This window comes from Ictalurus punctatus, chromosome 14 (assembly GCF_001660625.3).
Source record: "Ictalurus punctatus breed USDA103 chromosome 14, Coco_2.0, whole genome shotgun sequence".
NCBI classification, from domain to species: domain Eukaryota; kingdom Metazoa; phylum Chordata; class Actinopteri; order Siluriformes; family Ictaluridae; genus Ictalurus; species Ictalurus punctatus.
This window is the reverse complement of record NC_030429.2, coordinates 1,566,017-1,637,502: the sequence shown is the minus strand read 5'-3', so window position 1 is coordinate 1,637,502 and position 71,486 is coordinate 1,566,017. Positions and strand designations below refer to the sequence as shown.

At 44.4% G+C, this 71,486-nt stretch overlaps 4 protein-coding genes across 7 annotated transcripts in view; 1 reads left to right on the top strand and 3 right to left on the bottom strand.

The window, feature by feature from the left end:
• The window catches only part of dram1 (DNA-damage regulated autophagy modulator 1), a 4,701-nt gene extending 3,740 nt beyond the window's left edge, over positions 1–961 (bottom strand). Inside the window, exon 1 of one of the 2 annotated variants that reach the window (XR_001814541.3) lies at positions 605–961. Coding sequence is in view for 1 of the 2 variants with exons in the window: in XM_017485049.3 (XP_017340538.1) it covers positions 605–735 (131 nt within the window). In the remaining variant the exon portion in view is untranslated. The remainder of the gene's footprint in view (positions 1–604) is intronic. The other variant, XM_017485049.3, reaches the window with a different exon arrangement.
• A 10,714-nt stretch (positions 962–11,675) lies between these two features.
• gnptab (N-acetylglucosamine-1-phosphate transferase subunits alpha and beta) lies at positions 11,676–24,787 on the top strand. Of its 2 annotated transcripts, XM_017485043.3 has the most exons (21): positions 11,678–11,989; positions 12,145–12,230; positions 12,851–12,970; positions 13,733–13,783; positions 14,313–14,509; positions 14,611–14,675; positions 14,958–15,092; positions 17,019–17,180; positions 17,286–17,465; positions 17,579–17,749; positions 17,834–17,957; positions 18,057–18,269; positions 18,374–19,311; positions 19,543–19,742; positions 19,901–20,120; positions 20,406–20,519; positions 20,631–20,716; positions 20,801–20,899; positions 21,002–21,169; positions 22,428–22,518; positions 23,870–24,787. In XM_017485043.3, exons 1-21 carry the CDS (start codon positions 11,858–11,860, stop codon positions 23,933–23,935), a joined length of 3,618 nt encoding a protein of 1,205 aa, XP_017340532.1. In that variant the 5' UTR covers positions 11,678–11,857; the 3' UTR covers positions 23,936–24,787. The 2 variants fall into 2 exon arrangements, with proteins under 2 accessions (XP_047015684.1, XP_017340532.1); XM_047159728.2 differs by lacking the exon at positions 22,428–22,518 and having other exon boundaries at positions 11,676–11,989.
• Positions 24,788–26,856: 2,069 nt separating this feature from the next.
• On the bottom strand, positions 26,857–33,797 carry chpt1 (choline phosphotransferase 1). 2 transcript variants are annotated; one of them, XM_017485110.3, is made up of 8 exons: positions 33,318–33,797; positions 30,583–30,730; positions 30,320–30,461; positions 30,114–30,198; positions 29,543–29,674; positions 28,384–28,557; positions 28,074–28,199; positions 26,857–27,895 (listed from the first exon to the last, which is right to left on the bottom strand). In XM_017485110.3, the coding sequence occupies exons 1-8, from the start codon at positions 33,555–33,557 to the stop codon at positions 27,779–27,781; spliced, it is 1,164 nt and encodes a 387-aa protein (XP_017340599.1). In that variant the 5' UTR covers positions 33,558–33,797; the 3' UTR covers positions 26,857–27,778. The 2 variants fall into 2 exon arrangements, with proteins under 2 accessions (XP_017340599.1, XP_017340600.1); XM_017485111.3 differs by having other exon boundaries at positions 28,384–28,542; positions 33,318–33,792.
• Positions 33,798–35,165: 1,368 nt separating this feature from the next.
• Positions 35,166–69,629, bottom strand: mybpc1 (myosin binding protein C1). The gene is given in 35 exon segments (XM_053685489.1): positions 35,166–35,799; positions 35,801–35,868; positions 38,152–38,338; positions 39,640–39,776; positions 40,298–40,457; positions 40,589–40,728; positions 40,884–41,079; positions 41,188–41,276; positions 41,557–41,724; positions 42,220–42,354; positions 43,319–43,507; positions 43,694–43,798; positions 44,361–44,520; positions 46,871–47,007; positions 47,134–47,240; positions 47,399–47,564; positions 47,670–47,836; positions 47,931–48,036; positions 48,119–48,243; positions 49,100–49,108; positions 49,797–49,929; positions 50,014–50,177; positions 52,056–52,112; positions 52,781–52,829; positions 52,925–53,042; positions 53,141–53,289; positions 53,715–53,825; positions 56,891–56,932; positions 57,346–57,387; positions 60,616–60,666; positions 61,769–61,852; positions 64,027–64,266; positions 65,325–65,393; positions 66,231–66,248; positions 69,418–69,629. Coding segments are annotated over 35 exon segments (3,948 nt in total). The 5' UTR covers positions 69,440–69,629; the 3' UTR covers positions 35,166–35,751.
• Between the last annotated feature and the right edge of the window lie 1,857 nt (positions 69,630–71,486).

The following is a 71,486-nucleotide window of genomic DNA, read 5'->3' as shown; positions in this document are numbered from 1 at the left end:
CAGCACGACAACTCCGCCGTGCACAAAGCGAGCTCCGTCAGAGAGAACTGTCAGAACCCCGACTTCAAACCTGGAAGAGGATGGTTCGGTGTAAACACACCACACTACACTACACTACACTACACTACACTACACTTCACTACAACTTCTGCAGAGTGCGTCTTTCCACGTCTTCTTCTTCTTATTATTATTATTATTATTATTACTGTTATATCATTAGTACAGAAATAGAGTTGTTGGTGTTGTGCAGTGATTATTTGGCAGGTGTCGGAATAAGCGCGTTGAGGTGCAGGTAAGAGTTTACAGGACTTGTAAAGTGCACAAGGTTTACAGGTGTGTTTGGTAAATCTGTGTGTGTGTGTGTACAAGCTCACTGCTTTGTTTTCAATCCTCTTTAGCTGAAAACGAAACTAAAGCCCCCTGACAGCTGCTGTTACACTGAATAATAAACTCAGTGTGATGTTCAACAGGAAACAAAACGGAAGAGTGTGTGTTTGTGTGTGTGTGTGTGTGTGTATATAACAGTATAGTATATGACACTGTGAGTGAGTTGAAGCATTTGTGATGAAAGTCCTGATTGCACTGCAGAGGAATTCAAGCTTACCTGATGTAAGGGAAGATCACATCGATGTCCTGACGGGAAACAGCAATCAGATAGTTCACTACAAAAGTGCTCGAGGACCAAATGACAAGAAATGTTGGCAGGAAGCACAGCCCTTCTAGAAACCACACCATTGTGTGTTTACAGACATGCAGACATCACCAAGTACACTGAAGAGAAATCAAATCAAATATATATCAGATATGAAGATGCTTATGGAGGTGATCTCTGCTCCAGCTTGCACCCATGGTACTAATCACAAACTGATCAACGTGGAAAGAAAAGAAGAAGAAAAACAGCCAGAAGAAGGGGAAACTTCTCGCGAGTCACGTGACACCAGGACCGCCCACCTTTCTTCCTCACTGTGCTCATCATTAACGGTTACTCTTACCGCTCTGAGTCGACTCTTTCCCCGATCTGACACGGCTTCTTTTACTTCATCACTCATTCGGGAAAACACTTCCCTCTACTGTAAAGCTCCTTCACTGTCTTAGGAACATAACTTTTTCTTTTTCCCAACTCTCTCCCAACCCCCCCTCTCGGTTTTTCTCGATTCGTTTAAACGAGTCACCTGTGCGACTCACTTAAAAAGTGCTCCGAAAAGAACGACTCATTAATAAATGATTTCTTTTATCTTTTCTTAGTTACATATATACTATCTCTCTCTCTCTCTCTCTCTCTCTCTCTCTCTCTCTCTAGATCTGTTGTGTGTTAACCATAACACCTATAGAACCTTTCCTATCAGACCAACCCATTTTTAGGAAAGTACACAGAAAGTACACGAACACACAAGTCTTGAAGTAAATGAAAGTCAATAACACGTGATATTTGGTTGTATATCCCTTTCTTGCGACTCACTGACATCACCGAACTGTTGGTTTCTTCTTTTGTGAAGCTTTTCCAGGATTTAACTGCAGCTTCTTTCAGGCTGTGTGTTTCAGGGGGTTTCTCCCTTCAGTCTCCTCTTCAGGGGGTGAGATGCTGCTCAGTTGATTGACTTGACCAGTCTAGAACCTTCCACTTCCACGGGCAGAGCATGGAGAACCTGGTGTAATTATTTAAAGATTGAAATTTTCATTAAACCCCCCCTTACATTTAATACTACAAACTAAAAATCAGCAAGATTACAATACTACAGATCCCCAGCAGCTGAAGTGTCACTCACAGTATGTCTCTTATTTTTGTTCATTTTATGTAAGTGACAGAAGCTTAATACAGTCTTCCTCTTCTTATTCTTCTTCTTAATCTTATTATTATTATTATTATTATTATTATTATTATTATTATTATTATTAGTAGTAGTAGTAGTAGTAGTAGTAGTAGTCGTAGTAGTAATAGTAGTAGTAGTGGTAGTAGTAGTATGAGTAGTAGCAGCAGCAGTAGTAGCATTATTATTATTATCATTATTAGTAGTAGTAGTAGTAGTAGTAGTAGTATTCGTAGCAGCAGTAGTAGCAGCAGTAGCAATAGTAGTAGAATTACTATTATTATTATTATTATTATTAGTTGTAGTAGTAGTAGTAGTAGGAGTAGTAGTAGTAGTCGTAGTAGTAGTAGTAGTAGTATGAGTAGTAGCAGTAGTAGTAGCATTATTATTATCATTAATAGTAGTAATAATAGTAGTATTAGTAGCAGCAGCAGCAGTAGTAGTAGTATGAGTAGTAGCAGTAGTAGTAGCATTATTATTATCATTAATAGTAGTAATAATAGTAGTATTAGTAGCAGCAGCAGTAGTAGTAGTAGTATGAGTAGTAGCAGTAGTAGCAGTAGTAGTAGCATTATTATTATTATCATTAATAGTAGTAATAATAGTAGTATTAGTAGCAGCAGTAGTAGCAGCAGTAGCAATAGTAGTAGAATTACTATTATTATTATTAATAGTAGTAGTAGTAGTAGTAGTAGTAGTAGTAGTAATAGTAGTAGTAGCATTAATATTATTATTAGTAGTAATTATACTAGTAGTATTAGTATTCAAAGTAATAGTAGTAGTAGTATAGTAGTATTATTAGTAATAATAGTAATAGTAGTCGTAGTAGTAACAGTAGTAGTATAGAATATAAAGTGTAATCGATGTGTGTAACTAGTAGTTTTTCCTTAGTGAAGTGCTGAGTTGTTGTGACGTTCTAGGAAGAGAACCAAGTGTTGATTTGACATTCTAAGAAAGAACTCAATTCAATTCAGTTTTATTTGTATAGCGCTTTTTACAAAGACATTGTCTCAAAGCAGCTTTACAGAAATATCAACACGGTGTACAGATATTAAAGGTGCGAATTTATCCCAACTGAGCAAGCCACTGAGTGTTGATTTGACATTCTAAGAAAGAACCAAGTATTGTGCCCAAGAAATCCTAAGTGGGGTCACGCAAGAGGCGTGTTAAAGTCTGGAAGAATTTGGGGTGTACATCTTGTGTTGTTAAATGTTATATGTGGTGATTGCTGTTTTAATGTGCTAATTGATGTTTGAGAATTTATATATGTGCTGAATGTGGGTGTTGCATGAACCAGTGTGTGTGTGGGTGCTTGGTGGCCTCAGTGTGTGTGTGTGTGTGTGTGTGTGTGTGTGTGATCTTCAGATTGAGCTGGATAACACAGAACTTTGTGAGATATTTCTGCTTTCTCAGTGAATGTGTGAATCTGGTTTGAGTGATTACCTCATTTGTACAGACTGTGGGGTGTGAGTCCGGTGGGACTGCTTGTATTATAATAATTACTTTGGTATCAATAACTGCTGTGAGTGTTTTAAAAATTGTGGAGCAGCCAAGAACTTGGCATTGTAAATATTTTGGACATCTGCCAAATTGCCCGTTGTGTAACTCATTTAGAACTTCTAGACCTGTATTATATAAAAATATTCCCAGATTGTATGATCCAGAAAGGGAGACCGGGTACGTTATATGACGATTTACTGAAGGCGGAAAAGTTTCTCCAGTTACTTAGAATCTCGATAGTTAGACTTGGAAAATGATTCATTGTCATAAGGAATTGTGAAAACTCATGCTTTTCAAGCATAGCTTCGATTTATTTTCATTTTTTAATCGTGGAGATGGATTTTTCTGTTTTCAGTCCCATATTTAGCCTTTGTTGTGCTCCAGGTCAGAAAACTGTTAGCAAAGCTCGTTCATTTAAAATACTAAAAAACAAAATAATAATAGAAATTTGCAATTTGAAAACTGTTTTCAAAAGTTTGCGTTTTCAGGCCCCAAAACGCTGTCGTTGTGTAAACTGCCTCTAAGCCTCTGTTGAGAAATGAATGAATCAGGCGGTCAGAATGTAGATTAGAGAGTCCATTTGGACCTTTCATTTATATCCCATAAATTAAGTGATAATAAAGGGTTTCTCTTTTTATGCCTCGTGAGCAGAGAAATAAAAAGGAATATTTTTCTGTAGGCCTAAAAGGAGGTCTTAGTCCAGATTATAGAATACATGGCCAAGTTGTGTTAGTGACGTGTCGTTTGTGAATGAGTCGGCACTACGAGTCGTCTCCTGTTTTAGTTATTTTTGTGAATTGATACAAGACCGAGTAATAGGATGATCTTTTCGCCACACTCCACGGCCACACTCACTTCATGCACTAACTGAATGTTGTGTTGACGTACATGTGAGTGTGACAAATCACGTGTGATAACATTCTCCATTTAAATACATTTAATACATATATTTTAATAACATGGACAGAATAAAGGCGAAATGTAGAATCTGTAAGGTAAAAAAAATATCATATGGAGCAAGCTCTACACTCTAAAAAGTAATTCAGGGATCTATTACCACAACTTAATTAAATGTGTGGTTGCAAGATAAAAATTCTAATTCATTGATTTAATTCAGTATTTAAAGTCGTAAACATTATTCTGATGAGTTGTGTTGACATGATAACGTTGATAATAACATCAACTTAATATTGTGTGTAATTTAAACTGAAATTTCTGCGAGACAAATTCAACAGTTAAGACTGTTCGAGGACCTGTAGACTGAACAAATACTACACAAAGGACATTTCAAGGTGAGTATCATTTCATTTACAAATAAATTCTACTAGCGATGGATTGGCACCCTGTCCAGGGTGTACCCCGCCTTGTGCCCGATGCTCCCTGGGATAGGCATTGCAGTCCATGGCAGCCATGTTTGTAGGCCGCAGTGCAAGATGGGAAATGTAGTTCGTGACACGAATAGACGTAACACCAACTTAATATGATCAAATACGGTTTAAATGACATAGATACATTTATAAAGGGAATTTTTTTATGCCTTTCACAAATGGCGCTCAGCGAAGGAACTTAATTGGTGTTAAATCGAAACACAGCTCATAGATGATAGATTTTATGTTAGACTAAGCTAAATACATATACGCATTACTCCTAATTAGATATATTTAAAGAAAGTGAACAAAATTGAAATGTGTCAGAGGGTCTGGGTGATATTCTGAGTGTGGTACAGTGGGTTAAGAGTATCATATAAATTAATAAGGGAAAACGGGTGCATGCACTTCTACCCTTTAAACTAAACACTATTGTTGTACACAGTAAAAAACATAAATTCAACGGGTTGTTTGGAATAAAAATTACTGTGATGAAAGAGACGAGGGAAATGTAAATACGTGTCTAGATCTCAACCTCATATACTCTGTTTTTTAGTTCTGTATTATTGGGATTATCACCCGTTGCATAGATGGGATATTAACATGTTAGGTTAGTGTACATCACAAATAGTCCTAGACTAAAGGATTTTTTTCCTGTTCACCAGAAGGATATTAAGAAAGGAGTTCAGGAAGGGATAAGAATGAATCGTTGCCGCTTGGGGTTGTGTTTTTTTACTAGAACTAGAACTCTTTGACAGATTAACTAAACATGAGAGTAGAAGACCCCTTTATGAGAGGTGATATTCCTTTGATTAGAGTAAAGTACATTACACTAAGATTAAAAAAGTGAATGGATGCGAGATTAAATCGAGTATTACAGGAAACGCAGGGAATTAGCGATCACCTGTGGAAAGAGCAATTTTATATATTTATTTAACCTTTACTTAACCCGAATAGCCTCTCTGAGTTTACTTAAATCGTTTTTAAATGGTGTGATGAACCAACATTCTTCAATCTCTGCAGCAATATTTCATGATCCACTGTGTCGAAAGCCGTTGATAAATCGCTCAAAAGGGAAGTGCAGTAATCCCCTTTATCTAGAGATTACGCAGTGTTGTTTAAGACTGTCAAAACGGCTGTTGTGGTGATGTTTTTTTTATGAAACTCTGATTGATTACTAGAAAAGACTTTTTTGCAATCTGATAACATGTCAACGGTTCACTGATGAGGCTTTCTAAAATTTTTGATAGGACACAAAGCTTCGGGATTGGACTGTAATGATCTAATATAGTGGGATTTCACTCTTTTAATAAAGGAACGACAAAAGCTGATTTCCAAATTTCTGGTATAACACCAGTGTCTACATCCAACTTATCTTTTTGATATTTCATTAATGTTATTTAATTGCGAATCTGTTTTTAGAGGATTTAAACCTAACATGGTGAACACGTTATATTATAGAATTCAGGCAGTTTTACTGCGGTTATCTCATACAGTGTAGCAAGTAATAATCTGGAAAGACCTTTGTAATATTACAGTCCAAAACTGGATTTAAAGAGAAGCAAATTAGTAAATGAATCACATGTAAATGAATCACATGAAAATGAATCACTTGAATATGAATCACTTGAATATGAATCACATGAAAATGAATCACATGTAAAGGAATCTCGAATATGAATCACATGAAAACGAATCACATGTAAATGAATCAAACGTAAATGAATCACATGTAAATGAATCAAACGTAAATGAATCACATGTAAATGAACCATATGAAAATGAATAAATAAATTAAAGACAAAAAGATAAGTTAAAGGAGACGAAATAATATCAGCTGCTAAATTCAAAAACACAGATTCCACACAATCAGGGCCTGGTGATTTGTTTATATCGAGCAATTTGCGTGCTCTGTAAACATCAGAACTTTTAATATGTTTAAAACTGAACTCCTCATTTTGAATGGCTTTCCGCATTATTAAAATCCGCATACGGTAAATCACCTGATAATTATTCACCTTTTCATTTACTAGTCCTTGTTCTGATGCATAAATTGAACATTTAATGATGGGTTTTGCCATTTTGTGTGTTCCCAGCTGTTCGTCTCCGGTTTCTAAATTGGACAGTGATGGTGGCATCCCTCATCCTGAACTCGCTAACATACCTGGCACATTATGGGCTACATAAGGTCGAAGCAGGATGTCACGTTACAGAAGAGATGGATACGGAAGCAAGTGCAAATCTTCAAACATTTAATAAACAAACAAACAACAAAACAAAGACACTAAGTCAACTAGGCAGAATACTGTGGCTAAGGGTGATCATAAACTATGAAATAAAACGTGGTACAAGGACAAAGGTCAAGTTAGACGATACATAAGACGAGGAAGCAGTACAAACAGTGGCTATATATAGGAATGCTCGTTAAACAAAAAACGTGATACAGGTGCAGGTGGCCATGTGACAGTGATGTAGTATGGTTCAGTGGCTGCTGGGAAAAGAAAGTCCAGAGTTCCCTCCTTGATATATGACACAGAACAGGTAACATGTACACTGTTATCAAGCTAAAGTGACGTATAGTCATCCTGTGTCCTGTAAACAATACCCTCTGTCCTCAGAAAAAGAGGAAGGGATATGCCCAATTATTCTAGTATTATTACAGCTAGCTGTGATTGCGCCAACAGTTCTGCTATACAACACACCCAGTAAGCAATGTCTAAGCCTGGAACAGAATGGCATTTTACACAAAATTTGCAAAATCAATGAACTAGTCATGGGTGGCTTAGTGGTTAGCACGTTCGCCTCACGCCGGGGGCCATGTGTGTGCGGAGTGTGCATGTTCTCCCCGTGCTGCGGGGGTTTCCTCCGTGTACTCCGGTTTCTCCCCCAGTCCAAACACACGCATGGTAGGCTGATTGGCATTTCCAAAGTGTCCGTAGTGTATGAATGGGTGTGTGAGTGTGTATGTGATTGTGCCCTGCGATGGATTGGCACCCTGTCCAGGGTGTACCCCGCCTTGTTTCCGATGCTCCCTGGGATAGACTCCAGGCCCCCCCCCCACCATGAAAAAGAGTAAGCGGTAGAAGATGGATGGATGGAATGAACTAGTCATCCCAGTAACTCCATTACTGAATGATGTCCCTACTGTGACCTCTTCCATTCCACATGATGAGTATTATTTGTCTGTTGTTGACCTGTGTTCAGACAGCGTGCCTGCATGTGAGAGCTCAAGGCCGTTACTCCCCTTAACATTCCAAGACCAGTAATACGCCTGGGTGCGTCTCCCTCAGGGGCTGCGGACTCCCCTGTGGTTTACTCCTCTTTGGTCAGAGACTCCCTCGCACGCTCATAAGGCCAACCGGACATGATTGGGGTCATCCTCCACCCCTTACCACAACAAATGTTAAGTTTATGGTCTTCAGTGGATCACTGATTGCTCGTTCATGACAAAATCCTTAGATCTGGGTGTTCTAAGGAAAAACCTGAGATTGAATGGATTTATGCTCTGCACCTGTACTATGGCTGGCAAACTACAAAAATAGACTTTCACTTATACGTGACTGAGGGAGGGGAGCGTCTGCGGGGGTCTCGGTTCAGGAGTATAGGGGCGCTTGCAGGTCTTTAGCTTATTTATCGAAGACATTGGATTTCGTAGCACGAGGATTGCCGGCACGTTTGTGTGCCGCGGCTGGAGCTGCTCTCTTAGTGCAGATCACTGGGAAAATTGCTCTCTCACATATTGATCTCACACTCATCACACCAGGTCACTTCTGTTCTGAATTATATCCACATGCAACACATGACAGCTCAACAAAGACCAGGATATGAGGTTATTCTATGTGCCACCCAAAATTGAACTATTAAACCTATTAGTGTGCCTAACACACCAACTGTAGTGTTGTATTGCATAAATAATTCTGTGGAGCCAGTCACCGAGAACACTCGCGATCGCCTAGCCGAAATTCATATTTCCTCGAGCCGAACTTTTTAGACGTTGCATCTGAAAGATTTTGTGTCTGAAATGTCACAAACATTATGAGCACCCCCGCTCTGCCCACTTGGCTGAATTAAAAGCCATCACTACAGAGCGTGAACTGGTTAAGAGTAGAATTGCTGATATATAGATACTGCGTATGCCCATGGATTGTGTCAGCTGTTTGGAACTGTTTGGAAACAAGGAGGTTTTAGTAAAAGCGTTGGAACACCACGTTAACATTCCGAGCAAATAGTTTAATTAAATTCTGATTGTACCTACTGCACGTCTCACTGTATGAACTTCATACGTGCACGGATTTAACCAGTGCGCGAGGGGAAATTATGGCGAAGATAAAACAGCAAGGGTACTGGTCTCTGTACTTACAGGTAGAGTGTGAAATTTGTTCTCCAAACAATGTCAAAAAGGGAACAACAGCACCAATAGGGAACATATCAATGCCAGAAGGGCCGGTTAAGCACTTGGTGATAGACAGGTGTAGCAGATGGAGGGAGGCAACACCATCCACAGACCAACCTGGAGGAAAAGTAGTTAAATTTTTGACCAGAGTGGTAATTCCTAGATTTGGCATACCGTCTCAGATTAGCTCTGACAATGGCTCCGCCTTTGTTTAAAAAACACTGTTAGAGTAACTGTGAAGAAAGTAAAATTTCGATGTGTTTATCAACCTCAGTCACAGGGAATAGTGGAAAAGGTAAGTGATACCTTTAAAGCCAACACTGAGAAATATGCATCTAACACCGCATGAAATGCTTACGGGTCGACCCGTGTCTGTGCCATATCTGAGAGGTCCTTATGAAGGACTGCCGCTGGAGTAACAGATGGAACTATGAGCGTATGTGAGATAACTAACTGCGATGTATGAAGTTATCTATTCACAGGAACAGATCTGGGGACTGAGAGAGGAGACAGACGTTCCTTGTCCAGTGACTCCTGGAGAACAGGTGTACCTAGGGGTGTTCCAGTCCAGAAGGGAAGGGCCATACAAATTGAGCACCTAGATTAAGACCTAGGAGAAAGGAAGCTCGGGGGATCAAAAGGGGACGATCCAGTGGCTGACATCTCAGAAGAAAGAACAAGCCAAGACGTGAGAGAGGGTCTAAATGAAGGTAATGGAGAACCAATGGCAAAGAAGAAGGTCAGTCAGGGGTTGTACCAACAGAGCAGGAGGAATGAACGGCCCCTGCTGCTGAGAGCGGTTCTGATGAGCCTGATACACCTGCTGAAGGAGAAAGAGGCCCAAGCAGACGTCCCTTCCAGGACAACCTTTCCACAACTGACTCTTCAGCCCTTGACTGGTCTCCAGAACAGTACTGAACGAGAGCTGAATGAGACAATCAGTAAGCAGAGGGGATCTCTGATCAGCTGCAGGGGGATGAAACCGATTCCAGTTCCTCCAGTGAGGATGAAGAAGAAGTTTGATGAACCATGCCCTGGGTGTAAGTACTCGCTTGACTTCTCCCCAAGGGAGACCCCCTGCGATACGCAAAGTATCTGTGTCGAAGACAAACATTGTTAAGACATCCCCTGAGAAAGGATGTCATGGATTTGTTATTTTTCTGCTCTTTCCACTTTTTCCATTTAAATATAATCAAGTGTGATTAGAGACAGAGTGATCCCGGTCTGATTTATCATTGGAATCAAGCTGAGAAAATTGTTTTGTATTCATGTTTATCAGTCTATACTTGTATCAGCTATATGCGCTTAATGAACTCTGTACTCTACATAACCGTGACAACCACGGGCAAGTGCTAAACCAAATGCATGCTCACGCTTACAAACACTGTCTCGATTTTTATGGTTGGGGAAAGGGAGACAGAATCTTTGACACTTTTCTAGACAATGGGAGAGGAGATGTTTGTTTCTGGTCTCCCCATGAGAGTGGTTTCAGGATTTGGTCGTTGGTAGATGGCTGACGTGATCATTCATTGATCACTAGTTAGTGTTAAAGAAGGGACTGGATTGTGAGATTACTCTCTTGAGGTAGGTGGGAGTTAGTACGTCCCAGAGGAGAGAATTATATAGGATATAAAGCGTAATCAATGTGTGTAACTACAAAGTTTACAGATGTTTGGATATGTTAATAAGGTATAATCTGGTGTGTATAGCCAACAGTTAGAATTATTAGTGGGAAGCATTATCTAAACCCATAGTGCACTTGTTGATCAGGTTATATTCTAAGTGTGTATTAGTTAAGGCGATGGAGATTGGTTTGTTTCTAGAAAGAAATGGTGAATGCCCCGCCTAGGGATAATTTTACTGCTTCAGAGAGGTATATAACGACATGTTTGTGTGTGTATATAATTCAGACTTTCTGCAGACTGTCTCACTTTATTGTTTCAGTAAAGTTTATTTACGTTTCGTCATCTACAAACCCTCTGTCTCTGAAGTTTTTTTATTTTTTTATTTTTGACTTAGGCTGGAAAGATTGTTTTCCACGACAGTAGTAGTATTAGTATTTATTTGATTTTATGTTATTTTATTATTTATTTGTACAGCGTTTTTGCAGTGGTCATTGTCTCTAACCAGCTTTACAGAAATATATAAACATGGGATACAGATTTTAAATGTGTTTGAATTTATCCCAATTCAGCAAGCCGGTGGCGACGGCGGTGAGGAAAACTTCCTAAGATGTTAAGTATAATATTAGTATAATAATAATAGTAGGTTTTTTTTTTTTTTTATATATATAAATGATTATTACTACTATAATTGCTGTTGTATATATTTTTAAGATTGTCTGAGGAATAGCTGTGCTCTGGGTTCTCGTACAGAAGCTCACATGATTGTGGCTGCAGGTTTGGAGGCGACCGATAGAGGGCAGCAGCGCGCTTTTTTGTCTCTTCGACTTGTGCTGTAAATCCCGCCCCCTGCACCAGGATTGGTCCTTTTACTCAAACCCTATCCTCATTGGCTAGCCTGAATGGCGACTCCTCGTGAGCGTGAACCTATTGGCTTATCCCAGCTCATGGGGGAGGGACTTCGCTGAATATTTATTAGCACCCGGTGTTTCGTCATCACCAACACGGAAGTGTATGTGTGTAATATGGTGGACAGCCGCAGACTGTCAGGTGACCGCGTGAATCAGACTCTTTATTCGGATAAGCAGTGAGCCGGATGGTGTAGCAGGAGCGGCGGAGCGGCGGAGCGTTGGGGTTAGCGGCGAGCAGCGGGAGAGATGCGGAGTCATGGCGATCGTCGGTTCGTTGCTGAAGCTGCTGCAGCGGCAGACCTACACCTGTCTGTCCCACCGCTACGGGCTGTACCTGTGTTTCGGCGGGCTCGTGCTCATGATCGTGTCCGCCTTCCAGTTCGGAGAGGTTCGTGTTCTGATCAGAACCACACACTGTATTATCACACAGAAACACACTCTCTGTATTGTGCACTTCAGGGCTGCACGTGAAAGGGATTAAGTGTATGTGTGTGTGTGTGTGTGTGTGTGTGTGTGTGTGTGTGTGTGTGTGTGTGTGTGTAGGTGGTGCTGGAGTGGAGTCGGGATCAGTATCATGTCCTGTTTGATTCCTACAGAGACAATGTGGCTGGTAAATCCTTCCAGACCAGGTGAGCAGATCATCCACCTTCACTAAACATTCAAGCAGTCAGTCCTACAGGATACACACTATATGACCAAAAGTATGTGCACCCCCTGTCCATCACACCCATCTGTTTTTCTTCCCCCAAGCTGTGACACACAATCGTATAGGATGTGTTTGTGTGCTGTAGCGTTACAGTTTCCCTTCACTGGAACTAAAAGGTCCAAAACGGTTCCAGCACATGAACATGACCATGACCATGACCATGCGCTTGTGCACGAAGCGAGCTTCATGAAGACACGGTGTGTTAAGATCGGAGCGGAAGAACACTTCCGAGCCCCGATCTCGACCTCACCGAACACTTGAACCGGAGCCTCCGGACGTCAGCGCCTGACCTCGACCTCACTAACGCTCTTGTAGCTGGATGATCACAAATCCCCACGGCCACGCCCCAAAATCTAACGGAAAGCCTTCCCGGAAGAGTGGAATGAGATGTTCAACAAGTGCATATAGCGGTGATGTGGTGGTCAGGGGTGCACATACTTATGAAAAACATAAGCTAGTGTACAAATAGATGATGTCTGTGATGAAACGCAGGTTGGGAAAGAGACGTGTCGCTTTATGCTCTGGTCGTCTCTCGTCCTCTAGGCTGTGTTTGCCCATGCCTATTGACGTGGTGTACACGTGGGTGAACGGTACTGATGCTGATCTTCTGAAGGATCTACACACCGTGAAACAACAGCTGGAAGAGGAGCAGAGAAAGCTAAGGTCTCTCTCTCTCTCTCTCTCTCTCTCTCTCTCTCTCTCTCTCTCTCTCTCTCTCTCTCTTTACAGAAATCATGAGCAAGCAAGGGAAAACTCCCCGAGAGGACATGAGGAAGAAAAGCTTGACTTGAACCCGTGGTTCCTGTTCCGTGAGCAGCCATGTTGATTAAATGCCACATGCCGAACTCGAGGTTTTAATGGAGACGGATTCCAAGCTGACGGGGCGTTTTTGTTTTGTTTTTTCAGCTCTGAGGTCGGAAATGATGAGTCACGACCTTTAGTCGATTGCGGCGTGAATCAGAATAGGTCTTGTTAGTGGACTAAGACCTTTGGACGCTACTAGTGTACGAAACACGCTGTTGCGGTTGTGCAAGTACGAGCGTGTCTTAACCCCGTCGCTGTTCCTGTTCCCGAACTGAGACGTTCTACTCTCAGAGCCATTCCATCCGTCGCTCGTCCCCGTACATAGAATACGTGCAAAGCAAAAAGCGCTTTCTCTCCCGACGGGAGTCGTCTCGTTCGGGTCACGGATTCGCTTCCGAGTCCGCACGTGAATCTAAATCGCCGTGGCCTTCGCGCTCACCGGCTGAACAATTCTGGGAGATTTTAGACAAGCCGAGAGAAGATGTTTAGAAAGGACGGTCTTTCTCCATCCCAAGCCACATTTTAGAGCTGTCCTGGTGGCTCGTGGAGACCTTTATAAACGGCTACGTGTGTTTAGGTTCGTCCTGTGACGAGATATTAACGTGTTGTCTTTTCACTTAGAGAGAAGCTGGGGCAGAACGCGAGCGACACGACTGAGGCGCCCAAAGGAAGGTGAGGCAACTCGGAGCTCTTCTTGCAATGCGTGCTGCTTGAGTGAGTGGGTTCGCGGTTTGACTGTTTGCATGTGACCACTTCCTGTTTGGACGCCAACCGACCAAGCTTTTCTTCCCCCTACTGCGTTGTTCTGAGATGCATCACACTGAAACTGTGGGGTGGTGTGAAACGCAGCAGAAATGTGCAACGGATCAGACCGGCACGCTGTTTTGATGACTTTTTGGTCAAACTTTACCTAAAGGATGCAATAGAATTGAACTCTTGATCTCTCTCTTTCTTTATCTTTTACAAAGGAACATCCTTTGTTGTTGTTTAAGGCTTTAAAAGAATGCGTGCTGTTGATCTCACCCACTTGGCGGGACTTCTAAATCAATTAATCGATCGATCAATCAATCGCACCATAATCTTTTATCTTATCGTATGCAGTGATTGATCTGATTTAATAAGTAAATAAATAAAAATCTGAGCGATGTATCGTAATCTGATGTGGTGCGATCGCCTTATTTGACGTTGCGTGCTTTTGCAGGCCCGAGTGCCTGCTGTCGCACTGCATCGTGGGTCCGGCTCTGGTGTTGGACCCGGCGTTGTCCTCTAACGTCTCGGTGAAGGAGCTGTCGTCTAAATCCGGCGCTCTGTCCTCCACCAAGCAGCTCCTGCAGGCCGCCAAACCCCTCCAGCCGTCCAGCAGTGTGTCTGTGCTTCTCTTCCACTCGCAGAGTGAAGGTCAGCGGTGCTCAGAAACCAACACACACACACACACACACTGTGGGAATCCATGTCCTCGTTTGTTTCCTTCAAAACTTTGCGTGCTTTTGTTTTGCTAGCGGATAAAGCTCACTCGGACGCCCCGAAGGAGTTTCCGAAGCACTCCGTCTCCAGAGCGTATCTGGTGAGAAATGCTGCTTTCACTTTAAAAATGTATCACGTCGATGAAGTCTGCAAGATCTCGGTTCGAACCGTCCGTGCGCCTGTCGCGGATTAATACGCGAAGAATACGTGTAGTCTTGATTAGAACGTGATCTAACAAACTGAGGAAAGTGAGAGGTTGAGTGATTTTATTATACGTTTTATACGTTAGGATATTTATTGTGTTTAGATATCATATGTAGAAGTACAGGATCTGTGCGGTTTTTCAAGTTTTTAACGATAACATCAGCTGCTTTCCTCCTAGACGACAGATAAAGAGGCTCCGGGTCTGGTGAGGGTTCAGACGCTGGCCTACCTGAGTGGCTTCCCGTCCTCCTTCAAAGACACCGAGCAGCTGAGGGTCAAACTGCCGTCTGTGCTGACGAGCAAAATCAAACAGGTGAGAACGGGGTAGTCCCTGATGAGACCACACGGTGTCGCTCGAGAGCCGCGATGCAGCTGCTGCTTCACAGAGCTTTTCACCAGCGACGTCCAGCGCCACCCCTACCCAAGATTATTATTATTATTATTATTATTATTATTATTATTATTATTATTATTAGTCACTAAGACTGAGTGTAATTACAAACGGAAGAACTATTTCCCTACGCTCTTTGAGTTACGTCTCCGAGACTCCAGACGAGGGCGTCGAGGCATTTACAGTCTAGATTTAAATCGGAGGTGAAAGGAGTCGCGTCGCTCGTGCCTGAGCGAGGTCGTCGTCACGGACCGGGTCTCGTGTCGTGGATGCGGTCGGAGATTTTCTTCGAGTTGCCGTGTCGTGTCGCGGGTTCTCTATCGGGGTGTGTAACTCTACCGTACGCAGCTGTTTAGAATGGCACGACGCCCAAACACACACACACACACACACGCGCGCGCAGAGAAAGGGCAACGTGACTCGGCTCCGTCTTTGTCTTTCTCGTTCGCTCAATCCGCGGCCTCTTTCCATGCCTCTTACGAGTTTTCCGAACTCTTACGTACGTCCTCGTCCATCCGTCTTCAGTTCCCGTGAACGTTTGAATGCCGTTCCATCATTTCGTTTTCATTTCATTCACCCTCTTGTCTCTCGGCAGTCTCTCTTTCACTGGACGACAAGAATGATTAGCCTGCGATGTTGGAGGGTGTGTGTGTGTGTGTGTGTGTGTGTGTGTGTGTGTGGGGGGGGGGGGGGGGGGGGGGGGTGTCTCCTGTCTCCTGTAATGAGGGCACGGTAAGGGTTTGTAATGTTTGGGTGTGGCTCGAACACTTTCAGCTGAAATGGAGATGAAGAGCTGGAGAGGTAGAGAGCGGTACAGTCGTAGAGAGAGAGAGAGAGAGAGAGATGAGTGGAGTGCTGAAAGGCAAGAGTCTATCTATAGGGCGTGTTAGACTGGCTGAAATGGTGATGAAAGCACTACCTTGACCTCTGTCACTGACTGATCTATTTGTGTGACAGAGCAAGTGACATAATCGCTTTAATATTCTCAGTTAATAACTCCACATGTCAAAAAAAAAAAAAAAGAAGTGGTGGATCGGATAAAGGAGGAAAGACGTCCGATTTCAGATCCTGTAACAAAAAGCAAAAGATTGGAACGTGACTTGGAAAACGAATTTATTATCAGAACCGGAGATAGATATAAGTTTCCTGCTCGGGCCTTGGTGTAAACGCACACACGAACACACGTGATCGGTGCATTGTTTGACAGGGTAAAAGTTCCTGGAAACAGCGTTACCGTGTAAAAGCTATTGATAGATCGGAGGCCTCGTGCGGTCCACTCGGTCTATGAGGGATTTAATAAGGCATGTGCAGGAGAATGACACCAGCAGCGGCGTGTGTGTAATAACATTATAAGAGGTGATAAAAGCACTCTGATCCCACGAATGCGCTCATCATTAGTGGAGCTCGATTTGGTGCCGGCGCTTAGACGAGCCCACTAATCCACCTGAACTATTCCTGAAGAGGGGGCGGGGGAGGGGGGTGGAGAAAAGCAGGAATAAGGCTGGTAGAAAGATGTTCAGATTGGTTTTGGACTGCACGTTTGGTTCAGTGGTTTGGTTAGTGCATGTTTTACGTATAGACCATGCAAAAAAAAAACCCCCGCGAAGTCAGTACCGTGATTGTCAGTAAAGGCACTGTTCAGTCCGCAGTGCATTGTGGGGAAAGCGACAACTCCGATACGTTTGTCTTGAATTTCTCCTTCCTGTAGAGCATAGAGCACGGGCTGAGATGAATTCAGTCCCCCACCTACAACGTTTGGGGGGGGGGGGACGTCAAACCGTGGTTTGGTCTCGTCTGTTAATACGTCTCGTTGATGTCCAGATAGTGACGTGGTGTATTGTCCTCCAGCTTCAGCTGTACTCCGAAGCCAGCATCGCTCTCCTGCACCTGAACACAGCCCAGGACTTCGCAGATCTCCAACAACAGGCCAAGAAGAACCTGACCGTGGACGGTAAAGAGCTCACCGTCAGTCCCGCGTACCTGTTCTGGGACCTCAGTGCCGTCTCACAGGTAACGTCTCAAAGTGTAGGGGGGTTAGAATGATGGCGCGCTGTAATGATTAGATAGTGGTCTTAGTGTGGCACCAGCGACGACGTTTGTGCTCCGTGTCTCCAGTCGAAGCGGGACGAGGACGTGTCTGCCAGCCGCTTCGAGGACAACGAGGAGCTGCGCTATTCGCTGCGCTCGGTGGAGAGACACGCCCCTTGGGTGCGACATATCTTTATTGTGACCAATGGGCAGATCCCCTCCTGGCTAAACCTGGACAACCCCCGCGTTACTGTGGTTACCCATGAGGTTTGTGAACGGTGTATACTTGTTAACAATGAACTTTCTTCCAGACATTAGCATGATGATGATGATGATGATGATGATGATGGAGATTTGTGTGTGTGTGTGTTTCCTCCCAGGAGATCTTCCAGAACCAGTCCCATCTGCCAACGTTTAGCTCTCCAGCCATCGAAACACACATCCATCGAATTCCAGGCCTCTCGCAGAAGTTTATCTACCTCAACGATGACGTGCTCTTTGGCAAGGACGTGTGGCCTGATGATTTCTACAGCCACTCGAAGGGCCAGAAGGTCAGCGCGTTTGCCGAAACGACTGTTTGTATAAACTCCGAATGTATACGGGGAAGCTTGATGGAGGTGAAATGATCTCCACAGGTATACCTGACCTGGCCTGTTCCTAATTGTGCTGAGGGCTGCCCAGGCTCCTGGATCAAAGATGGCTATTGCGACAAGGCGTGCAATAATTCTGCCTGTGACTGGGACGGTGGAGATTGTCTAGGTGAGCGCGCCCTCTTGTTTTATAACCTCTCTCCTCTCGGGTTCTTGGTCTTTTTCGAGAAGCTTTGTTGAACCAAACCTAACAAGAGTTATTTTTCAGGTGGAGCAGGCAGCAGTCGTTTTGGGGGCGGGGCTGTTGGGGGAGTGGTGGGAGGAGCTGGACAGCCATGGCAGTTTGCTGGTGGTTTAGGAGGCCTGGGCGGGGTGTCTTTCTGCAACCACGGCTGTGCCAACTCTTGGTTGGCCGATAAGTTCTGTGACCAGGCGTGCAACGTGCTGGCCTGCGGGTTTGACGTGGGAGACTGCGGACCAGGTCAGAGTGCGCGAGAGAGCGAGACGTTTTATTGCTAAACGAACCAGAATCTCATTTGTGTGCGTGTGCGTGTGTGCGTGTGTGTGTGTGTGTTTGTGTGACAGACCACTTCAGTAAGCTGCATCGCGTCGTTCTGCAGAGGAACCAGACGCTCTACACCTTGCCTCAAGGCGAGCTACGTCCGTACTTCAGCTTTTCGTCTCTGGCCAATCGGGTTTCAGAGGCACTGGTCAGCGACAACCCCGTGGTGCGCCACACGTCCGTCGCCAACAAGTGGAAAACGGTGCACCTGCTCCTGCTGGAGGGCTACAACGCCACCCAAATCCACTACAACCTCACCTTCCAGGGCGATCAGGACTTCACCATGAGCTTTACTCTCGCAGTGGACACTCGCAAGCTTCCTAAACCGAACACGTCAGAAACGGTTTCCAATAAAACGGAGGTCCAAAATAACGACCCTGAGCCCACCAGGGCAAACCTGGAACCGGAGTTTGTGTTCTCGGACATCCCGGTCGAGAAGCAAGGGCCCCGAGTGCAAAAAGAGCCCCCCGTAGGGTTCGACGCGGTCGTAGAGGTGCCTGTGATGAACACATCTCTTCTGCCTGAGGAAGTGAGGCACGAGCTGCAGATGCTGGATGAGAAGATTCGACTAGGGGACATCACTGAGAGAGGCTACAATTTGACCAAAGCCAAATTACTGAAGGCTTTCCAGAGAAAGCTTTCTGAGCTACAGGGAAACAACGGAGCGTTTAAGAATCAGGAAGCAGCAGGGAATAAAAGAGAAACAGGAGGTTCTCCCGTCCCGGTTAAGATCGACAGCGCGCCTCTCCAAGAGCAGTCTCGAGCCACGGGCACGGAGAAACTCCCTCCCTCCAGACTGCTCGGTTCACTGGTAGGGAACCACGCCGGGCAGCAGCTTCACCACGGAGACGGGGAAGACGACGTCGTACAGCGTGTGGGCCGTAAGCTCCGACAGTACCCGGGGATCGAACGGAGCTTCCTGCCGTGGGAAAAGAGCAAATATTTCGAGGACCTTCTCGAGGCGAGTAATCGTTTGGCTTCGATTAAAGAGGGCTTACTGTCGTAAGGTTTTTAACTTCATTACAAACCTGTTTTAAATGGATCGCTCCACTGTAAATAGAACGGCGAAGGAGTAAACGCGTCAGTTTTTCCTCATATACACTGATTTTTATAGCACGTGTGGTGGAGCAGTATTAAAGTAAAGTTCACAAAAGGTCAACTTGTGCCGTGTCCTGCTGTCTGGACTTCACAGGAAGGGGAGCGGCTGGAGCGAGAGCTGCAGTACAAGACCGACGGCACGGCAACAGGACGGAGATTGCAGGACACCTTTGCCGATTCTCTTCGCCACGTTAACAAGCTCCTGAACGGCAAATTTGGCTTCACGTCTCGCAAAGTGCCCGCGCACATGCCGCACATGATCGACCGCCTCATAATGCAGGAGCTGCAGGACACGTAAGAATCACGTCCCGCTCCAAGTCCAGCTCCAGAGATCAGTGGTGCTGTGGATCGAGACACCGTTCATATAAACTTGTCTGGTCACATGGTGTTCTTTTTGCGATTTTAATTTATCGTTGTGATTTCCCTCCCCGCTCTCTTTCTCCGTCTCGTAGCTTCCCTGAAGAGTTCGACAAGACTTCCTTCCACCGCGTGCGCCACTCCGAGGACATGCAGTTCGCCTTCTCTTATTTCTATTTTCTGATGAGCGCTCTGCAGCAGCTCGACGTGTCGCAGGTCTTCGACGAGATCGACACCGACCACTCGGGGGTGCTGTCTGACCGGGAAATCCGCACGCTTGCGACTCGCATCCACGAGCTCCCGCTCAGCCTACAGGTACCGCGCTGGAACGAAAACATACGGGAGTGACTGACGCGCTCCGCGATCGTTCCTTCCACAAGATCACGCGTGATTGACGGATTAAGCCGGGGTTACACGGTACTAGGAGAGAGATCTTATCCGTCATGTTCACGTATCGATCTCGGGACAGGACCGTGGATAAGCCCTGGCACGCCGACATCCCATAATAAATATAATGCAGTATACAGTATGAATATAATAAAAACAAGCCAAACAAAATGAAAAAAACGTGTACGTGTGTGTGTGTGTGATTTGGAACAGGACCTTACTGGTTTGGAGCAGATGCTGATAAACTGCTCAAAGACTCTGCCCGCTAATCAGACCGAGCTCCACACGGTTAACCCCACCCAGGAGGCCTACTACGACCCCGGCATGGTGAGAGAACCATCTTCTTCTCATCGACCGTCCTCTTTATCGGCCACTCCCGTATCCTAATAAAATTCATTATTACGCGTGTGTGTTTCTCGATTTCCTGTGTGTGTGCAGCCTCCAGTTACTAAAGGTCTGGTGATTCACTGCAAGCCCATCGCAGAGAAGATTCAGAAAGCCTTCAAGGACCAGAACAAATACAAGTAGGGACACGACGTCGCATCCCTTATGATAACGGAGAAATAACCGATCGCTGTTCTGTGACGCTCCGTTTGTCCTTCGCCTAGGTTCGAGATCATGGGAGAGGAGGAGATTGCTTTTAAAATGGTACGAACCAACGTGTCCCACGTGGTAGGCCAGCTGGATGACATCAGGAAAAACCCGAGGTGGGTGTATCCAGCGCTTCTCATTCTACAGCGTGTACATCACATTCGTTAACAGGCGCCGTATTCGTTACCCCATACATGCCCCCTCCTTCTCCTCTGTAGGAAGTTCATCTGCTTGAACGACAACATCGACCACAGCCATAAGGACGCCGGCACAGTGAAAGCCGTGCTGAAGGATTTCTACGAGTCCATGTTCCCGCTGCCGTCGCAGTTCGAGTTGCCACGCGAGTACCGCAACCGCTTCCTCCACATGGCCGAGCTGCAGGAGTGGTGAGAGCCGCAGCACGAGCGTTTAACCAATGAGACGAGACGCTACGAGAACGTAGCACGCCTTAATATAAGCCCGGCACATAATATAACAATCATGACCAGCAGGGAATAATAGACACAGGAAAACTACAGTATGTCTGACGTTCGTAATAAAAACGTCACCCGGTACGGGTGTAGTAACGCGTACACGCAGCGTGGCGAGCTGAGAGGACAGGATCGCGGATCCAGGATAAATGAAGGTTAAATAAATGAAGCTAAATATCTTTTGGAGAGAGAAATAAAATATAGAAAAGATATCAGAATCTCATAACAGCGAGCGGTGATGCCATCCCGATATCATCTCGTCGTATTGTTCTGTATTTGTTTTGTGTTCGTTTCTTGATCCGTGTATGCTTTGGCTAGAGTTTCCCGTTTTTGCGTGTTCCGGATCATTTGAAGCGAAAGCACGTGCTAAAGTGGAAGTGCAGAAAGATCTAGAACTCGTCTAGTTTAAGCGCGCTCCAGTGATTTGTAGCGTCTCCGTTTGTCACGCCGATGTTCGGGATTGTCGTTCCTGTCGTCGCGCCGGGACATCAGACTGATGGCTTTCAACGCGCCGGGGGATTCTGGGAACGAGCTGTGCGTGCGCGTTGTATTTTTAGATTCGCGTGGGCACACTTTAACGAGGTGTTGCTCTGCCACGGTTTCGACTCTCTTTGTTGAGAGATGTAGACTCGGCGTTATTTTCCTTCGACGGCTTCATTTTGCTGTCGTTAAACTGAAGGGATTAGTTTTAGGATGACACTTTATGCGTCCGTGTGTGTGTAACACGAGTCTCAGGGGTCGGGCCTTTGTTTAGCGTCCATAAACGATGCCAAGCAGATCCCAAGATCACCTGCTCCTGAGGCGGTTTGACTGTAACGGAGAGCTTTCTGGATTTTCACGTATGAATGGTGATGTTTGAGGGTCATAGTTTCCAGCGTGTAACCCCCCCCCCTCACCCCCCACCCCCGGGGGACAGGACAGTGATGAGTCGCTGGTGGCTTTCCGTGTGCCGATGATGTCAGCTCGTTTTACTGTCGTCCCTGACTGGGGCTCTGCATGACCTCACCCTCGTCCGTGTCGTCTTGTGACTTCCAGACACCATAACGGGGATGATCGGGATTCTTTTCACGTGTACGCTGCCGTTCAGTTTTTGTGCGCGTATGAACACTAGTTAGACAGCGCGACGCGTATCTCCACGGTTTTGTGACGATGTCACCGTGTTCGTGTTTTCCAGGCGAATATATCGGAACAAGTTGAAGTTCTGGACTCACTGCGTACTGGTCACGCTGGTCGTTTTCACAGTCCTCTCCTTCTTTGCGGAACAGGTCAGTGTTGTTTCATGTCAAATAAATAAATAAATAATCTTTAAACGTGGTCTACATTTCCCAATGTAGAGCCAGTCTAAAAATATACCCCACCGCTCCTGGTTACTGATGCACTTTTAAGAAGTGACGTGTGCCAGGCGCATTAGAGCATGCTGTGATTTGATATCGGGCATCAGGGGTTGTGTTTCTCCCTTCTGGGTCGGGGGAAAGGTTAAATACACAAGTGGTCTGCTTACAGGAACCGAGGCACTCAGTCCTACTACACAGATGAAGGTGACGGATGACCGCAAGGGCACGCAACATGTCCGAGAGTATTCAGTAGCAGCTTTAGGTGGGGGCTGGTGGCGCGGGGGGGATAGAGGGGGGGCTGGGGGGTGTAAAAGTCTTAAGGGTTTTAACGGGAACCTTTTAAATGTTCTTTAAGGAACCTCACAACAGAGCGTTTCCATTTCAGAGAATTCTCTTGAACGTTAACTTGCATAGTCTACAGTCCCGTCCGAAACCATCGGAGTGGCAAGGCCGGTTAATTTGGGTTTTTTGCAGCTGATGACAGAACCATTGTGAGAGCTGTGAAGAAAAGCCCCCAGAACATCAGTCCGTGACCTCACCAACAAGCTCCACAGGGCAGGGGTGAAGGTTTCACAATCCACCGTTCGAAGAAGACGTCGAGAGCAGAAATATCGAGGCCAAACAACAAGATGCAAGCCTCTCATCAGCAGTCAGAATCCGAAAACCAGACTGGAATTCACAAAGAAATACAGAACCGAGTTTATCCGCTACCAAAGTGACGGAACGGCCAAAGTGTGGAGAAGGAAATGATCTGAACGTACAAGCTGATCTGTGAAACATGGTGGAGGTAGTGTCACGGCTGCTTCTGGAACATTCTCACTAGTCTTTATTGGTGATGAACTCGTGATGGAGCAGCAGAATGAATTCAGAAGCTTACAGGAACATTTTGTCGACAGTTTACAGAGAAACGCGTCCGAATTAATCAGGAGGAACTTCATCATGCAGCAAGACAACGATCCAAATCACACTTCCACCTCAACACAGGACTTCATCAGGGGGGAAAGTGGAAGGTTCTAGACTGGACCAGTCAATCACCAGAGCTTCACAAACCCGACCGAGCAGCATCTCACCTCCTGAAGAGGAGAAGCTGCAGTAAAAAACACGCAAAAGCAATATAAAAGAAGAAACAAACAGTTTGGTGATTCCATATACGTTAAATTAAATTTTTTTTTCCAATGTCCATGTAGTTATGGTCCTGACTGTATCCGACTGCGTTTTCACTGAACCACACTAAAGATAATTAACGCAATCAGATGCATCATTTTTCTTCTCCTCTCTGTAGCTGATCGTGCTGAAGCGGTGGCTCTTCCCCAGGCGCAGGGTCAGCAAGCAGGCCGAACGTGTGTGACGCCGAGGGCGAGAGAACATGGCCGGAGAGGCTGACACACTCCTCGTGTAGGGATGTGGACTAACCCCGTGCAGACTCTCTCTTTCTTTTCCTGCTGGAGGAGGAGGAGGAAGAAATCTCTTACCAAAGTTTATGATGAGAAACTGAATGACTGAGTAGGACGGTTGCATGCTTCCTCCATGTGATGGTGTGTGTGTGTGTGTGTGTGTGTGTGTGTGTGTGTGTGAGTGGAGATCACCTCAGACACTCCGTTTTGTGCGATTGCTGTCCTAAACTCAGCGGAAGACTGTCGACATCTTTATTGTCACACTGCATTTATTATTATTGTTATTTTTAACCGAAGCCGTCTCGTCATCCTGCATACCAGTGCCTTCTTCTACCGAGAAGTGAAACGTGAGGGATCATCACAACTAATCATCGATGCATCGTCACTCTTTTTTTTTTTTTTTTTCTCTCTCTCTCTCTCTCTCTCTCTTTTCCTAAGAAAAATAAAATGTCTTTCTTTCTGATTCACCCCCCAAGTATGATTTTAAACTTGTAATGTGAACTTTTCCGCAGTGAAGACGGTCGGCGAGGAAATCTCTCCAGCTTCGGAGTGTGTGGGAAATGATTTCAAACTCGTCCACCGTTCACTCCGAGTCCTCGTGCAAGCCATGCAGATGTAAATACTTTGGGGTTTTTTTTTAATTATAATTTTTAGAAAAATTTAAATGAGTTAAAACGGTTGGAAAAGTGTAAAATGGACTGCAGGCAACACGAGGGTTTATTTTTCCTCCATTTGTTTCATTTTAAATGGTTTTTTTTTTGGGTGTGTTAAATTTCCTTGTGTTCAGAAATAAAATGTAAATTACATCAACGCTTCTTCAATTCGTGCATGAAATGTATATTCAAATAAGCAAAGGGGTGCTATTGGGGAAAAGTTCAGGTCTACTATTATTATTATTATTATTATTATTATTATTATTATTATTATTATTATTATTATTATTATTTGAATGCTTTGTTTGTGTGTGTGTGTGTGTGTGTGTGTGTGTGTGTGTGACTTTGATTTGGTATGTTCCGGACAGTGTTTAATCACTTCAGGCAGAGGGCTCATTTCCGGTATGGTCAGGAAGCCGTGAGCCACGTTTGGCGTTCCATTTATTATTTATTTATTTTCCCCCTCTGAACTACAAAAAAGTGTTCACAAGTGTATTTAAGTACAGAATGTATGAAAACACCAAGTGTGTGTGTGTGTGTGTGTGTTATTTTTTAAATTAAATTTCCTTGTATTCAGTGATGACATGTAACGTATTCGAGCGGCTCTCCGTCCATCATGAGGACACGACCCCGCCGTGGTCCGCTGCTGCCCTGCACGGCGTGAGTCATGTTCTCACGGGGGCCTCAGACTCTTCTCCTTGGTTTCGGATGGGATCTGTATGTTATTTATTTCAACTGTTCCGAGGTTCACAATGACCTCGAGAGTACGAGAGGTGATTCTTGTTAATTGGGACGGCTGGGAATCGGGTCACACGGGGCATTTTCACGAGAAACGTGCGCGTTTATTCAGTTAGATGATGTTTATCTGAGGATCTGGACTGGACACCATCCGTTCGCTCTTGTTCCTGTAGTGTTGGAGGTTTCTCGAATGGGTTAGGATCTGTGACTGGGAAGGGTTTCACGTCGACGTCACACTCGTTAAACCATTCAGTGAGTCCTCTGGCGGAGGGGGCGGGGTCATCCTGGAAGAGACCACGCCCATCGGGAAAGTTGCGCATTGACGTGCAGTGACGCTTACCTCTCGGGGGACTCGGAGTGTGTATAAGTTTGGACACCTGCATTAATCTAATGATTGACGTTACTCTGAGTAAGAGTATTACAGTAATAATGTGATTAAGGTGTTTACATGAGTCGCTTTTAGAATACTCCTGTCATGTTCCCGTTTTGCATGTTATAGAACATACGGTACCATAACGAAGACGAACTGTATGTCGACACGTGAAATTCTGGAGGGAGTCGGACGGCGTGGCGCGGTGACGTAATGACGTGTGCTGTTAATCTAATTATTATACAGTTTTGGGTGTTTTTATTTAATTTTTTTTACGAACGCTTTAAGTGCAGTTAATTATTCGTCATGCTGTACGTGCAAACAGACAACTGCTTGAAGCCAATGGGTGTGTCCCAAATCGCGTAGTTACCGTCTATATAGTATCCGAGATACATGTATTTTTCCCCACTACAGGCCTATAGTAGGAAAGTATGCGATTTGGGACACAACCGAACTCTCTTGCTCGCCGTAAAACAGTTGCGCTGCCGTGTGTGATCGTGTCCTGTCGCAAAATGCGGTGAAAACTCACACGACGATCATAGTGTGATTAAGGTGTTTACATGTCTGTAATACACGTCCATGATGCGACTAAAACAGGAGTACTCCACCCGGCTTAATTAGATTATTGCTTACTTCGATTATGACCTTAATTAGATTAAGGTAAGTAAAAATTGCTGTTTACATGGTAGTTTCTTAATTAGAGTATGGTCTTAATCGGATTAAGAGGGGATTATTGTTGTCCATGTAAACGCAGCTACTGAAGACGTTAACACCGCGTGAGATAACACGCCGAGCTTCGAATCATCTCGACCGTCTTCATGAGGGATCTTCGTGATGATCCCAGCTTCACGAGGCTAAGATCATAACTGCTTCACTTCTTAATTCAGAGTTTCAATTGAAGTAAAACCAATTTTTTTTTTAAAGACAATGACAAATAGTATATATTCAAGTTAGTGTGTGTGTGTAAACTTAACTGGAAGTAAAGATAATAAAGTAAAACGACCTTGACTCATAACACAATGAGTTCTCACACCAGGTTAGCTGTAGATGTTTACAAAAGTTGGCGGCGTTACACCCGCACATCGAGACTGGAAATAAGACAAGACGGCGAAAGTTTATTACACAAAATCACTTAAAATTTATTTGTACGATTAGCCCTTTGGGAGGAGATCTTCAAAGCAGGCAGTGTTGTGGGAATGCGTCATCAAACAGGGCAGTCTTATCTTCCGCGTCTATCAAACTGCCAGACGTCCGAGATGTAGGTCCTGTTTTTAGCACAGACACGATCCTGGTCCCAGTATACCCAAAATAGTCCCTGACAATTACGTCTCTTTCATCCAAGACCTGACTTCATTTCACACCCAATCCAGTCAAATTAATACAATAAATACGGACGCTATAAATCACTGAACAATCACATGACAATTTCAAATTTTCTTTTCTTTCTTTCTTTTTTTTTTTTTTAAAGAATTTGTTTTAGCGTAAGGGGGATACGAATTAAACGACAAATTTGTTTGGGAAATTGATGGAAATGCTAGCGTTTTCTTAGTGATTTCTCTGTTTGGATAGAAAACACGTAAGAAGAGGTTGTCCACCGGAGAGAATACGAGAGCGCGGGTTACAGAATGGAAACACTGCAAATGGTGTACAACGCTGAGTTTACATTGGCACGTCGTTAAAGTATGAAGAAAAAAAACAAACACACAAACCAAGTTGATTCGGAAGTTCTCGTATCCGCGAGCCGAACGACCGGAACGCATTTGGCGAGTTATTCGAATTCGGTGATGCTCTGTTTGCGGCAGGTGGAAGGCAGCACCCGGTGTGTGTTTTCTGTATCACGTACGATTCTTATCCAGTGGTTTTAGCGAACACAAAACTGGCCGAGTGTAACTGTTTCAGTTCAGGTGACTTAGTTAATTTGTGGTCTCCACACTGTCAAGGCTGCTGTGGGTTTCGTTCTCCTGCTCTGGTCTGAGAAGGGGCGTGGCATCTTTGCGTAGCCCCGCCTCCTCCTCCTCCTCCCGCCGGGCAAATTGTCAGTCTTTGTGGGTGTGGCCTTGTGGGGCGATGCTGAACACCCGGATGCGCAGGTGGGAAGCGATCTGCAGACATACACCTGTGCAGTAACGTGTCAGGTCCACCGCAGACAGCGTCTGTTTACCGATAAAACACAACAGATGTCAAATTAGGAGTGAAATACTGTTACTCTTTTTAATCAAACATGCATGTACACATGGCTCAGAAAGTATTCAGACCCTCTCTCTCAATCTCTCTTTTTTTCATTACAGATTAGATTGACTTTGACACGTCATGCACGTCAGGTTTCCTCACCAAAGCAATCCACAGGACAATATATTCATTAATAAAGCTGTTGAAGTACTGATTGAGGAAGAGGAGGCTGGGCCCGATGAAGGCTGTGTCACTCAGATGAAGCTCGCTCCTGGTCATGTGAGCAACCTGAAGAAAAAAAAACCCACAACAACCATACACTGCCTTTAGGAAGTGATGCATGAAGATAGAAAAGGGTTTAAAAATTTAAATATACTGCTGAATCCTCTGCAAGCCCGACCAGATTAAAGTGCTTAACAAACGGACGGGTATCCTCAGATGAACTATGAAAGGAACCATCAGAGGAGCTCACCACCAGTTTGTTGGAAATCTTGGCGATGACCGTGCCGAAGGTGAGGATGTAGAGACAGGGATGATGCTCAAACAGCTGGCTGGAGGACTTCTTAAAGATGATGAAGGCCAGGGTGAGGATGAGGCCGATGTGCAGGCCAGGAGACAGCACGCTCGTGTCCTGTGGAGGTTGAGACTTTTAAAAAATTCAGCATTATTGTCAATGGACTGTCAAAGAGGCTTTTTTTTTCTTTCTTCTTAGTTAAAATCCGCGTTGTACGAATAAATACGGTCAATTTTTTTTGTGAAAACTGAACGTTGAACCATTTTACCGTTCCACCTCAATAGCACCCCCTCTGGTTCAACTCTGCTATAGACGCAGAAACGAGATAGGTCGCATTACGCAAGTCAAGTGAAGCGGCGTCGTAATGTTCCCGCCCTCGCCCCGCCTCATGCTGTTTCTATTAATGGATTAGGAAAGAGGTTTTTATTTATTTATTTATTTATTTATTTTTACAATAAATCTGCTGTAAACGTATGAAAGGATGATTTTATGAACAGACAGGAAGGGAATCGTGTCCGTCTGCGTTCGTAAAACCTCGGTGAGTATTATACGACTGAATAATAAGTGGGGACGAGAATCTTTTCGTCGTCTCCTGACTTGGATCCGTACGGAGGATTTCAAAATCAGAGGGAACCTCGTAACCGTGGGGATCTGAAGACGATCTGCTGGGAAGAACGAGCCACAGTTGAACCTTGATGCTGTAAAGGGTGAATAATCCTTTCCCCCCCCTCCCCCCTAGCAATGTTTTTAAACATGTTGTATATTAAATAACAAAAAAAAAAACCCCACAGCATCTGAGTACTCGCTTGCCCTCGCCGTGTACACGTAGACCGCTAAAGAAAATAAAATAAAAAATACGATACTCCAAATAAGCTTGTGCTCTATTGACATTTCACCTTTGGGAATATATTACTGTAGCTTTAATCGACATACATGTAACTAAGAGTGTTTAATTTATTCCTTGGCGCGCATACTTCGTTTAAATACTTGACAACAAAACGGTAATAAACGGGAATCGGATTTGCGCGTCAGAACGAGGACGGTTTGTATCGCTAAGATCCGCATGCTTTTACACGTCCCACTGACAAGACCGCTGACTGAACGCAGCACCACTTACTGCCACGGTGGAGCCGTTTTTGCCCACGCCGCCGCTCAGGATGACCAAGAAGTAGTTGTAGGTCGACAGCAGAAATCCGCCGATGATGCCCAGGATCGGGAACACTTGCAATTTAATCCCAAGCGCCGGCAGCTAGTACAATATATAAACGAATGAATAAATGAATCAATCACACACTTCATTGGACGGCCAATTTAATTACCCCGTCATACAACACCACCTTCTCTCGTTTCAGGTCTTGAAAGCTGGGTGAAATCACAACTGCGGACGATTTCGCCACTTATTTATCTTTGTGTGTTTTGTCAATTCTCCGTAGGAGGTGAGAGAGAGAGAGAGAGAGAGAGAGAGAGGGAGGACAGGTTCATTTAACTGATTGTGCAATGGCATATGATTTCCGAGGTGAGACCAAAACGTCCTCAAGATGTAATCTGGTACAGTCACATTCTTTCATAATGCCTAGATTGCTTGTTTGAGAGTGTGTGAGAGTGTTTGAGAGTGTGTGAGAGTACTAACAGGACTATAGTTCTCGTTGTGGCGTGTAGTAGCAATAAAATTGAATTGAATTGAATACCGTAGTCTCCCAAAGGCTTACTCCTCCGAAGGCGGACATCAGGTACATGATTATAATGGCGATCTGGACTTCAGTCACGTCGACACTGTGCAAAGAGACAAATTCTATCGTAAATACAGCACCAAAAAGACGTTATTATATCATATAACTATTATGCTCTCGCGGGATCGAACGCACTTTCACTCGTCACGTCGTGTGTTACTCACATGCCAAAGCGTAGAGTCCCGGACACGTAGGTCTGCCAGTGCGCGCAGAAGAACATGAACATGCCCACGAAGCCGCAGAAAAACATCCAGTTAGGGTAACTCCCGATGCCAGCGCATATACACGTTCCCACGGCGACGAATACTGCAGAGAGGTCAATGAGACGGAGGTCAGGGGTCGGAAAATCGACACGTGCATGCAACTGCGAGTGTGTAAATCTTCGGCACAGGACTGACGACATTTACGACGATGAAAAGAGCGATACCTGTAGAGACCGCGTCGCAGCCGTGGTCAAAGAGTTCTCCCAGAGCCGAGCTGCTGTTGGTCCGCCGCGCTTGTTTCCCATCGATAGCGTCGAGTGACTGGTAGATAAAGAGACCTAAAGCGCTGAGAAGAAACGCCCACGAAGGAGCCTAGAGAAAGAGAGACCAGCGTAAATGGGTGTATACTGTTGTGCAGAGTTCTGAGTGATGGATCTTTTCCTCCTCGAATCAGAGACCATGGCTGACCGAGCTAAAGCTAGTGCTTGTATATACAGAATATATACAGAATATATATATATATATAAGCAGCCATGTTGCTTTGATGTCACTTGCTGAACTCTGGATTGAGCGGACCGACCTGGGTTTACGAGTTCGCAGTTGAGGGGACGTGTTCTTCAGAAGTTCAGAAATTATCCATCTTCTATAGCGCTTATCCTCTTCAGGGTCACGGGGAACCTGGAGTCTATCCCAGGGAGCATGGGACACGAGGCGGGGTACACCCTGGACAGGGTGCCAATCCATCGCAGGGCACAATCACATACACACTCACACACCCATTCATACACTACGGACACTTTGGACACGCCGATCAGCCTACCATGCACGTGTTTGGACCGGGGGAGGAAACCGGAGTACCCGGAGGAAACACACAGGGCCGTGGCGGGAATCGAACCCGCAACCCTGGAGGTGTGAGGCGAACTACCTGGAATACATTTTCTTTTTATTCTTTTTGAAGTCTGTGGACGTTTGACCCTAACGCTCATTCCAGATTTACTGCGCATACGTCGTCATGTAACGAGGTATGTAACGAGGTATGTAACGAGGTATGTAAACCAGGCGTCCGAAACATGTCATTAAAGCCCGCTGCCCATTGGACTTGCTAATGAAGTTAAGGGTTGCCCAGTCCTCCGGTATAAGTTATTAATATATTACTACACAGCACCGCACGTCTTTTGACGCTCGTCAGCGAACACGAACTGAAAGAACGCACCCACATGTTGAATTAAATATATATCGGCGGTTTCATGTGGACAAACTACAGTACATGTGGTACTGGTGCAGTTCCAGGTCATTTGATCAGGGTCAGGCTTTTACTGGTAATCCGGGACGCTGTCTTACTTACTCTGCAGTTTCACAACGAGCACTAAAACCGCTCTGACTTGCGCAACGGTCCAGAGCCGTCTTGTGTCGACAACGACTCCGTGAACCGAGGATAAAATTTCAGGAAGTGTCGCTCAGTTTCAGCGATCGTGTCATCCCGGTCAGGGTTAGGGTGGAGTTATGGCGTTATATCGCACAACGACCCCGGAGCTGCGACTATCCACTACTGTTCAACTCTTCGCCACGCTACATAACTGGACTAAAGCCAGGCTTTGCACGTGATGCGAGTGGCGTCACCGCGTCGCATCGCAGTCTCACTTCCTCTCGCTGTTTACACCCATCTGTAACCGGTTTTTCTGGTCCTGTAAGTGTTCTTGTAACACACTTCATATTTATATACATTTCCGGTTATACCAAACCCCTGCGTTTTCTTACATGACTGTATTCAAATAACAACAACAACAACAACAACAACAACAACTCGGACGGTGGTTCTGTTCGCTCAACATGAACAGAAGTTACATTAGCATGCGTTTCATTTGTGCTTGAAATCAAATAATAATGTCCAGGGCTGATTCAGCACACTCCGGTACATTCCTTAAATCCTGCACGCTGTTCAGTAACAGCCGAAAGACTAATAGATGTGCTATTGTTAGACGAACAAGAGTTGATCCCAGTCCTTTGTTACGAACGTCACAGTAAACGCCGCAGATCTTTCGGCCAACGAGGACAAAGGTTGGCCTTTATCTCCCGATACTCCCGAACAGGTGCGTGAACTTGTGATAGGAAAGCTGCTGATCTCTGTAGCAATAAATCTGCAAGAGTGGAATCTGGACTTTTTTTTCTTTGTGTGTGTGGATGACGGGTTAAGGGTCATAATGCCTCTTCGCTGCGTTCAGGACAGGTCAAAGGTCAAGAGGCAGAGACTTACACTATGACTTACGGACTCGCACAATGGAATGTCGTTTAACCAGTAATCAGTGACGTTCACATGAATCACACAGATTTTATACATTTCCTACAGCGCAGAATACTCTTTCTTACACACACACACTCTCTCTCTCTCTCTCTCTCTCTCTCTCCGTATACCCGGACCCAAGTCAGCAGCGTAAGACTCGAGCGAGCTTCTCGCAGTGGATCCCTCCTGGAGACACGGAGCTCGACGCGAGAAAAAAAAAAACGCGGATGGAACTCGATGTCGGATATAACCGCGAGGCGAACGCTACGCATCTGCGTTGTATCGTGCCCACCTCGTCTCACAATCGCAATCGAAAAAAACTACAAACAATAAACACGTGTAATAAACATTGTTTGGTTTTGTTTATCACACACACACACGCGCACACACACACACATACGCTGTTGTAACGGTTTTCGGTTATTGTGGTACCGTGATACTGTAGTGTGATGATATCGGTGGTATGGAGGTCTAGATCATGGTATCGGGTCAGGTCTGGGTAGTTATTACACACTTTGAGAAGGGATTCTCTGGAGAACTCGTGAAGGAACATGCGCTTTACTGAAGTGTCCAGACCCCCTGATGTTACTGAGCGAGAGAGAGAGAGAGAGAGAGAGAGAGAGAGAAGGACACGACAGCAGAGGCTCTGACTGGCCTGAAGTTCCTGGCCGGACTCACCTCCTCTGTGGCAGTGGGGCAGTAACACACCAGGATGATGGTCGTGAAGACGTTGATGATGAGTCCCGTGATGGTCAGCGTGTTCGGCGCGAGCCAGGTCGGGATCTGCTGCACTAGCCAGTTCCAGTAGATCTGACACGGCGGCTCCAGTAAGGAGCGACCCGCGGCGCTGTACTTGTGCTCCTCCAGGCGCTTGAGCTGCGCCGGGGACAGCGGCTCCGGCCAGCCGCAGCGGGGCATCGCCGACTCACACACCGACACCCAGGCACCGGAACACCGTCTCTGCCCTTCTGTCTCCGCCCGAGCGTCGAGTAAAGCGAGGCTTCTGCCGCGGCAGCTACGTGTAGAGAGTCATGTTCAGGAGCGGAACCAGAAGTCCGAGTGACGAGCTGCTGCTCCGGAGCGAGAAAAGCGGAGCGAGCAGGAAACCACGGAGCGGAAGTGGAAGCAGCCGGGAAAATTAAACACATACTTTCACACACACACACACACACACACACACACACGTACTTACAGGCGCGCGCGCGCGCGCGCACACACACACACACACACACACACACACACATACATATATATATATATATATATATATATATATATATATATATATATATATATATATATATATACATATATATATACATATATACACACACATACTTTCATACACACACACACACACACACACACACACACACACAATATATATATATATATATACATCCATACATACACACACACATACATACATACGCGCGCACACACACACACACATATACATACATACTTTCATACACACACACACATACTTACACATATGTACATACATACTTACATACACACACATATATATGTATACACACACGTACGCACGCACACACACGCACACACACACACACACACATATATATCTGTGTCACAGCTGCGACTCAGGTGGTAGAGTGGGTTGGCCACTAATTGGTTGGGTTGACAGTTCAATCATCAGCCCACATGACTCCACATCTTGGGCAAGACCCTGAACCCCATATGTACATACATATGCGCACACACACACACACACACACACACACACACACACACACACACACACACACACAGAGTCCAATGTCTTTTTTCTTGTGTTGCTTAAAAAACCCACAAACATCACCAAACGGGTGTTGATGTGTAGAAATGCGCGTTTGCGTGAACTGATTAGTGCGTAAACGATCCGAGGCAGAGATTTAACGCCCTGGCCCAGGCGCATGGCCCGGAACGCGTAACTGGCTGTTTAAACGCGTCTCCAGTGATCACTTGTGATCGGATTTCGTACGTCGCAAACACGTGTTACGCCAGCCTTCGTCTGCAGGTCGAGACGCCCCGTCTCGTGTACCCGAGCGGGCCGTCTCGTGTTCCCGATCGCGCGGGCTAATGACGAAACATAGCAAAAATAACGAGACGACGAAATCAGCAGCTGTTTTTGTCTCTGCCGAGCCGTCTCGCGATGACTACAAAGGCCTCTGTTCCAGCTAGAGCATCGACGCGTTTGCGTTCACGTCAACGATGGTATTTCGTCATACGCACCATGGACCGCCTCCGAATGAGGTCTGAGCGATCGGTGGATACGGTTCGTATCCGGGCCACTTCGGACCCACGTGTGTACTCACCCCCGTCCACTTACCCAGGAGTACCCTGGGTAACTTACCCATGCTTACCCACTTACCCACTTACCCATGCTCTACCAGTTCGACTAGTTCACGCGTGGGTTTGTGCGGCCGGATGACCGGTTCGGACCGAGCTGGATGTCTCAGCATCTTTAAAACATGCCATGTGCAAAAAACAAAAACAAAACCAACAACAAAAAAAGTATCATACTGTTAAAACCACGCCACACGGCTTTATTATGGTGACATTTATTCAACTCAAGCATACTAAATGAAGTATTGCTACTTCTTTCACTAGATAGATAGTTTCATCTTCACCAAATCTGAAAAGACAAACACTCCAAAAGTATAAGTGATCGAACAGCTAGCACGTCAGAGAGACGCGTTTAGCCGTTTTATAACGAGTACGCTGAAGGGAGTTCAGAGGAAAAAAAAATAACAACACAAATAAAACAGCGAAATATTTCCCTGGAAGGCCCTAGGCTAGCTTTTTTTTTGTTTGGGGTTTTTTTTTTTTTTTTTTTTTTTAAATGTGAAACAAAATAATACATTGAATACACCAACATTTTAGCCTGAATCTTATACGTTTTCCAATTCTGCTGAAGACATGCATCTGTGCTTGAACAGGGATTTTAGGGGAAAGCAGCCTGTCATACAGCTAGCCATTAGCAAACCTTTCTTAAGTACTATAAGTCCATGTCCGAACACCGCATGCCATACCGAAAGACGGGTCACACACGCCACTAAAGCGCTCAAAGCAACAGGGATTACTGGGAAAGCACTGGTTGAATCCCTCATCGGTCAGATCCCTTCTTCTCCGACTCCAGCGTCTTTGTGTCTGTCGTTCATGTACTTATCGATAAGATGCAAGGGAACGCCACGCTTCATCAGCTCAGCGAATGTAAAGCCTCCTGAAGGAGATACAGGGGGAAAAAAGCACGTAGCGTGCGTATGAGGAAAAAGAAAGAAAGAAAGACACATTGAGTGAGTGTGTGTGTCTGTGTGTGTGTGTGTGTGTGGGTGTGTGTGGGGGGGGGTCAGTGTTCAAAATGCACCTTCTACGTACATACAGTATCAAGGGAGTAAATTAAAAAAAAGAAGAAGAAGAAAGAAAACACTTGGAGAGACACATGAAGAAAGAAAGAAAGACGTCAGTACATACAGAAGCAGGCGCGACACAAGTCTGTGAGTGCAGTAACATCTCCTACAAGTAATATTACAGCAGTATAGTCACGTGCGCTTGCTCCAAATGGATAATGAGTCAGAAATCTGTTACTCTCGAAAGAAACATTGAGCAATATAGAGTACGTGAGTCCTGTGTCTAGGGGGAGAAAATCGGGTGGAAGAAACAAGTCTGCCCGCGGCTGACTCAGACCGAGAGGAGGACGTTACTCACACTCTGTTATATGTTACACGTGGACGGTTACTACGAAACGGGGATCATGCAAGCAGCAGCACACCGGCGTCTGAGACGCAGATCTCCAGTCGTTAGAGACAGACAGAGGACGTTCGCTCACAAAAACACAGCAGTGCTCTGCGGTGGAAAAGCATGCAGGAAGCGACACGGAAAACAAGTCTCAAGTGCGGCGGAGACATGACCGACACAACTGCCGAGGAACAGAAGGCCTCGAGGGTCACGAGCGAACCCAAATCAGTGAAAGCAGGATTAGTGAGAGGTGCCGGATGAATGAAGTAAATAAGCTTCATATGCCCGAAACCATATGAAAGCTTACCTTAGATGAGAACAACACATTCACTATTCCTGAGTGATGACTGGGGAGAAAAGAGAAGACAGGGGGTTAAACCCTGTGTTTTACGTGAGGGAGTTATGTGTGTGTCAGGCTGCATCACTGACTTAGTCATTACAGACTGAACATGGAGGATTAAGACACAGAGATTCCGCTGAGAGGCAAACTAAGTGACGTGAGCACGCATGGCGCTGCGATCAACGAATCCACTCGCGTGCTATAGGTCTGAAAGGAATGACGGAGGGGGTTTCCTGAAATCGGGAATGGGGTCATGCTTCTCGTTTAGTGCTTCCAACGAGCTTGATTAAAAGCGGAAGGATCTCATCTCACGTCACAGCGAAAACACCTGAATCCGTTGTTAACGGGGCAACCGATTCAGAAATTGAGATCGAGCAGGCCAGCTACGGGATCTGCAAGTGAAAAGCAGCAGTTATTTTCTCATGATGACAAAAATAACTGTAAACGTGTACCGAGAATCGCGACATCATATCAACCACCGGGCCCTCCGAAAGTATCGGAACGGAACCGCAAAGGCCCGGCCTTTTGTTGTTGTTTTTTTTTTTTTTTTGCTATACGTGGAAGACATTTGGGTTTTAAAAGACGGATATGAGACGAGAGATCAGAATTTTTAGCTTTCGTTTCCCGATATTTACATCTCGATGTGTTGAACAGCTGAGAACACGGCACAAACAGCTGACCCTCGGCTTGAGCCCTGGGTTTCGCCTGTGAAGACTGCATTTGTCGTTAAAAAGGATAAACCAATATGAAGGTCAGAGAGCTGTCTATGGGAGAAAATCACCGGGTATATAATTGGCTGGGAGAAACGACAGGGCAGGGGAGAAGGTTTCACAATCCACCGTTCGAGGAAGACGTCGAGAACAGAAATATAGCGGCCGTACATCGAGATGCAAACCACTCGTCAGCTGTAAGAATCAAAAATCGGAATTCACAAAGAAATACGAAGATGAGCCACAACGGTCCTGAAACCAGGATTAACCGCCACCAAAGTGATGGAAAGGCCAACGCGAGGCATATGCAATCAAACGTTACGTGTTATTTACTGTTAAATTAGGAAACGAAAGCTCGTCTCATCTTTTGATCTCAAACCCAAATGTCTTCGGTGTATAACTGAACCAATACTTTTGGCAGGAACTGTATGGTAACTCGTGAGTTATAAACGAATACGAATGGAACGAGAACCAGCTGAAAAAAAAGATGAGATGAATGAATGAATGAATAACAGCTACGATACTGTTTAGTACTGGCTCCTGTGAGACACAATCGCTACGCTACAATGGACTTAGATGACATTTCTAACAGTCCTTAATATAATTAAGCAAAATTGTCGTTCTAACCCCATGACCCCATGATTAATCCCATGAATAATCCCATGATTATCTATGATTATAATCAAACTGCATAACTTGCACTGAAGCCCAGACTGACCTTTCACCTCCACTTTGCAGTCCACCTGGGCCTCCCCGAGGTCATTGATGGCCTTGCAGCTGTACATACCACCGTCGAATGGGCTGGGCTTCCGGATCTCCAGCGTGCACACACCCTGGCTGCTGAACATGCGGTAGCGTGGGTCATCAATGATGGTGATCTTATTCTTCATCCAGATCACTTTGGGCTATTATATAATGGAAATATCGAACACATCTCAAACACAAATCTCAGAAACCTCACCAAGTACTGTACAGTAAAAATACATGACATCAAGTATGTCACGTCAACGTGGCAAGGATTGCACCACAACAGTACTAAAAGTATGCGGACACGTGAACACCACACCCGTATGTGCTTGTTGAACATCCCATTCAACAAGGGGCCCAAACCTGTTCCAGCATGTTCCAACACAAATCCCCACAGTCAAGCTCCAAAATCTAGTGGAACGCCTCCCCAGAAGACTGGAGCTTATTATTACAGCAAAGAGGGAACACGTCTGGAATGAGATGTTCAACAAGCACAAACCGTATGGGTGTGATGTTCAGGTGTCCACATACTTTTGGCCATATTGTCTATCTGTGCATTTGAGTTAATCCTTTACCTTCAAGTTCTCGTAACATTATTTATGGCATTAATTACCTTAAAAAAAAAGTAACTTCAGTACAGATCGAGGCGTATATTGTGGTCTGTATATACGTGGATGCGTGTTCAGGGTGGCATCCGGATCCATCGCAACCTCAGACCAGGATAAAGCCGTTACCGAAAGTGAACGAATGAATGAATTGTTGCAAGAGTAAATTGTGACCAATTGAATCAATGGGCTATTGATGTGATGGTGTTTCTCACACTATATACTGTACGTAAAATCTTACTAAATCATTATCAAAGTTTTAGAAAAATCACGAGACACTGCATTGTTCAAGAAGGAGGCAAACGGACTACCAGGGATGAACAAACTTTGATCCGAAAGGTCCAACTGAACACCAGGACAACAACAAAGGAACCGGTGAAGGAGTTGGGGGCATCAGGTACCAAATTATGAACATCCGGCATCAAGAGAGTCCTGTACCACCATGGCCTGTCATGCAAGGAAGAAGCTCTTACTCAGGGACTGGAATAAAAAAGCCAGACTGGAGTTCGCAGGAGATCACCAGCCTTTTGGTCAGAGGAAACAAACCTCTAACGGTTAGGCCGTAAAGAACAGGGAGGAAAAAAGACTGAGGCTTTTAATCTGAAGAACACCATGGGGGTGGCAGCATCATGTTGTGGCGGTGTTTTGCTGAAAAAGGGACTCGATGCCACCGATGCCACCAAAGTACTGTGAGAAGCTTATAGAAGGCTACAACAAGAGTCTTATTCAATATATGAGATATTATGGAATTCAAGTACTGTAGATACCCTGCAATCAGAGCATCTCTGGAGCGTTACTGATCTGAGTGGCGAATGGCTGATATAAACACGGCGCTACACACGTCTCTCACGTACCCGTGGGTTGGCGCGGACGCTGCAGTTCAGGGACGTGTTGTACCCCGCGACAGCGAACGTGTTGATGAGCGGCTGCGTGAACTTGGGCGCCTCTGTGAAGTCGTAGTTGATGTATTCTGGGTTCTTCAGGTTCATCCCTGAGAAAGAGTGACAGGAGGCAGAAGAGGGAGAGGAGGAGGAAGAAAAGAGGGGATATGGAGAGCGGGAGTGTGCATGATACGGGCCAAGCACTGTATCATGGGGGAATTTCCCTTATGTGATGAAGAAGAGACAACACCGATTTATTTTACCATTAGGCCAATAAAAAGCGCAGTGTGCAATGTTATATATATATATATCTATATCTATATAAAAAAAAACATTGAACAGCTTCTAGTCCTTCTATCGAGTCTACAGTTTGCAGGTGTATTATATATTTTCACTCCGAGTAAGCAATAAAAGTGAGAAGATAAAAGGATGGAGAAAGGTACACTGCAAAATATGAGTATGAGTGTGTGGAGAAAAAAATATCGTTTCAAGGCAAACCGAACATTGGATGGATTGTTCATTTCTACCTGGTCAACTGGATATTTGTGAGGAGGTCCGAGACAGCGCCAGCGAGACTGAACGGAGCGCTTAAACCTTACAGAGGTCGTCACGCCAGCGAGTCGAAACTTACCCTCCTTCACTATGACTGCTGTGTCTTTAGTGGTGGTGGCGTTCTCGCTCAGGCCCACCATGTTCTCCGAGTAGATCCTGAAGTAGTACTCGTTGCCCACTACCAGCTCATTGATAGTGATGCACGTGCGGTGGTAGTGCTCCACACACGTGTACCACTCCTGTAGACGTGAAAGCCAAAGTGGACATGATGCGGTTATTATTTGAGCGAATGAATTCGTCGAGACTGTGTTGCGAGAACATGCTGCAACAAAAGCAGGAGACTGGCAAACAAAACAATAATTGCATATACCATGGTCTTTTTGTCTGCCTTCTGGATGGTGTATCCTGTTATGGGGGCATTGCCGCTATCCTTGGGTGGCGTCCAGTCCAGAGCTACATTGTCACCCCAGACCTCCTCGATTCGAACACATTGTGGAGGACCAGGACGGTCTGATGGACAGAGCATAGAAAGAGACATTTGTTGAACATGGTCTAGGCTATTGCACAGCACTTAAGTGAAAGCTCCTGTGTTTTTGACCATCATACGGTGTTCCAATCAAACTATTATTTGCGAACTTTGAGTGTTATAGAGGATGAACGCTAACCCACGATCTGGATGTCCAGGATGGCTGTATCTGCAAGTTTTTCCACCTGCACCATCATCTTATATTTTCCAGAGTGCTTGCGCTCGGCTTTGCGGATGAAGATGATGCTGTCGCAGTCTGAGTTGCGGATGTTGACCTGCGTAGGATCGATAGCTTCGTCGTCCTTCAGCCAGGTAATCTTTGGCCTGGGCTTGCCCTGGGGGAAATCTCAACCTGATGACGCGAACTCTAGCTTTTTGTATAGTCACATTTCGTTTAAATTCCACGAAACGTAATCAAGTCCGTTTAACGATCACGGCCTTACCATGAATGGCACAACGAGGTTGACCTGTTCTCCGACCTTGCGCATGTACGTCTGCTTCAAGTGGCGAGGGATGCGAATCTTAGGGGGCTCTGCGAGACATAAATTTCATAATCTGCTGCACCACCTACAGTACAATGCCGTTTCGACAAACGTAATAGATCTCTTATCATCTAAGGCGTTTGCAGGCACCTTCAAACGGAATAACCGACTCTGTGTTTATACTAGTCTTTACACACAAGCGTATTAAGTTCAGCGCGATTCCGCTATGAGCATTACTTTTCATATGAACTAGTTCCGAAATCGAGGGAAAAAATACGAGCTTTGCATTTTTTATTACTAAAAACTGGAGCTGCGGTTGATGTGGCTCACCGACGACCTCTTTGACCAGGATAGAGTGTTGAGTGGTGCGTGGTTGGCTGGCACCGGCTGCATTAATCGCCTTCACTCGGATTAGGATCTTGGACTCCGGTGTCAGGCCTGTGATGGTGTATTTGGTTTTATCAATCAGTTCCTTGTTGGCGGGTATCCAGTCGTCCGCTGTGGAAACAGAAAAATAGCCCAGCTATTATACGTATTATAAACACCTTCAGTTTTATTATACACAATTATCAGTCCTCACTAGACAATGAATAAAGTGGCAATACATACAATTTATTTATTTATGTATTTATTTTACTGCTCCATATCACGATATGATTGCTCAAGTACGTACAACGGAAATACTGACTTCATAGTACAGTTTAGTTGTGGCAGCTCTTATTTATTATTAGTGTTAGGGATAGTCGTGGGCAGTGGTGGCTTGGCAGTTAACGCTCTGGGTTACTGATCGGAAGGTCAGGGATTCATGCAGCCTTGACCCGGGGGTTCATCGCCTTAACCCTCTCTCTGCCTTGACCCTGCACTCTGACCCCAAATTCCTCACATGACGGGGTATGTGAAGAAAAGAATTTCACTGTGCTGTAATGTATATGTGACCAATAAAGACTCGTTATCATTGTCATTAAAGTACACAGGTCTATAGGGGTGTCTTACTTCCTTCAATGCAGTACTCCACTTGGTACCCGTCTAACCCGGCAGCACCGATGGTTTCTGGAGGACGCCATTTTATCGTCACGGATGTATCTGTCACCTCATCAACAACCAGCATAGTGGGTTCACTGGTGACAGCTTTAAGAGAGAGAGAGAGAGAGAGAGAGAGAGAGAGAGAGAGAGAGAGAGAGAGAGAGAGAGAGAGAGAGAATAAACACAAATCTGACTGCAATTTTCATACTAGCTGTGTTTTACTAAATAAGAGCACAGTACACAAGATATCACAATGCTTGTAGATCATTTTATATATTGCTCATATGTTGCAAGGGATAATCAAATATACTGTATAACAACATGGTGATAATCTATGAATAATCACACACACACACCATCCATCCATCTTCTACCACTTTCAGGGTCACGGGGAACTTGGAGCCTATCCCAGGGAGCACGGGGCACAAGGCGGGGTACACCCTGGTTGTACCAATCCATCGCAGGGAACAATCACATACACACTCACACACACACCCATTCATACACTACGGACACTTTGGAAATGCCAATCAGCCTACCATGCATGTCTTTGGACTGGGGGAGGAAACCCCCGCAGCACGGGGAGAACATGCAAACTCCACACACACACAGGGCCCCCGGCGGGACTCGAACCCCGGACGTGCAAGGCGTATGTGCTAACCACTAAGCACACACCAGTGGGAATGAAATCTCTCTGGCATGAATTCCCAGACTCTCCTTGGGCTGGGATGGATTCTGATCTCCTGAACTTTTAATTCAGCCTTTTAATTCAATTTTTAATTTAGTGTAGTTTAATGTCCTCTAAATCTCAGGCTTGTGCTGTGTGTGCTGTGTGAATTCTCTTTAAAGCGACAGCTGCGAAAGGGGTGTCTGAAGGGCACGCTCAAATACGGCCATGGTGCCATGGTATATCCTATGAAGGGATCTGCTAGGATTGTGCACTATTATCTTACGTTAAAAGACAAAATGGGTGTGATATAACCAGGCATAAGTACGTATAGACAGGTGTAGGCACTGGAGATGTTATGAAGACCAGCAAGCTGAAAGGTGTGACAGGTATGGTACTCACCAAGGGGAATAAAGGGTTTGGACGGATCACTGGGCTTGGAAACACCGATCGCATTAACAGCAAAAATCCGCACCTCATACGGCACACCCTCAATCATCTTCTTAGGCTCAAATGTGGTCTCTTTGCAGAGGTCGAAGTTAAGTCTCATCCACCTGGAGCTCTGCTTCTTCTTCCTCTCAATGAAGTATCCTGTAGGACAGAACAGCACAGACATACGGGTGTTGGAGAAGCTGCTTCTTTACGCGGATTCATGTTAAGATCGGGATTCGGTGATAGACGAAGGTTCCTACAGTACAGTATAGTATAAAAGGGCCTCCAATTGAACAATTATGCTGAATATAAAATACGTACAGTATGTTTGATGTATTTCCTTACCAGTGATAGGAGAACCCCCATCATAAAGAGGAGGATCCCATGTCATTGTACACCAATCACCACCAACTGCAGGAACCAAGGGAGGCCCAGGAGGATCAGGGATATCTAGAACACAGATATGAGAAATAGCATATATCATTGTTTGAAAAAGGCGGGATTTGAACCCACGAGGGTTGAAGCAAACGTACTAACTACCAAGCCACCGTACATGTTAAATAAACCTTCACAGTCAGGTCTACTGTCAGAGCTGCTGTTATAGAAAATGACTACATCGTCTACCTGATCAGAGCCGGAAATATTCCGCCGTATTACGGAATTATGCTTACAACTTGTACAACAATTATGTTGTTTATCGTAGCATTTATGTAAACGCGACTGCAAATCGTTTCTGGATTACTAAAGATTTGAGGGTCTAAATACGTACTGGTCATACAGAAGCATACTTAGGACATCACTCGATAAATATACACAAAGCACTTTGATAGTCCTGCTATCAAAGTCGGAAGCTGCCTAAGATGGCTGCCTGCTATCTTTCAGACTGTTTCACCATCACTAGTAGCTGGTAAAAGTAGCTTGATGGTTATAGACCACTGACAACCTATACACAATCCCAGTGAGCATTACTGTAGGATCCAGATGCTTCCGTGTAGTTATTTAAGAGCCTTACCCACAACCTTAATCTTGACACTGCCTGTGTCCTCTCCTGCTTCGTTCTGCAGGACGATCTTGTAGTTGCCACTGTCCTCTCTCTCAGTGACTTCAATAGTGAGGCTGGTGTGGTCAGAGAATGTCTCTGCGTGAACTCGGTTCCCTGTCTCAAGAATGACCTGTACACATGTATAATGGGAACTGGCTGAAGGTTTTATTGTATTTATATGTGTACCTTTGCCTCACAAAATCTCAGGCTTTGCGAACAAAAAGAGACATGCTGGTTGCAAAACGACCCCGGTATCCTAGCGACATGATGCTACATGGTTATAATCTGACTGAAGAACCTTATGAAGAATTTTATCAGCCAAAATGTTCTCCACTTATTATTAATGGATTAGCACTCGTGAGTTGGTGTCCTGTCAGGGGCTAAATGATGCTGAGCGGTGGTCTAGCCTGCATACACAATATATACACATTTCTTAGAAACCGAAGATATACAAGTCTCTTGATGCTTACAGTTTTGTTGTTTATGGGCACGCTCAAGACAATTACAAGGACGCTGTGGCACTGAAGGCCAACCACTTGTTAGCCGAGTAAAGCTGGCTAGCTAAATATGTCCATTAGGCGAAGTCTCAGTAAGAACCTGACCTAGCAACGTACAGAAAGCAGGTGGGAAAAACTCCTTTAGTGTTCAAATTCAGCGTTTTCTGTAGGAGTTTATCAGTCTCTCATGTTGTGTTGGAGAAATATCGGCCCACTCTTCTTTACAACATTGTTGCAGCATGTTTGAGGTTCTTTGATTCTGCCACAGCATCCCAATGGGGTTGAGGTCTGGACTTTGACTTGGCCATTCCAACACCTTGATTTTTTTTCTTCTGTAGCCATTCAGATTCCACCGTATCGTCCCATATCAGCACCATATCATCTCCATATCGGCACCGTATCCTCCCCATATCCTCTCCATATCGGCACCATATCCTCTCTATATCATCTCCATATCGGCACCATATCCTCTCTATATCATCTCCATATTGGCATCATATCGTCCCCATATTGGCACAGTATTATCCCCATATCAGCACTGTGTGCTGGTGTGCTTGGGATCATTGTCTTGTCACATGAACCATCTTATCCCAGCTTAAACTGCTGGACATTACTGCCGGGTCTCACACTTGACTCATGAATATTCGGGTATAAAGTGGAGTTCATTGTTGTCTCAATGACTGCAAGTTTCCCAGGTGCTAACCAAGTCCAAACCATCACCCCTCCACCAGCATGTTTGACAGTAGTTATGAGGCGTTTTTGGCAATATGCTGCGTTTGGTTTTTGCCAAACATAGTGCTGTGTACGACGACCAAACATCTCCACCTTGGTCTCATCGGTCCAAAGGATATTCACTCCAAGCCTGATCTTGCTGCCATATTCTTTTTGGAGCGGAGGGACATTTTCCTAGCCACCCTTCCATGAACGTACACATTTAACATGCTTACAGAGTCACATGATGTAGATCACATGATGCAGCTCCTGTATTCTTCCCTTTATATCTCTCAGCATTGAACAATCTGACCTTGGACTGAGACTGGGACGTCGACTCCTGGGACGATTGGGAAATGTCTTCAAGGCTCTCTATTTGTAAACAATCCTTGGCGAATGGCGAATTTCAAAATGTTTGGAGATGGCCTTATAACCCTTCCCAGATTGACGAGCAGCAATAATGGCTTCTCCGAGGTCATGGCTGATGTCCTTTCTTCTTGGCCTGATGTAGACGCACACCTGAGTGCTCCTGAACATAAAAATGCCAGACATTCTGCTTTTATAGAGCTAATCACACTTCTTGATAATGAACTAATCTGCATTCCACGAGTAACACATGGCTGCTGATGACTCTTTTAATGATCGAGGAAGTAGGAAATGTGTATTTATTATTTCCCACCTGGTTTCTGAATGTTGGTTTACTTTTTGGGGAAAAAAAATGAATCCATGGAATTTTGGGGGAAAAAATAAATGAATAAAAATTGGGGTGAAAAAATTCAATCTGTTGTGGCTTTTTGTTGTTGTTGTTGTTGTTGTTGTTGTCACCTGATTATTTGTTTGTTTATAGAAGTTGGTGAGGGCCACACAATTGTCATTTAGGCCCTGATAAACAAAAACAGAGAACTGAAGGAGGGTGTACATTCTTTTTCCAATGACTGTATGTCGTTTCGTTAAAGCAATAAATAAGACGTTTGCTAACTAGCAAGCTAATTCTTTGTTAGTACGCCAACTTCACTGATCCTTCTGTTGGCTCGGAATGGTGTCTGATTTGCCGTACACGCTATGGACACTTTTCCCACTCTGACACCCAACACCAAATTTTTAGAAAAACCAATATTGTCTTGCTCGTCAAAATCACTAGTCTGCAGCTACAGAGTCCTGCTACGTTTCCGCAACCAGGGGGCGTGGATGACGTCACAACGACGTGTGCCACAACAGTCGAGAAGACTGGCCTTCAACTTCAGTGATGACTGGCCTTCGGTCTCCACTCACCCGCTCTCCTTTCATCCACACCACTCTGGGTATGGGCTCTCCGCTGATGGGGATCTCCAGACGCAGCTTGTTACCAGCTACAATCGTGATAGTGTTATCCGGAGCGTTCAGAGCGTCCAAATGCACTTTCGGGGGATCTGAAATAAAAACAAACAGCAACGTTGTACCGCCAGAAACTCCGCTCAGCAACTCTCAGTAAGACAAGCTTGCAATACTTATATTCGTTAAGAATTTCCCTTTAAAGAAAGGACAGAATTTGGTACCTATTATGTGGATTTTGGCACTGAGGCTTTGTGTGTACCCTTCAGGCACAAAAGTATAGTCTCCAGCATCATGTAGGGTGCAGCTCTCAACTTCCATCTTATGGGTCCTGTCAGACGCAAACAAAGTCAGATGTTTTTTTTCTTTTTTCGAGGTCTTTAGTGTGTGCGTGCAGTGAAAGTTGGTATTTTGACCGGATACGTGTGCAGGAGTGTAAACACAGGTTTAATGCAGGGTGAAGATGTAGAACTGGGTGTGTGATGGTACTTGGCTCTGTGGATGATGGTGATGCGATCGCTGGACTGGATAAGTTGGCCGTTTCGGTACCAGCGCCCAGGAACGTTTATGGGTAAGATCTCACAATGCAGCTTGAGCGGCTGCCCCAAACGGATCGTTATGTCTTGTAGATCTTGCAGAATCTTCAGTGGTTTCACTGCGGGAGAGGAAAAGAGACAGAGAAGAGAAGAACATGTTTGGGGTTTTTTGTTGTTGCGCAGTCTTTGTTGTCTTTGTAGCAATAGAACTAAATTGTGCTCACAGTCCACTTGGACACGGGCTTCACTGGTACCCCCGGTTGCCATGGCGGAATAGGTGCCCGTGTCCTCCTTCATTGCGTCATCTATAATCAGCCAGTGCTTTGTGCCTTCAGACTTTACACGATATCTTGAACGCACCCCAGTAGGAACTTCCACCCCGTTCTTTAGCCTGTCACAGTGGAATGGGGAACGTGAAGTTTTTATACCTCCTCAATGTCATCACCTCTATATTTATACTTTCACACAAAGACAAAGAAACAAACCATTTCACTTGTGCTCCTTCTTCTGACACCTCACACTCTAGCTCGATCCGTTCATTGACCGTAGTCTTCACAGCCTCCAGCTCTTTCACAATCTTCACGGGCAGCACTGCACAGAGGGTCAGACCGACGTTTTCACAGGACGAAAAGACGCAAAAGAGCACTGACGTCTAGCGTGTACGAGAATTTACCTTTCACAAACAGTTCAGTGGTACATTTCTCATCTCCAGCTACCACCGAATAGGCGGCATCATCATTCATCTGGCAGTTATTGATAACCATGATTCTCTGTGTGCCCTTGTGCTCAAAGATAAACCTGCACAAAACCCACTAGTCAGTAATGTACTGGGAGTTTACCTGAAAAACTGCTCAATGCACTTGATGTTAATTACGAAGGGATTTAAATAGAAGTAAACACACTGTTTCCGTTTCGTTTGAAGATAAACGACCGTGATTCTAATATTTTCGAATTCATATTTGATAAATATTACTCAATGCTATTATTTGACATTTTTATTTAACACTAATACAAATTTCGACAATGATCATATGATTGTTCTTTAGTGTTAGTAAAACATACGCGTGATTTATTTATTAGGTAAAGACGGCAGCACGTAGAAAAACGTACTAATTGATGTGATCTGTATGTAGACTTTAATCAGTAAACAAGTGTGTGTAACGACTGGGTAAATAAATAGATAGATAAACACGTGGTGTCTGAACACCTTACAAAAAAGACATAAATCATGCAGAAAAAGCATATTCGGATATATGTTCGATTCGTATTTTAGTGGACATTGGTGCAAAGCGGTAATCCGGATGTAGATATAGGTTTAGATTTATCTCTACTGAGAAAGCTAGAGGTGACAGTGGGAAGAAAAAACATGGCCCGACACGGTCATTTACCACTTTAACCGGCGCTGTCTACGCACTGTGATGAGGCCTAAATCTGATTGAAAGAGTGTTACGTGTTACAACATTTTCTTCGAATTGCATTACAGTATTTTTCACACCGCTAATAAAATTGTTTTGTTTTTACGTGAGTTAATACACGCTTGAATAATTATATAGTCCAACAGGCATAAGTATGACAAGGTAACTGCTCTCCAGGATCACCACGCTCAGAGTAGATGTTAGGAAATAGGTAAAGACTTACAGATTCGAGCACTTACTTCCGATTACTTGAGGTTCAACGAGGAGTCCGAACGGATCCGCGCCACAGGAGGGAAGAGGCGGAGGTCATGGTGCACCAGGGAAAGTGCCGCGGCAAGACGGGCAGAAAAAGATGTCATTGCAAGCTTTAGAGAGAGGCTGGCGGATTGTTAAAAACAAGAAGTCCTGGGACGCTAGACATCATCGGATAGTAAAAACCAAAAATCTGCACTCTCTACTCAGATGGCTTTCGGTTAGTCTGCTTGTGAAAGGTGTTTCCTGTGAATTCCAGGAAACACTGCATACTTTCCTCTAAAACCCACGGCAAAACATTTTCACAACTAGCATCTTATCTATAGCTTCTTTGGGTTTAAAGGTAGGCTTCTGGTTAATCAACTGCCACAATCAGTCATAGTAGAAGAGTAAAATACATACAGATCTGTTTTCTAAATTTGGCCTGTTCCGACTAATGTTTGGAAATGTTCATGAATCCACACAAAGCTGACATTAATAGCACCTTTTCGGTTACAGAACAGTTAAAGCGGTTGGTAATATGTGACTGAATGTCAAGGACCATTACTTAAAGGTCCTGCAGAACCACAAGATTCAGATAAAGCCCCAGAAAACCCATACCATGTATGAAATACATTTTCTGAGAAGACCTCATTCGTGAACGCTTGAGGCATTGGAATGAAGGCTTGGAAATATTTGACCTACTTTGGAGTAGGACGAATCTCTTGGCCATTCTTGTACCATTTCAGTTCAACAGTCGGGTCAGCCAGGTCCACGACTAATCGTACCTTCCCTCCTTTGTCCACCTGGTACGCAGGTTCTAACCTCTTGGCAAACGCTAGAAGAAACAGTAAGAAGGTGATGAAATTGTATTCAGTTCAACAATTCTGGAATTCAGTCCACTAGGGAATCCCTGGAGCACCTTCACTCTTCTTCTCCTCTTTTTTCGTCTTCTTCAGCCTTTTCAGCAGACCGCGGAGGTCTGTGATGCCGTACGTAAAGGCGATCTTCTCATACTCGTCCGGTCGGGCGTTTTTCAGGATCTCCCAGACATCCACCTCTGGTACCTCCTCCTGTTTGTGCTCTCTGACACCACAGAGCACAGAAATCCTATCAGTTCAGCGCTCACCACCGGGATCAACATGTGTTCAAGAACCAGGAAGCTCACTACTTAAGATGCTTATCGTTTAGAGTACGTAAACAGCACCGTTGCTATTTATTGCTGAAGATTACTTCATAGTAACAGTTGCTTTCACTACATTCACTGCACGTCTTACCCAAAGGGATGGCCATGTGAACTAGCCTTATAAAACATCAGGGAAGGGATTTGTTATGCAGCTCGTGATTTTTAAATAGTGAAGAAAAAGAGAAAGCAGTTGAACAGACCAGTTTGTCAGTGGTGAAGTGAAATGAATATTCGTGGTAAAATAATAATCATTATTTCATAGGAAGACTATGCTGTGAAAGTCAAACCTATCATTTCAAACATGACGCTTTAAGCATTACAGAGGTAACACTGTATTCAGGTTATGAAACTTTTTCTTAGCCATGTTGTTATAAAGGCCAGTAACTGAGGGCTTGGAATGAGAGGTGAGTGTATATTAAAGGTGAATATTAGAGGTGAGTGTATATTAAAGGAGTTGTTAAAATAGCGTTATTGAGGGTTTTGTCGGACGTGAGAAGTTCAGTTAGTCATCATTAGTCTATGTCAGTCAGGCCTTACATTCACAGACATTGTTCTGAATGTCTGGAAGATCCGACAGAAACAGCATGAAATGATTCTTGTATTTTCATTTCATTTCCTCTAACACGTGTTTCAGGTCTGCATACAGGCAGACGTGTAGTAAAGAGCACTGACAGGCACATTTCCACTTGTATAATGTATTCATTTGCATTGAAAAGATGTAGCGATAACACTATTTCGCAGCTTCATTTAGAGGTGATCCACCAACTTTGCATAAATCGCTGGAAAGCTGAGCCCTTTGATTTGATTTTTCAAATCGGTGTCCTGCTTTTAATACTCGCGTAGCGCTGCTGGGAAGCAGCGACTTATGGAAGTTCTAATACTCATGGATCAATTCTTCTCGAGCTGTGTCAGTCTAGTAATTATGATGAAAGTGATTATCATTCAATTATCTAGTAACTATCGTGAAACTAATTTAAAAAAAAAACACTAGGCCCACTAATAAAACGATGGATCCCTGGATGTTGGAGAGGTTAAACTCTAATCCCAGTCCTAGTTAAGATTTGAAAACACAAAGGGCACTTTCCATGATTTCAGAGCATTTCTGGAACTTTAATGAATGCTGCCTTTAAATGAAGTGTTACCAGACTACAGTAAACCAACACTCTTGCTTGTCCATGCTGGATACACTATGGGATTGCGGTACTTACCGGCAGTAAGGTCTAATTTAATTACTTACTTACTTAATTACTTTCTGTACTAACCTGGTGTTTCTGAATGTGTGGGAAAGAAGAAGAGACAAGCCAAAATAAATGTGGAATTTATCTTAGTTACTTTTGTGCTATTTACTGAACAGCAGAGCACAAGAGCCAACCCTAAGCAACCTTTTTATTTAAAAATTAATTATAAATAAAATATACATACATACATACATACATACATACATACATACATACACACATATTATATATATATATATATATATATATATATATATATATATATATATATATATATATATATATATATATATATATATATCCCCCTTAAATGATGTGATTCATAATATCTGGCAACAATGGACGTATGCACAACATATTTATTAAACCATTATGTACAATGTATAAACATGCTGAAAATGACTAAAACAACCAAAATAGATGACATGCTAGCCAGGGCTTTAAAAAAAAAAAAAAGAATAAAAAAACAATGAAATAAAAAAGAAAGAAAGAAAGAAAGAGAACGACTTTGTCCCCTGAGGGGGAGACTATAGTTCTCACCTATGTTTAAGAAGCCCACTAAAGTCAAGCTCCCCTGCATCGTCCTGGCCTTCACTGCTGTTGTTAACAAGGAGAGATTAATGGAAATTCAAATTAGACACTCACAAACACCGGAATAAAAAACAACGCAACCCGGGCCCCTTCCTCCAAGCTATGCATTAGCAACAAGCAAACGCACAGTTGAGGCGAACACAAAAGCCTTTCGCTTTGGGCGAACCGGTTTTTGCGCAGGCTGTGTACACGGGTCCCGGGAGACCCATGACTGCCTTCTCACAGTAACCTTCTTGTGCAGGCGTTTTTGTGAGAACGATGAGTGTGCGTTGCTTTTTGGACACATTGCAAAATGTTCAAATGCAAGCAATGGCCTTGAACTGATCAACGCATTCGGTTGGACATTTTGTTTGTTTGTTTGTTTGGATGGTGGATTCAGGTTAATTGTGAACATGGGAATTTTATCCAAACCATGTCCTGACATTGGTTTGTAGAGGATTACAGGGTGAGAAGTCCATTGTAAACAATTAAACCACAGATATCACCTTGCCTGAGAAGAAGCACAGTTACATAATCACTACTTTTGTCAGCAGTATCAGACAAGGATGTAGAAAAATGGTGCATGAGAATGTATTCCCACATACACAGTTCTTTCCCTCATAATTCTAACAGTCAGGCTGCATTATCACTTATCTAAGCCGAAATCGAGTGCCATGCGAAGGGACTCTCGTTACCTTCGTTTGAAGGCTGAGCGAATGTCAATACTCTGAGTCTCTGGAACATCTGTAAAAGCAATAGTGTAAATACTTTAAATACTACATCAGATCTTAGTCTTAGGAGATTTACATTTACAAACCAACATGACAGACGAGACCAACCTTTGACCTCGAGGTCAAACGAGCAGCTGTCAAACTTATCCTTATAAGTGACCTCGCATCTGTAATTCCCACCATAGTTCTCCTTAGCCTTAATGATATGCATCTCATAGGTGTAAATCTGTGGAGCAAGTAGTTCAGGAGAAGTGGAACCTCAATAGAAGTGGAACCGATATTATTCTGGCCTTAAAAACGTTCCGTTTGGAATCTACGCGTTACCTTATTGATGCGGTCGAAACTTTCCTTCAGCTGTAGGTGTTTTCCCGTCTTGCTGGCGAGATCCATCCATTTCCCTTTGAGCCACTTGATAGTTGGCTTACGAAGCAAATCCTTGGCCTCGACCTTTGCAGTAAAGGTAATGTCTCCACCTTTAAAACATACGACATCGCGGAGTTAAATCTGAACATAGATGAGATGGGAAGCTCCTGTAAGCATTTTTTTGTGTGTCTCTCTTAAACCCTTAATCGGGTCCTCAAACTTTAAACCATGCCATATTACCAATGTGAAAGTTATTCATTGATGGTCCCCATGCCTGATTATGTGCCACACTAACCATGCACCCACTGACCCACTCCAAAACTGGTCTGAAAAAGCTGCTTTTATAACCAGAAAGGATACTACTAGAGATCAGGTACATAAATACAGAACAGGAGTGTCAATGTTCCTTTCTTTTCTCAGATCTTATATCTTGGCAAAACAGCTTACAGAGGCTTTATGGAGTATTTTCATGGTCACTAAAATAGTTACCCTTTGTTCTAATATAGTCGTCTTTAGAAGCGTGGCATTTACCAACCTACTCGGATGGAGCCTCCCTGGGGTTTCTCAATTAGTAAGGTAGAGAGGGGTGGATTTTCCACCTGCTTGTCAATCTCCTCAGGAGGCTGCCCATCTCCCAGGGACCATACTACAAAAACATTATTATGCAGAACATTATATTCAGCAAACCATAAATTAAAATATCTCTTCAATCACAAACAAAGACCTTCTCAATCTTGCTCACTTAACAACAAAAAAAAAAAAGCACAATCGATCAGACACACATACTCACACCAATATACAGACCCACACATACACACAGCTGCCAGCTGAGAACACTTAGCATTTAGCAACATGGAAAGCATAACGATATTAGCCACAATAATAAACCTGTGAAAAGGGGGGGAAAAGAGAAACATTATTAACACATCATGAATGTACACAGAAAAACCCGTCTAGACATCAAGTGTAACGTTTTTAAAGTCGCCCATGACATGTCCGGGTAACACACCGACACATACATACAGTTCCTTACCATCATCAAGACTTTTAAATGATATGGACATGGAAAATTGAACACACCCACAAACCTACACAAACCCGTTCCCCGCTGCGGGCAAACTGATTAATAACCGAGGACGAGCAACACGGATTGTATTTACTTCAGTATTTGATGACACAATAGCCAGGGGCAGTGAGAATCACCTGGACGCCTTCTTATGTTCGTTATGTTCATGTGCACACATGTAGAGATGTTCCAGCTGTGGTGTGATGTGATGTCTGCCTTATACAGCTTTATTGTAGATAGGGAATTTACTGTAGCAGTCCCTAAAGAAAATTCAGGATGGACAAGTTCAACGGTTCCAGATGAAGAGGTGAAGATTTTGCAGAACAACTTCCACATAAGGGCATGCATGGTACTTTTGTATGTGCTAGGTTGTAGTCCTCAGTTAGTGATTCAGTCTGAAGCCAGATCTCTCCATTTATTTCGGGAGCGCAGATCTGCTTGGGGGACGAAGCCCCCGGGGTGTTCCGAGAGCTAGGAAACAGATGGTTGGTGGTATTGCCAGCCATCTTGTGGGCACAAATAGGACTAGTTACTGAAACTTGTCCAGCAATGGAAGAATAAACAGTAGAGGAGTAAAGGAATCTAAGAAGCGGTGAGGCCAGTGATAGGACAGGGCGTCCTGTCCCAGCATTCTGTCCTTCTCTGCCAAACACAACTACTTCTGGCAATGTTCTGACTTGGCACTAGTGACCCTGTGGTTCCAGCCAGATGACTTGCTCTCAGTGAATACAGGCTGAGGAGATGCTGTGCAACACGGAAAGAGACGCCTGACCTTGAGCCACCTTGATACGCTTGATATCTGACTAAAAGTAAGCCAACATTTGGTGACTTATACAAACTGGTAAGAAGGATTTGAGGACCATCAATTCATTGGGCTTCATCAATTCCAGTTGGTTGATGTTTTCTGTCCTTTCATTTTGGCACCACACCACTGATTATTTGATCATCGGTCTCTGACGGGGTACGGTTCCCAGCCAGAATCCTTCTGCTAGGAATACCCTCCATTGCCAGCGAGCCAGTGCTTGAGCTGCTTTTCTGTCTTTGGCCAGGGAGAGGCTTTGATTGTCTAGTCATGGAAGGCAAACCTTAAGAAATATCTATGGTCTGGGGCAGTGGAAAAATTCAAATAAGCATTGTGCAGGTCCACAAACATGAACCACCTCTGTGGCTGCATGACTGTCAGAAACAGGAGGGTGCTCAGGAACTGATTCCATCAGATCTAGAGATGGATGAAAACAACCAGACTTTTTCGGAACAAGAAAGAACGCTGAATAAAACCTCATGGTGTGACCTGTGATCTTTATGCACGTTGATATTTAGCTCACAGGCCCAGGGGGATCATTGCCTCCTTTTGTCCTAGATGCACACTATCAATTTGAGGCAGCAGTCTAATGCTAGTAGACCTTGTCTGCCATCATATTACTTGGTCTGTTGTAACATATTGTTTTATGTTGTTTATATTGATTTTGTCTACTACAGTCTATACAGCACCAGGATGTGTGTATACTTTTATCTGGACAATTGACTGCTAACCAGATCTGCAAACCTTCCATGTGGAAGCAGCAGGGCTAAACATCAATCATAAAAAAAAAGAGTCACAACTCCTTCACAGACTCCACAGTGATATCAGGCTAGACCTCGGTGGCGTTTAAGCTTTCATAGTGGACGTCCGAACCAGGCTGCCCAAATCAAGACATCCCGGATTCCTGGTTGGAATGCTAGCGGCATTTCTGGGAATGTTTCACCTCAGAACCCTGGAAGAACGCAACAGTGCAAAACAAGATCTCAGCTTCTTTGTCAAAGATAACACAATAAAGTCTTTGGTGTATTTTCTTGATATGTAATGTTAAATACAACGTCACATCTAGGCAGCTCTATACAGCACGCGAATGAAAGTACTTCATTGTACCCTCCACGTGCTCTGTTGCGAATTTGAGCGATTCTCCTTCTCAATAGAGAACGGCGTCAGCCCTTTTGACAGAGTTCTCATCCTCATTAAAGAGCGGTGAATGTTTTTTTTGTTTTTTAAAAAAAAATTTCCTAAAGAGTACTTGACAGAAACATTTAGCTGTGTGCTAAGCTAGCCAGCTAGCTAACTTAGCTAATGTTAGTGATGCCAGGTTTCACTGCTCTTAAGCCACGGATAAAGATGACGACGTAAATCGAGACACAGATGTTCCGCGTTACCATACAGTCGTGTAGTAGCAGTGAGCAACGGTAGACGATTGACTGTACTTACCGTCAGTGGGAAGTTCAGTATGGATTACCCAATTGTGGCATCGTATTGCAGATGCTCTTTTTTGCTTCGGTTTCCTCACAGGACAGTACCATTCATTTCCCCATGGCTTATGAAGACGTTTATCCTGCAGAACAGCCCATGCTTTCTACAAGCAAGGTTTCTCGTCTCTCGTATGTTCCGTATAACGCTACACTGGTTTTGGTCAAAATTAGCATGGCATCATATTCCTTGTCTGGGTGTCTTTTAAACAGCCGTTTTGGGAAAATGAACCTACTAACCTTGATTGAAAGTCCGTGCTCAGCTCCAGCTCATTTCCACCGAACTCTTAGTAGTCAGTGTATTTCTATGGACTTATAAGGAAAACTTTTGAATCTATGAAGCTACAGTATCATGGCTAAAGGATTACCTGAGTCTTTCCTCTCCCTAGTTGACTCAGGGGCGCTATCATCTAAACAAAGACAGAGAAAACGTTTTACAGCATATTACAGTAAATATTACTGTAAAGCAAGGGGCAGGCACGTGTTAAGACGTGACGATCATGCAGCCACGGTGACAGGTACAGACGTTGTCAGTGGGGGAGATGCAGTCTTTGTCAGTTTGCATTCTTTGGTGCTTTGAAGGTGTATGTTTGAGTTGCTGTTTGTTTAGTTGAATTGGTTATCCAACAAACATACTTTACATTTTCAGGTTGGGTGTACAGACATTCACTGCACAAAATAAAGTCTGGGAGCTCTACGTAGCTGGGGATCGGTTACAGATACAGTGTTAAGCTAAAAACGTATTACAGATTATCTCATGTGAATTTTAATCCGATGTAAAGACAAAACCAAACAGGTATCTAGGACTAATTTAAATGCTTACTAGCTAGATCAACAGAAAGGTTCTTGTGTGTACTGCCATCCTCTGGAAAGAAAACACAGTATTAATTGACATCTCTTTCTGTTTTCACAGACAAAAAGCCTCGCTTTATTTCGTTCCTTTTCAGTTCCGCGACGTAATAATGACGTGCATCGTACCTGAGATTGTGCAAAGCACTTTATTGTCATGTAAATGTGACAAAGACATGAACATAGCATGAATAACGTTAGATATCCCTACGATGATGAAATACGCATCCCACATATAAACATGTGGATACTCGTACACATGCGTTACACATAGCCATTTGTTGTGATATGTGTACATGTGTAGACACACACAAACAAAGTGAGCATCACATCTGTATATCCTACACAGATGTGATGTCCCTTTGTACCGTATATACACAAACACCTGTACATACACCTGCTCATTCACTGTATGATGTTATCCAATCAGCCAATCGTGTGGCAGCAGCACAGTGCATAAAATCATGCAGATTTTATGCTCAAGAGCTTCGGTCAATGCTCACATCGAGCGTCAGGATGGGGAAAACGTGGGATCGCCGTGACTTTAACCGTGGCGTGGATGGACGTTGGAGAGGTTACAGGACAATGGTCGGATTGGTTTGAGCTGCCAGGAAGGATATACAGTTGTAACTCATACAGATTAATCACTCTTTACAACCGTGGTGAGGAGAAAAACATCTCAGCATGCACAACACATCGAACCTCGCGGTGGACGAGTCACAACAGCAGAAGGTTTCACTCGTGTCAGCCGAGAACAGGAATCTGAGGCTACCGTCGGCACAGGTTCACCCAAAGAAACTGGACAGTTGAATATTTCCGTCCACCACACACTCAAACCAGCCCATCTGGCACCTTCAACTGTACCACGGTTAAAGCCACAGAGATCACACGTTTTCCCCGTGTTTGATGTGAACGTTACCTGAAGCTCTTGACCTGTATCCGCATGATGTTTTGCACTGCGATGCTGCCACATGATTGACCGATTGGATAACTGCATAACTGAATAGGTGTACAGGTGTTCCTAATAAAGTGGAAGACAAGTGTGTATAACATGTCTTTTGTGGTTGTAGGAATGGCACACGTACGTGTAACAGTTAGAATTAAAGGACTTATACCACAGTGCGTTTGAATTCTCGAATCTGATCCGGTCAGAAGAGGACAGAATTCAGCACAAAGAGGAACATGAACGGCGGGTTTATACGAACTAACCACAGTCCCCGCCGAAAGTATTGGAACGACGTACATTTTCGCTATACATTGAAGACGTTTGGGTTTGAGAAAGATGAAAATGAGGTGATAAGAATTTCAGCTTTCATTTACTGATATTTAGAGCTAGACGTGTTAAACGACAGAACACGGCACCTTCTGTTTGAACTCACTCGTTTTTAAGCGATCAAAAATATTGTCTGTGACTGATAGGTGTCTCGTGCTGCCCAGGTGTGCCCTGGTAAATCGATTGCTTAAAGAATTAATAACTCTGAATGTCTACTCTTGGTTTGAGCCTTCAGTTTCTCCTGTGAAGACTGCATTTGTTGTTAAAAAGGATAAACCAACATGAAGATCAGAGCGCTGTCCATGGGAGCAAAGAGGAAAAAAATCTATCAGAGTCATTGCGCAATCATTGGGTATGTCCAATACGGCAATATGGAATGTCCTGAAAAATAAAGAAACCACTGGTGTACCATCAACCAGATATGCAAGAGGTCAGCCAAGGAAAACAACAACCGTGTGAGAGCTGTGAAGAAAAACCCAAAAACAACAGTTAGAGACATCACCAACAAGCTCCACAGGGCAGGGGAGAAGGTTTCACATTCCACCGTTCGAAGAAGACGTCGAGAGAAGGAATATACCACAAGTTGCAAACCTCTCATCAGCCGGAAGAATCAGAAGACCAGATTGGAATCCACAAAGAAATACAGAGATGCGCGACAAAAGTTCCGGAACCAAGATGAACCTCTACCAAAGTGACGGAACGGCCAAAGTGTGGAGAAAGAAACGACTTGCTCCTGATCCAGAACGTACAAGCTGATCTGTGAAACATGGTGGAGGTAGTGTCACGGCTGCTTCTGGAACATTCTCACTAGTCTTTATTGGTGATGAACTCATGATGGAGCAGCAGAATGAATTCAGAAGCTTACAGGAACATTTTGTCGACAGTTTACAGAGAAACGCGTCCGAATTAATCAGCAGGAACTTCATCATGCAGCAAGACAACGATCCAAAACACACTTCCACCTCAACACAGGACTTCATCAGGGGGGGAAAGTGGAAGGTTCTAGACTGGACCAGTCAATCACCAGACCTTCACAAACCCGACTGAGCAGCATCTCACCTCCTGAAGAGGAGACTGAAGGGAGAAACCCCCCAAACTGAACGAAGTTCCTGTAAAGTCCCAGTTTGGTGACGTCAGTGAGTCACAGTCTTGATGCAGTTTTCGCAACCAAATATTAAGTGTTCATTTTTTTCAAAAATGTTGTGTTCTGACACCAACGATACCCTGTTCTAAACTGTTTAACACATCTGGATGTAAATCTGAGGAAACGAAAGCTGGAATTCCGCTCGGTCGTCTCCTATCCGTCTTTCGATCTCGAACCCAAATGTCTTCAGTGTGTAAACGGGGAAAACAACAGAATTTCTGTTGAACCTTGCTGTTCCGATACTTTTAGAGGGGACTGTATTTTGAATACGTTATCGTTTCTATAGTAACGTGTACGACGAGTAATAATAAGCGGATTTTTAAAAAACATGCAGCAGAATAGTTGACGCGGCGATGCTTTTTGTGAGGAAGTAAGTCTCTTCCTTTAACACTTACGGAAGGAGTCTACAGTGTCAGCGCTTTGCAACACTCACGGCGCTTTGTAACGTTTCCCAGCACATGAGATTTTACGCTTTTAACGCATTTATTGTGACTACAGTGGCAGGTGAGAACAGGAGCTAACTTGTCTCGTGGACATTCAACAGCATTACGTCTTCTGTGGTATAAGCGGAATAATTTTCCCCAGACTGTCCAGTTATACGAGTGTTCTGGTACAACCGCATGCTCGGAAGTGTGTTACTCCTTACAACCGTCCATCTTTCCTCACAACTTTGCTCTGTATTTCTCCTGCTTTTCTCTTTCTGTTCAACCCAAGCTGGTCGCCGATGCGCTCCGTCACATCAGAGCTACACCAGCGCGTCTATCGTTAAATCCTCAGCAAAAAAACAGGAGACCAGAACGAGAATTGGGCCGTCATGGCCGACCAACCTGACGGGGGAGGAGGTGACGGACTGCAGGCGGTGACTTCATCATCTTTATCTGTAACAAAAGTGAAATCCACACACGCACACACGCACACGCACGCACACACACACACCCACCTGTCACTGAGTTCCACGTCCGCTAATATGTCAACACAACATGCAGGAAAAGTGCGTTGAGCATCGGGTACGCCTCGTGTTCGGCTGAATCGGGTCACGTGACAACACAGTAGCGGTGACATGGAGCGGAAACGCACGTGGCCCAGATATAGACACGATTATACAGAATGGAATGAAATCGAATGAGCTGCACGTGCGTGCGAGCGTGCCTGCGTGAAACGGGATTATAAAATGAAATGGATGTGGACGTGTGACGCAGCCATTTCGCACAAAATCACTCCCAGGTGTTTTGTTTTTGTTTTTGTTTTTTTTTTAAAACAAGCGAGCGATTTGATTGGATGCCATATGGATGAAGTCATGACAAAAGCTCTACACGTCATAGTTCACGTCTCGTACATCCAGCACGGGATTAACAACGCCATCACGCTGCAAAAACGACACGTATAAATATAGACATATTTATTTATCCAGAAGGCCACATTTAAACCTACTTCAAGACCTTCGAGCTTATTATTATTATTATTATTATTATTATCTTATTCTAACGGCAGATATTGCTTCTAGAAAGAAATCCTTCAAATGAGAGAAGATTTCAAGCTTGAAATGATGCCAAATGTCTAGAAATCAGCTGAACGATCTGATTTTCGGTCTCTTGTCATCTTAGAATAGGAAACACTTTACTGAAATCGAATATATTCTCGATATATTTACTCCATCTGAAGTCAAAGATGTCTCTCTTTTATTTGTTTTTTGTTTGTTTGTTTCCTTTATTGCTAATGCCATGCAAACTTGAACGGTGCCAGACCAGCAACTCTTCAGACATTTAAAGGCACCCCACACACACACACATGGAGAAACCTTGAATGGTGCCAGAGTCACACACACACACATATAACATCTGCCATGACGTCCCTAATGCAGCGTAACCAATAACTTTTAATGATATAATAAACACAGACTGAAGACATGAGCACGTATGGAACTGCAAACACACACAAGCACACTTAATAGATAAAAAGTATTTCGATGCAGTGTCAGACCTTTGAGGGTGGGGGGAGGAGGGGGAACCACCATGACTATCGGCACCGTATCAGCAGCCTTCACTGCATCATTCATAGGTGGTGCTGATTGGGACAAGGCTAGGGCATGTTAGTGTTCAACTCATTCTCTCTCTCTCTCTCTCTCTCTCTCTCTCACACACACACACACACACACTTAGATTCATTATAAAATTGATACATCACAAACAATATATTCATTTCGGACCATTCAAGTAGTCCATCTTGTGCATTCCTGCTAATAAGCTCTTCTTAAGCGATTATTTCGTTAGGACCCTCTCAAATCGTTTAACTGCGAATTATTACTTATTCTACAGTATGTTTCAAAATACAGCTCAAAACCAATGCCTTAACATACATGTGACTGGTCAGACGGCGTGGATTAATGACATTAGTGCAGCTGCGAAATCACAGGTTTGGATTAACACCCCGTTGGTTGAGAACCACTGCGCTACGTAATCTAACGCCTTCTTTAAGTGTGATGTATCATCGCTGATACGGTGACGTTTCCGGTGAAGTAACGATCGGTCGTCGCACCTTCTGCTTTCTCGGCAATACGACGAATTGCGTGTGTTCTTTTTGTAGTTGTCGTCGTCATTTTTCGTCTTGTTAACTTCGAGAGAGCGAAGGAACGACTGTTTATAGCTGCTATCTCGTAAACGAGAACATACACATCAACGTTAAATGTTTCATTTATTAAAGAGCAACACGGCGCACTTGGATAAAATTCATTTCATTAACGAAACATTGTAATAACTGACAAACCGATGTCGCGTAAGAGGAATAAAACACTTCGGGACATGCCGTGGTAACGAAGCGCACCCCCGTTCTCCTACAACAGCACGCGGCATAATATTTTACCCCTTACATACAGCGTAATCTGTATCCGTGACCTGACTTCCGCTTAAACGTCTCCTGAAATGTCCATTTCGTCTATAAGGTAGAGACGATTAGTTGTTCGTTCCTAAACTGGACGCAGAAAGCACAAGGCGGTGCTTACTCTTTGATCATACAGGGCTTCAGGACGTTCTGACACCAAGCCCAAGTGTCATGCAATGGAAAGCAGGTCTGCACTGGTGCAAAGTTAGATTTAGCGTGGTGACACTCATAAAGACCATATATTCGACTGAAGTGTGTTTTAGAGACCACAACAAAACAAACCAAAACAAAAAAAAAGCATTACCTTCGTGATATGATACAGAAACACTGATATGAATATTCATGACTTCCGTATTTATAAATCGGGATGGGATACTGCAATGGTTTAGTGACTGAACATGCTTAATAATATATTCATGAGCCCTTTAATGATCAAATCCGTTAGTGTGGCAGTCTGGGAAAACCCATCGCATTGCAAACAAAACTGCTGTTCGTCCAGCGAAGGCTCACGACCGTAGGTTTCAGTGTTGCGGGACGACGTTAATATAACAAGATTGTTTTGAGTGCGCATATTATTTATTCATTAAAGCGGTCATGACGTGAGGAATCAAATTCCCCTCGTTCTTTCGACATATAGGAGCTCACTGTATCCTTAAAATGTCCTGCAAGGTTCAATCCAATTCAGTTTGATCTGTGTGTGTGTGTGTGTGTGTGTTGTGGGATTTGTGACGTCACAGATATATTTACATATGACTACCTTTGCAGTGGGGCCCCGCCCACTGGTGCTCAGTCGCTGAAAACAGTCCCACACGTGTTACGTCCGCGGGCGTTGATAATTAATTCATAAGGTGAGATGTTTCTAATGTAAATATGATCAGTTCTGCTGGATGGGCGTGACTTTTAAATACTCAATACTGTGTCAGTCTGAAGGAAACTAAACACCGATATACTGTATCGTCTCCATGGCCATATATAGAATATATATTCGTAATCCTTTATGTTTATTTTGAATTAGATATCAAATGCAAACGAAATGAATACGCTTGAAGACAATCAGGGTATTGTCACCTGTCAGTACACAGCGAAAGCGAATGCGGTTTTCTACTCGTCTGTGAAATGGAGCATCGGGAACGTCTGTCGTGTGTACATGTAGTACGTTACACTTTATTCGACCTTGTGGAGGGTTTTCCCATCACTGCTGACACGGAGAACGCGGAACTCTGTTGAATGTCATGCTGATTAAGGCGAAATGATGTTTTTTAGAGAAAAGCGTGTTTTTGTTGTTGTTGTTGTTGGTGGTGAGAGCGATGTTATGTGCCATGCACCTCATGTGTTCATAGATTAACGACGGCGATACTCACCGGGGGATGGAGGGGGTTTAGGAGCCTCCTCGACCTCACATATTTGCACCATCTTAACAGGTCTTGTGGACTCTGGCGTCTCCTGTTCATGCACTACAGGCTCGGCCACTATTGGCTGTGGCTGTGAGATCTCGCTCACTATTGGCTGTTGCTCAGCAACCTCAGTCAATATTGGTTGTGGCTCTACTGCTGCAGGGGTTATTGGCTCTTGCTCTGGGTCTTTGACCACCGCTGCAGCCTCTGCACAGGCATAGCAAACACAGCCAGCTGGAGCAGCAGGCAAACATCTGGAGCCGAGCAACACAGCTGCATACCGCATGCTACGCATAGATGCAAACCGATTAGAACCAGATGTTCGATTTCCCAATCAGATTGACTTATCCAGCTAAAGATAACGAGTCTTTATTGATCACATTCTTTTCTTCGCATACACCGGCATGTCAGGAGGCTGGGGTCAGAGCGCAGGGTCGGCCATGATACAGCGCCCCCTGGTGCAGAGAGCGTTAAGGGCCTTGCTCAAGGCTCCAACAGTGGCAGCCTGGCAGCGCTGCGGCTCGAACCCCCGACCTTCTGATCACTAACCCAGAGCCTTACCCGCCAAGCCAGCACTGCCCCTGTAAGACATCCAGTTTTGGTGTCCAGATTGGTGCCTAATCTCTACTAGTTATAATATTGTGTTTTTATATTTTCTATCATATGGTTTTGAAAGAAAAAAGTAAATAAATCAACGAGCCATCCCAATTCTAACCAATGTACATCTATGACACGGTCTCCGTTAAGCAAAATAACACACACAGAGAAAGCATGGTAGTACTGTATCACACGTTTGGAATGATCCCAGTATTGTCCAATATTTATATATATTTTTTTAATGCACCCATGCTGTCTCTTGCGTGAGTTTGGAAAATATTGCTCTAACTGGTTCACACTGTAGAAGAGAAATCTTATTGCATGTACATCACCACAAAAGGCAGCAGAAGGAGAAGTAAGGACGGATCCAGGAAGCAAAGCAAGCGTAAGTGTGGAGTGCTCAGGTGGGAAACAGTGACAGGAAGGTGAGCAATGGGGTGTATCGTTGGGTTTTTGGGGGGTTTTTTTGGGTTGGGTGTGTGTGTGTGTGTGTGTGAGTGCATGCACATGGCTGTATTCCTGTCATCAGGTCAAGTTGTGCACTCAGTGATCAAGCGTTTGTGGAAAACTACACAAGATACACCCTTGCACACGTGGACGTGAGAGCGCTCAGAGTGAAGATTAAGAACGGGAGAAATGAAGGATGGGGGGGAGAAAAAAAAACCTACCTGGTGGAGACACCTCCAGGGTAACCTCAGCCGGAAGCACGGCCTCCCCGGTGCCTGCGGCAACATTCTCTGAGTGTGTGACAAACACAGCGCAAATGCAAGCACCACTTTCACAACACATCTCACGCGCTCGGTCAAAAACACGGACACACACGGACGCCAGATGCAAAGATGCAATACTACAGACACGCTGACGCTTACATGCGTACACACAGGATTTACAGAGATGAGCAAGACACAACAGCTTTCAGTATACCGCATACACACACACACACACACACACACACACACACACGTAATATCTGGAAATCTGAAATTCATCAAGAGTTTGTTCTTTTCTACTTCGGTCATGTGGCAGAAGAGACTAAGATCTCGTTTTCCAGAACCTCATTACAACATTCAATCAAAAGATCAAGTGGAAAGGTCACTGAGGTCTAAGGGTAGATGCAAGACGGCTACATTTCGGGCATTATATCCACTCCTGCCAAATGATTCGAAATATCTATTGACCGCAGCATCTGAAATTTCATCAGCTGATCATTAGTCTGTCCTCAAGCTGGGACAGAAGGACAAAAGTGTGTTAAGGCCTTGAAACCGTTGACACTGTGGTGTCACGAGCTCCAACTGGGCTTCGGATTGGCCGTCAAACACCAGCTCTAAAAGCACTTTATAAAGAGGATGCTCCGATCAGCTGTGTGACCATACATTTATCAGTACAAATCTCTCCGTCTTGGATCTTCATCCGTAAACCAAAAGAGCAGAAAAGTAACACCGAGTAAAGTGACGTAAACCCCCGAACGTCGAGGTACGGCCATCTCTGTCTGCCCGGATCATCTTAACAAAAGAGTCTCAAGAGTATTTAGTATTTGGAGCTCTTATACAACAGTACAAACGTTCATTACTCACCTTCAGGCTGACCATCGACTGTAAAAAAGAAAAGAAAAGAAAGGGAAAGATCGTGAATGGAGAATCGTTCATTTCTATGGCATGCTGTATATATCCATCATCTCAATGTGATTACGCAATGTTTCTTTTTTAATCATAATCGAGTCGCTTTAACAACATGTGGTGATCATCAGCGAGAATCACACCGAGCACCAGGGAACCTGTTCAGAACAGAACAGGGTATTTCCAGGAAATGAATCATTGGGTTAGCGCTGCAGAGTGAGGCTAGCACGACGCGTTTACCGACACGGGTTAACGAACCCACACGTATTGCGCATTTTCATTCGTAAAAGTTCGAGTTAAACCCACGGTGTCGTTAATACATTAGCAGAACAGGTCACATGGCGGAACGCCTGACTCCTCCTACACCAGACGAAAGACACCTTTGTGGTTTTATAAATTTAAAAGGTTCTTAATAACATTTTCCGCGGTGTTTTAGAACCGGTGTAAGCTCCTGTCAGAACCCCTGGGAGCACCGGTTTATAGACTGCTGGAGATGGTATGTATGAGATGTATATCGCATGATGTCAATATTGACTTCTGAGCCACCGTTATGGTTCTCCCTCGCCCGCGCCCCCGTTAATCGGCCAGTCTCCTATGAGTACTGGGAGGACGCCAGGTGGTTGCGGTGCCTAGAGGAATCACAGAGATCAGCTGTTCCATTTCTGTCCCCTTGTCGACTCAAAGACCATGTGAAAACTGCTGCTTTGAACCAGCCAGGAGAGACACCGGTGCTTCGTTCCCCTTTTAGCCATTGGGTATTTCTGACGTTTTGCAGCTTCCTGCTTGTCGCCTTGATCCGTCTTTCACGGAACGCTTCGTCATTCCTCTTCTCTTTCATTATAAATGCAAGCGAACGCAGTGGCTTTTCTTTGTTGTATTCCATGGGGGCACTTTTGTAAAATTCGAATAGCTATAGAGGTTCCCCCACATCCTTCCCTTCGACGCACCGTATATTCTTCTGCCACTGATATGTCACACATCTCTCTTTTGGAAGCCAGAGTTCAGCTTTGGTTGTGATATGGCTCGCTGCCCAGACTCCCTCTTGTCTCTTCAGGCAAGAATGTAACTGATGGGGCAGGTGTGCTCAGCTGTCACTGCTCCTTGTTGTGTGGACAGACAGGCTCATGCTGATGCACACCGGACCCAACTGCTGTCCCCCGTCTCACACGCTTTTATATAAACCATCGCATGTGGATCCGACTTACTAAAGAGCGTTTTCATCCGCACGCTGTTTTCAGCCGTGATTGACGCTACATGAAGCGAAGGTCAGAATGAAAATCATATGAGCGGAAAGAAAATAGGATTTCTGGAGGAGAAGGCAATGCAGAGTATGGGAAACTAAACCGGGATTGGAAAGAGCTCTCTCATGTCTCTCAAAATGTTTTGAATGTGTTTATGCAATTTATGTCGTGATGACAAAGTATGGCATGAGATGGATGATGCAATCTTTGGCAGGGATGAACAGCTGACTGTAAATAAACGGAGGTGTAGACGCGGGCTTTCCCTGATCCGGAGGTCTCGGAGGTTAGACGATGCCCACGACGAGAGCTGTCCATGCGCACGTCTTTCACGAAACACTGCCGTCATGTTTGACTATTTCGATCGCTATTGTTTCCTGCGTCTCTAACGCACGTGATGCTCGCATGTAACCTGTCATCCATCCTGAGAACACCGCAGGAGACAAAGTTCAAATAGGCAAGAGCTCAGGATTCCTAGCATGGTATAGGCATGGAGTAATTGAAGAAGAGTAAAAGATCTAAAGAGAGAAATAGATTATGAGTGTGTGTGTGTGTGATAGAGAGAGAGAGAGAGAGAGAGAGGAATAGGGATTAAAAGTCTGCTCATTCTGAACTATTCCCGGGTCTAGGAATCCAGTTCCCGAGGGTCCTGTGCCCATCCTGCCTTTTAGAGCTCCTGCAATTTGGATCAACCTAAATGCTCTCTCCTTCAGCTGCCCTCTATATTTATGAGAACGAAACGTTTTATTATTATTATTATTATTATTTAATTCTTTATAAACAACCCTGGCCATTGACTCAGCCAAGCGCTGTCGCTGAGCAAGTCAAGCGTGTAAGATGGACAGCTCTCCTAGCTGAAATGCTATCACAATTCCATGCTATCTCGAGTTCACCTGTGCACTTTCAGTCTTTTAGTCACGATACAAGCTCTTTGCACAGACTCTGCACACGTGCAGACATGGCGCTGGTGATTTTGGCACCTAACCCTAACCCTAACCCTCTCTTTCCATCATGTAATCCTCATTATCCCGAGATGGAAGGAGCCGTTTGGGAGCGTTACCTCAACTGGAAAGTATCGCGAGCAGATCACAGCAGGAAAATGTGACAACCTGACAGGAACGGAAATCATTCGTACCGTTGGTTGCTTATTACGGGTGACAAATTTGTGAAAGATTTCATGCATGGAGATCAAACAGACGGGGGAAAATAAAGGCTTATAGGGCCCCGTGGGTATGTTGGACTAAACAGATCAGTAAGGAAATAAAACTCGGCCCTGTATTAATCCTATATTTACTGCCATGATGTTATGTTCTGTTACTTCTCCCCAACAACGTCCACATAATCACCCCTGACATATCCATCCCATCCCCCGAGCACCTGCTTGGCCTTCTTGAAACCTGCCCGGTTTGCCAGCATGTCCTCATCCATCATGGAAGAAAATGCTGGAAACCCTGCCTCCTTCTACAGGCTTGGGACTCACCACCATTCCAGGATCGCCTCCACCTTCCTAATAACCTTGACCGCAGCCTATCCATCAACCGTGCGCTCACAACAATAACAGTGCCTCGGAGTAATACAATAACAACGCCAAAGTCACTTTCTGAATTCCAGAGGGTTGATCTGAAAGCTCTGGATGGTGCTAGGATCACTTCGAACGTATCGTTTACACACGGACGTAGAGGTTAGAAAGAAAAAAATCGAAAGAAAAAGGGGACACGATGATCACATTATGCGATGATGCAATATTTCTTGACTGTACAATATATGGAAGAGTAGTCTTCAGAGACACTGTGATATTTATCTCAATACTTTATTAAGGTTCTTTATTTGCTGCTAAATATGTGTGTGTGTGTGTGTGTGTGTGTGTTTTGAGTCGTGGCGTGTCGCCTACACTGCGTCACTCATACCTTTCTTTGTGGGCTCAGGCATCTTGAGTTGTGTTCCACTAGACGTGTCACCAGATGAGAGCCCTCTGCCCTGAGTTAATGTCGGGGATCGGAGATGGCACCCAGGTCCTTCACCCTGCAGACTGTGAGGAGGACGAAAAGATGAAGAATGCCTCAGGTGGGAGCCGAGCTAACGACGAGTGGTGACAGAAGAAGTGGCAGAACTGAGGGAGACAGACTAAGTGGGTTTATATAGCACTGGCCTGGGCCACTCCTCTATCTGTTTGATCATGACGCCAAAAAGCATCTGAGTCCCCTCTCACCCCCCCTTACAACAGTTTAGGGGATTAAGGGTGGCTTTTACTCCCATCCCCTTCATGCCGCTGCTGAGGGATGACAGGAGCCTGACAAGCGAGGCTTGAACTCCAATAAAACTGTTCAAAATGCAGATCGAGTCCCAGATCAAAACATTTTGGGGAAACAATTATACTGGGAAAAAAATCTCACCATCGCGAGGACATCATGAATTCTTCAGAACTGCTCCGTGCTTAAATATTCGTTTTATTGTCAGTCTGGAATCTTGATACGCTTTATAGTCCTTGATACGCTTTATAGTCCTTATAGAGTTTATACTAATGTCTATCCCACTGATATTTTGAAACTCTTCCTCTTATTTGGAACTGAATAGTAACTAGTGCAGGAGCCTGTGCAGTTCAATAACCCTGAGTTTGGGAATGAACGTTGCTTCTGCACTAACTTGTATACAGTATGTGCAGGGTTTGATGTAGTAGGAGAGGAAAAACAAGTTGTTGTTTTTTTTTGTAGGATTGTGACCCGGTATGACCTTTGACCTTTGAGTTCGACCGGAAAAATTAGGTGCATTGCTATAATTCCAGAAGTCGCACCGAATGATAGCCGACGATTATCTCGCTCGGATCGGATACTGTCTCACTGACACATAAATTACCGACAGGCCTGCTATTGGTGCTGTAATGCTGCAGCACTGCCCCGACTGCTTAAGCTGAAAGTATGTGGCCTTTATTGGTGACTGGCTCGTTTATAACGCTGAACGGGCTCCAGTAGTAAATGCTGGGCTTAGGTGCAGTATCATGTGGGCCTGCTACAAAGAACAAATAAAACCATTTGGGAGTGCCTGGGTTCATATCGCGCTAGAGGTTTTAGCTATGAGGTCACCAGCCTTGAGCTCAGAAATAATGGAACGAGCTGTTATGGTGCTACATGTTTGGGCACACGAGCATGTCCAAGCACACGTAGACACAAATAGACGCACACCCACACACACACATAAATAATGAAAAATCAAATGAACAACAGGGAAATATTTTTAGGACAACGGCTGATATATATCCATGCTCGCTCTCTTGACCGAGGTGTGGAGACCGCCACGTTAATCCCACTACCATTTCCATACTAAAATCCTTATGGCTGATTTTATGATTTCAAAAAGAGTATCCAGTAGTGCAGAAGCAGGAGACTATAATGTCACACAGCTTTGCATCAGCGCCACGTTTTATTTGTATATCTTGAAGCCTACGCAACGAGCACAGATTCACTCGTACGTCTTCAGGAAGCGCTTCATCCTGGACAGGTTCGTGGTGGAGACGGAGCTTATGCCGGTAATTCTGGCCGCAAGGTGGGAGAATTTCACCTCGGATTCTCGTTCCGCTTTGGACCTAAGGACAATTTAGAGTCGCCAGTTCACCTGCATGTTTCTGGACCTGCGGAGAACACCGGAGAACTTGAAGGAACCGACGTGGACATGGGGAGAACATGTGAAACTCCACACAGAGAGTAACCTGAGCTCAGGATAGAACCGGGGACCCTGCGAGGCAGTGATGCTGCACCACTGATGGATAATAATAATAAGAAGAAAAAGAAGTAGAAGAAGAAGAGAAATTAATTAAATGCCCAATCAACAAACTAAATGGCAGCCTTCACTCGTTTAAATCTGAATCTAAAATTACCACTGATCATGCATTCGTAGTGTTCTTTGAAACCCTGATCCCGAGTTCAGGGGCTATATAAGAAATAGGTTTTAGTTACAAATAATCCCAAGGATTAACTGTAAA

What these genes read in the sequence shown, in the direction of transcription:
- gnptab (XM_017485043.3), top strand. Translation starts at nt 11,858, where the DNA reads ATGGCGATCGTCGGTTCGTTGCTGAAGCTGCTGCAGCGGCAGACCTAC. An exon ending in ACTGAGGCGCCCAAAGGAAG is followed by an intron (nt 13,784 to 14,312) that starts GTGAGGCAACTC and finishes GTGCTTTTGCAG; the next exon opens with GCCCGAGTGCCTGCTGTCGC. An exon ending in ACCTCAGTGCCGTCTCACAG is followed by an intron (nt 17,181 to 17,285) that starts GTAACGTCTCAA and finishes CCGTGTCTCCAG; the next exon opens with TCGAAGCGGGACGAGGACGT.
- chpt1 (XM_017485110.3), bottom strand. Translation starts at nt 33,557, where the DNA reads ATGCCCCGCTGCGGCTGGCCGGAGCCGCTGTCCCCGGCGCAGCTCAAG. An exon ending in CTGCGACGCGGTCTCTACAG is followed by an intron (nt 30,462 to 30,582) that starts GTATCGCTCTTT and finishes ACCTCTCTGCAG; the next exon opens with TATTCGTCGCCGTGGGAACG. An exon ending in AGATTTCCAACAAACTGGTG is followed by an intron (nt 28,200 to 28,383) that starts GTGAGCTCCTCT and finishes TTTTTTCTTCAG; the next exon opens with GTTGCTCACATGACCAGGAG.